This window comes from Canis lupus, chromosome 21, assembly GCF_048164855.1.
Source record: "Canis lupus baileyi chromosome 21, mCanLup2.hap1, whole genome shotgun sequence".
Taxonomy (NCBI): domain Eukaryota; kingdom Metazoa; phylum Chordata; class Mammalia; order Carnivora; family Canidae; genus Canis; species Canis lupus.
In genome coordinates this window covers 15,578,200-15,650,288 of record NC_132858.1, presented here as the reverse complement: position 1 = coordinate 15,650,288, position 72,089 = coordinate 15,578,200, and the positions used below count along the sequence as shown (strand labels likewise).

At 37.1% G+C, this 72,089-nt stretch overlaps 4 protein-coding genes, 1 non-coding gene and 1 pseudogene across 5 annotated transcripts in view; 3 read left to right on the top strand and 3 right to left on the bottom strand.

Moving 5' to 3' along the window:
• Positions 1 to 9,362: 9,362 nt before the first annotated feature.
• On the top strand, positions 9,363 to 10,295 carry LOC140613365 (olfactory receptor 4C11-like). Its single transcript, XM_072791896.1, has one exon. The coding sequence runs from the start codon at positions 9,363 to 9,365 to the stop codon at positions 10,293 to 10,295; it is 933 nt and encodes a 310-aa protein (XP_072647997.1).
• An 18,701-nt stretch (positions 10,296 to 28,996) lies between these two features.
• LOC140613364 (olfactory receptor 4S2) lies at positions 28,997 to 29,932 on the top strand. The gene has a single exon (XM_072791895.1). It carries the CDS (start codon positions 28,997 to 28,999, stop codon positions 29,930 to 29,932), a length of 936 nt encoding a protein of 311 aa, XP_072647996.1.
• A 5,608-nt stretch (positions 29,933 to 35,540) lies between these two features.
• LOC140613608 (olfactory receptor 4P4-like) lies at positions 35,541 to 42,002 on the bottom strand (annotated as a pseudogene).
• A 6,072-nt stretch (positions 42,003 to 48,074) lies between these two features.
• Positions 48,075 to 48,200, bottom strand: LOC140613655 (small nucleolar RNA SNORA18). The gene has a single exon (XR_012014557.1). It is a non-coding gene; the product is annotated as a small nucleolar RNA SNORA18 (small nucleolar RNA).
• Positions 48,201 to 50,413: 2,213 nt separating this feature from the next.
• LOC140613363 (olfactory receptor 4C16-like) lies at positions 50,414 to 51,346 on the bottom strand. Its single transcript, XM_072791894.1, has one exon. It carries the CDS (start codon positions 51,344 to 51,346, stop codon positions 50,414 to 50,416), a length of 933 nt encoding a protein of 310 aa, XP_072647995.1.
• A 19,600-nt stretch (positions 51,347 to 70,946) lies between these two features.
• The window catches only part of LOC140613607 (olfactory receptor 4C6-like), a 4,729-nt gene continuing 3,586 nt past the window's right edge, over positions 70,947 to 72,089 (top strand). The window contains 1 exon segment of the mRNA XM_072792040.1: positions 70,947 to 71,020. Coding sequence (XP_072648141.1) covers positions 70,947 to 71,020 — 74 coding nt within the window.

The window sequence follows — 72,089 nt, the reverse complement described above, 5'->3', positions numbered from 1 at the left end:
GGCTCCCGGTGCATGGAGCCTGCTTCTCCCTCTGCCTATGTCTCTGCCTCTCTCTCTTTCTCTCTCTGTGACTATCATAAATAAATAAAAATAAAAAAAAAAGAAATGTCTCTGTCTCAAGTCGAGACTGTGGTGTAAGCTACTATTCCATGGGTGCTATGATTCAGCACATCCAATGGTGGTTGATATGTCAATGGTAGAAAGGGATGCTGCTGGAGTCTTTGGCAGTCCTCCATGTATGAACTGCAGGGCAGGCCCTTAGGATTTTGGAGCAAATTCCTGACGTCCTCTATAGGCAACTACTCTCCATTTGAGAAATGCCTCTTGCCTGCTACTGGGCCTTGGTAGAGACTAAACACTTAACCATAGGTCACCAATTCTCTGTGAAACCTAACTACTCATCTTGAACATGGTGTTTTCTAACCCCCAAAACCATAAAATTGGGAATGCCGTGCAACAGTCCATTATCAAATAGAATAGTCTTCATTTATATATGATTTTGCCTTCCATGGTTGCTATTACCTGATGTTCAGAAGCAGATGATCCTTCTGAGATATGTTCAGAAGGTCTTTAGTGGCCTAATGCTACCTCACCATGTCTGTGTTATTCATAGCACTTCATCTCACTAGGACAGCATTTTGTCATCTCACATTATCATAAGAAGGAAGGTGAGTACAGTACAATCAGGTATTTTGATAGAGACAAAGACCATATTCACATAATTTGTATTACTATACTGTTGTGGATTTTTGTATTTTATTATTGTTGTTAATCTCTTACTGTGCCTAGTTTATAAATTAAACGTCATCACAAGTATGTATGTATAGAAAAGCAAAGTATATATAGGATTCAGTACTCTACACAGTTGCAGACATCCACCTAGGATCTTGAAACACATCCCTTCACACCAATATAAGGACCGATTACCATATATGTGATCTGGCCCAAGCAAGAACTGCAGAAAATTCATATGAAGAAGTAGCCAAATGCTCACAGTCTCTACTTTTTGCTATGATACCTTCTCTCTACCTGACTGAGCCCAAAACCTTGTTGGGGGATCACTTTATTGAACTGACAAAAGAGGAAAAGATTTGGTTTGGTATACAGAAAGCCTCAGCAGTGATATGTGGGTAGAGCTCAAAAGTGAATAGATGTAGCACTACAGCCCCATTCTGAAAAATCCACAAAGGTCTGTAGTGAAGAGCAATTCTTTCAATGGGGAGAACTTTAAGCAATGAACCTGGTGTTCACTTCCTTGGAAAGAGAAAAGGCCAGATGTAACAATGTATACTGATTCATGTGCTTGGGCCAAGGATTTAGTTGAATGATCAGGGACATGAAGAAAACACTATTGGAAAATTGGTAACAACAAGAAAATTTGAGGAACAGATATATTTACATGCCTTTCTGAATCAGTAAAAACACACAAGATATTTACTTCTCCCATGAATGCTCATCAAAGAATGATCAGCGGAGGAGGATTTTAATTTTAATTTTAACTTGATTAGTGGATAGAGTGACACATTTCGTGCATACTACTCAGCCTCTTTACCTACCACTTCTCTCATCACCCATTGGGCTCATGAACAAAGTGGCCCTGGTGGCAGGCATGGAGGTTGTACAGGAGTTCAACAATATGGAGTTCACTGACCAAAGTTATCCTTACCATGACCACTGCTAAGTGCCCAATCTTCCAGCAGCAAAAGCAAGCCCCCCATAGGACATGATTCCATGGCATGATGAGCCTGGATATAGGTTCATTACATTGTTGCTTCCATAATAGAAGTGCAGTAGCTAATGGCATAGAGACTTTCTTTGGATACAGATTTGCCTTCTCTGCATGCAACTCTTCTGCCAAAACTACCATCCAAGGATGTAGAGAACCTTTAATCCACCATTACTGTATTGCACACAGCATTGCGTCTCTTCAATTAACTCACTTCACAGCCAATGCAGTGTCACAGTTGTCCCATGCTCATGGAATTCACTGGTCTTACTACATTTCATACTATCTAGAAGCAATTGGCCTGATAAGATGGTGCAGTGAACTTTTGCAGAACTAGTTATACTACCAGCTAAGTAGCAATACTTTCCAGGGCTGGAGCAAGCATGTTCAGATCTCTGGAAGGCCATATATGCTCTGAATCAGCACTCAGTACCTGTTGTTCTTCCTCCCAAATAAAGTCCTGTAACCAATAGATAGAAATGGAAGAGGCACCACTCATATTACCTGAGTGACCCACCAGCAAAATGTTTGCTTCCTGTTCCAATTAACTTATGTTCTTCTTGCTTTGAAGTCTTTATTCCAAAGGGAGAAATGCTCCCAGCAGAAGACACAACAAGATTCAACTGAACAGAGAGATGAGACTGCCTTCTCACCCCTTGGGCTACTCATGACTTTGAATGAATAGGCAAAGAAGTAAGTTGCTGTGCTGGCTGTGGTGATTGATCCTGGCGACCAAGGGAATTGGACAACTACTCCTGAATGGAGCTATGGAAGAGTATAGCAACAATACAGGAGATCCTGTAGGACCACTGTTGGTGTCACCATGTTCTGTGATAAGGTCAATGAAAAACTACAACCATAGAGACAGAATTACTAATGACCAGACCTTTCAGTAATGAAGGTCTCTGTCACCTCACTGGCTAAGGAACCATGACCAAGTTGGTGCTTACTGAAGGCACATTGAATACAGAATGATTAACAGAAGAAAACAGGTGTAAATATCAACTATGACCATGTGACTGTTACAGAAGTGAAGACTATTATTGTATTTACTCCTTAAGAGTGTATTTGTGTGTGTGAATATATAAAAAACATTTAAGTTTCTTTCCTTTCATATTACCTTATCATGTAACTGAAGTTATATAGGCTTTCTATCATTGGATGGTAGTATCTTTATTTTTTTTTTCACTATAGTATTCAACTTACTGAATATCAAGGACAAAGTAAAAATCACCCCAAACATCACATTCCTTTTTTTTGATATTTTAATTCATTTTCAGTTGTATGCAGGTTAGTTGTATGATGTTAGGTGGAATTATGACCTTGTGTTGTCTTTATTTTGAGATCAAGTAGAGTTTAAGGAGATGTGTATAGGTGCTAGGTGGATAAGCAATGAACTTGTACTGGCTAATTTTATGTTTCATCTTGCCTGGGCCACAGGGCGCACAAATATTTGTTTGACTATTGCTTTGGGTTGTGACTATGAGACTTTTCTGGATGATAGTGACTTTTGAATTGGCAGAATATATAAAGTAGATTGTTTTCACTAGTGTAGGGTCCTCATCCAACCAGATGAAGGCCTTATAATCAGAAAAGGCTAACCTCCCCTGAGTAAGAGGATTTGTCCTACCTGAGGGCCATCAGACTGAACCCTTAGCCCTTCATGTTGGAGGGCTTGCCACTGACACAGTAACTCTTGCTGATTCTACAGAAGCCTCCTGCTATGGACCTGAACTGGTTTATAGCAGTTTCTGGTCTTTAGACTCAAAATGGGACATAGATCTTACAGTGCACATTTCTGGTATCTGTACAATGGAATATTATTCAGCATTGAAAAGGAAGGAATTTCTGACCCATGCTAGAAACAGATAAATATTGATGACACATTAAATGAACTAAGGTCTCTATTGTTAATAAACTTTATGTTTTATAACAGACTTATGTTTACAGGAAAATTGTGGAAATGATACAGAATTCCCATATACTCTACTCTTGGTTTCCCCAGTTACCATCCTAAACATTATGGTACATCTTCACAACTATAAATACATTATTTTTACCTAACATCCATACTTTATTCAGCTTAGTTTTTAACCAATGCCGTTTTATTCACCAGAATCTCAGATATCATACCACATTGCATGTCACTGTCATGTCTTCTTCAGCACCTCCAGATAGTGACAGTTTTTCTGTATGTACTTTATTTTTTTTATTTCAAGTATGATTAACATACAGCATTAAAGTTGTTTCAGGTGTGTAATATTATGATTCAACAATTCTATAGCTTACTCAGTGCCCATTACAATAAGTGTATTAACATTTTTTAAGATTTATTTATTTATTTATTGAGAGAGAGAAGGTATGTGTACAATTAGAGGGAGGAGCAGAGGGAGAGGCTAGGAGAGGTAGAGAAGGAGACTCCTTACTGACTTTGGACCACTCGTTGGGCTGGATCCCAGGACCTTGAGATCATGACCCAAGCCAAAAAAAAAAAAAAGAGTGGGAGGCTTATCCTACTGAGCAACCCAGAAGCCCCTTAACTTTTCCTATTTATGATGAACTTGGCAGTTTTGAGGAGAGCTACTCTGACATTTTATATAAAACCTTCATTTGAGGTTAGTCTGGTACTTTACTCTAGAGTAGAATTGGGTAGTGGGTTATAGGGGAAAACTTCACCGTAGAAAAGTTCCATTTGCATTACAAAATACCAGTAGGTACATGCTTTCAATATGACTCATTGCCATTGTGTTTAGCCTTGATCATCTGGTTGAGGTGGTGTTGAAATATTTCTCCTCTGTAAAATTACTCCCCCTGCCTCATTCCACAATGTGCCTTTTGGCAGAAACTCACCTGTGTACAGCCCACAAATAAGAGATTGAGAGTTATCTATAACCCTTTGAGAGCAGAATACTACAATATCATTAAGAATTTTTTAATGGGAGATTTGTCTATCATCATCTCTTTATTAGTTATTTATTTAAGTGGTTATATCAATATGAACTTGTGGATTTTTTAAAGTATGAGTTATAATCCATTTCAGTGTCACTGATTTTGTAGCTTTCTTTTGCAGCTTTTGAAACTAGGGGGTCTTTCCATTGGCTCTTGTGTCCCTTTGGCATATTCTCATTACAGTGTCAGTGACTGTACATGTGTGTTAGCATCCGTACCTTTTAGCGTTACAAGATACTCCAATTCACCTTGTACATTCTCTGCCCCAGGCCTAGATTCAGCCATTTCTTTAAAAAGTCCTAATTTACTTTCTTGGAACAGTATCAGATACCATGTCCTGGGCACTAGATCACTAGATAATCAAGTTTTGTTTTTTTTTTTCTAGTCAAAAGAGGTCATTTATGGCCCAAATAAGCTGATCTCCTCCAAATAAATTAATTTCAGGAAGAAATTATCTTTTCCTCATAATCTATTAATACATATTGAAGATTAAGTTCTTTTCTTTGTCACACTTAGCTCAAGTGTCCTAATTAATAGGGAAGGGACACTTTAGGGAATGACCTTCCCCAGACTCCCATATTCTGCATCATTCCTGTTTAAATACTGCTGCAGGGAAAGCAAAAGAGAGCATCTCCCATTCAAACGCCTCGTGAAATTCAATTTCAGAAAGTGTGGAATGAATCTGGGACCAACTTTGTCTTCTGCTATGCATGCAAGAACCTGAGCTGCAGTGACATCAAACAGCTCAGACAGAGTTTTAGAAACACTTTTTTTAAAAAAAATTCTCATTTGAATAAAGAATGGCCAAATTACATTGAGAAGAAAAGAGGACGACTGAACATCCTAACCTTTGCATAAGCTCTTATCAAAACAGGTAAGAATGGGAACCCTGGGGTGGCGCAGCGGTTTAGCGCCTGCCTTTGGCCCAGGGCGCGATCCTGGAGACCCGGGATCGAATCCCACGTCGGGCTCCCGGTGCATGGAGCCTGCTTCTCCCTCTGCCTATGTCTCTGCCTCTCTCTCTCTCTGTGTGACTATCATAAATAAATAAAAATTAAAAAAAAAAAACTTTATAAAAAAAAAACAGGTAAGATTTGTGTTGGGGGTTAACTTAGTTGTATTTGATTTGCAGAGAAAATTTATCTGATCAATGCCACAGTGTGTGTCTAACACATAAAGGCATTTGCGGAAGGATAGAAAGTTTAGGGAATTTTCTGGAAGTGTTTTACAATCTAAGGTGAGAAGTTGGAATAAGAGAAATGCATAGCAGGTCCTGCTAAGGATATAAACAAACAGAAATAATATCTATCTGAGTATTTTAGGAAATGCTCCATGGAGATAATGATTTTACTTTGGGTGGAGTAGGCTTCCTTTTTGAGTAGTAACTGATTATTGAATAGGACCAAACACTATTAGATTGTATCTATAGGAAATATTCTTAATTATTTCCTTAACACTATGAATACTTATTATTAAATATGTACTTTCATCTAGATGCTAAAATTCAGCAGTGAACAGATAAAAATCACCTTCCTTACATTGCTTCTTTTGAATGTATGCCACTCATATCTATTATTATGAATTACACAAATGTCTCAAACTATATCTCTATTAGATATAGTAGGTAAATAGATGATAGGTACATGGAATGGTAGATCGATAGATAGATATCTTTTTATTTAATTGTTAGAAACCACAAACAAGCTTTCATTCTTATTGCTGAAGATTTGGACAAAGAACCTAAATGGGAAATGATTATAAGAGTGCCGGGGAACCTATAGTGAAAGGCAGTGTGGTTGGGGCACGAGTGGTAAAGACCCTGAAGCTTTTACTCAGCCCTTTCTCAGACATTTAAATCTTACTCTGGCCCTGGAAATCTTGTTGTCAGAAGATAGCTGGTATGAACCAGTAATATGCCAATGTAATTAACAACAATCTACTAATAGAAGATCTTTAAAAGCTTTTTCTTTTACTTTATTCCTTTTTTTAATTTAAATTCAATTAGCCAACCTATAGTGCATCATTAGAGTCAGATGTGGGGATTAGATGTATAGTTAATAATGATAATTATAAAAGCTTTATCTTTAATGGAGCATGATAATGACATATTTTCATTACCAACGGGAATATTTTAAAAGGTAAGTCATCCTATCTCTGATTCCAAAAATGCAATTCCCCACCTGGAAGCCACAAATTTTATGCTATTTGGTACTCTCTTAAATACAATTAATTGATATGAGTCCAAGTGTGTGTGAGATATATTATTCTGCAGTTAATGAAAATATTGCCATCCCCCGCATACAGTCCTGAACTCTATCACTTTAAAACATATTTTAGAAACGATTGCATATATATCCATACAGTAGATTACATTTTTTGTTGATTGTGTAAAATACCATCCCTGATTCATTTAGCTTCCTTCGTGATGAGCATTGAAGTTTCTTTCCTTTTGTCAACATGGAAAGGACTCCTATGATTGTCTTTGTGCCTGTGAGTAAGATTGCTTGCAACAAATGAAATCAACAGACCTATGTCTATGTGACATTGAAATATCATCAATGGTGAAAATCACTCCCCAAGAGATTGCCTCTCCTTAGACAATTACCAAAAATGCAGTTGTTAACAGGGTTAGTTGTTTCCCACATCACTTTCTGCATTGTTTGTTAAAAGACATTTATTAAAAAAAAAGGTCAATTTGTTAATCTAATAGGTGAAATGATATATAATTGGAATTTAAATTTCAATGTATTTTTCCGTGAATGAAATTGGGTATCTTTTGACGTTTTAAAAAATACTTTATTTGAGAGAAATAGTGAGTGACAAAAAGAGAAAGAAATAGCATGAGCAGGGGGAGAGGGAAAAGCAGACTCCCAGCTGAGCAGGAAGCCTAACTTGGGACTCAACCTCAGGATCCTAAGATCATGACCTGAGCTGAAGGCAGATGCTTAACTGACTGAGCCATCCAGGTGCCCCAACATTATTTTAATAAGAAAAATTTCTTTTGAAATCAGTTCTTTTGTCCTTTATCAATTATACTGTGTGTGTGTGTGTGTGTGTGTGTGTGTGTGTGTGTGTGTGTTTTAATAACCTATCTATTTAGAGAGAGTATGAATGAAGGAAGGGGCAGAGAGAGAAAATCTTACAGGTCCCATGCTTCTCATGGAACCTGACCTGAGGCTCAATCTCACAACCCTAAGATCATGTCCCAAGTGAAAACTGAGAATCAGATGCTTAGCTGACTGACCCATTCAGGCATCCTATGCATTGTAGGGGTTTTGTTGTTGTTTTAAAGATTTTTTTTTTGAAAGAGAGAGATAGCAAAAGACAGTAGATCTGCGCTGGGGAAGAGAGGCAGAAGCACGCTCTACTCTGAGCAAGGAGCAAGATGGTGCTCAATCCCAGGACCCCTGTATCATGACCTGAGCCAAAGGCAGATGCTTAAATGACTGAGCCATCCAGGTTCCCCCAGTGCAGTTGATTTTAAAGACCGATCTCTGAAATCCATTTATATTTGAAAAAATTATGCATCTGTCTGGAGTACATGTTGTAAATAAATGACTTGGCCTTTATGCATTTAAGTATGCTACTAATGGAAATTATATGTGATGAGGACAGAAAAGGACTTTTCTACTGTTTTATATATATAAATAAATGTTAGTTCCCTTCCTGTATCTGTCTTCTCTTACTGAACTTAGAGTATGCGACACTCAAGAATATAGATTCCAAGAATTCTATTGAAAAGTTCCAGCTATGACTTGTGACCTCCTTAGCTCATTTTTAGACCCCTGGTGTTTGAAATACATAAAACTTGAAAGAATATTTTGATTTAGGCCAAAATTTCTCCATTTATCCTTTATTTACAATCAGTCTCTCCTTCTGTTCTTAAGAAAGTATGCTGAAAGACTGATGAAAATACTGAACAAGGTGAAGAATTTAACTTTGGACAACACGGTACAATTTACAGAGCACAAAGTTTTATGATAGAAGCTGAATTTAGAACTGCAATCAACTAGAAATTATGGAGAGTTAAAGTAACAGGAAATACAAATAAATTGTTAAAGTAACAATTCAAGGAAACAGATTAAAATAAAGTTCATGATAGAATGGAGTAATTGACTGAATGTTCACTGCAAAAATTCTGGTTGTTTCTCTCTTGTCCTCTGTCTCACTCTCTCCCTCTTTTAGTTTTCTTAAGGAAAACACTATCAAATCTTTCTACATAATTCCTTGAATGTTTAGACTATTTACTATAAGATATTTTAAAGTGAACTGCCAGGATGAAGTAGTATGAAATTGCATTATGCAAAATATGCATGAGTTTTCCCCATTTTACATCATTCTACACTAATAGGTCCTTGCTGTAAATAAAGACATTCAGCTCAAAAAGATACTTTTTCATAGAAAATCCCCTAAATGAATGTTTATTATGCCTGAAGAATCAGGTACTCTTTCATTATTGATATATTTCATTGTTTCCAAAAGCAATGAAGTGAATAGTGTATAAATACCATGATTTCCACTTTATTCAGAAGAAAACAACACAGATGGTAAGGGATTACAGACTGGTAAGTGGTATTTCCATCATCAAGTTTATGCATCTGACCTCCAAGTGAATTATTCATTTCATATTTTTTTCTTTGCAGATTAATTATTTCTAACCTGCATTTTCTCTGCTTTGAATGAAATAATGCAACAAAATAACAGCGTTACTGAGTTCATACTGTTAGGATTGACTCAAGATCCTATGAAAAAGAAAATGGTATTTATAATATTCTTCATTTTATATATGGGAACTGTGGTAGGGAATTTGCTTATTATTGTGACCATCAGGTTTAGCCGGACACTTGGGACCCCCATGTACTATTTCTTATTTTATTTGTCTCTTGCGGATTCCTGCTTTTCAACTTCCACAGCCCCCAGACTAATTGTGGATTCACTCTCTGCAAAAAAAATCATAACTTACAATGAGTGTATGACTCAGGTCTTTGCACTACATTTCTTTGGTTGCATGGAGGTCTTTGTCCTCATCCTCATGGCCATTGATCGCTATGTGGCCATCTGTAAGCCCTTACGTTACCCAACCATCATGAGCCGGCAGGTCTGCACTATCATGATTGTTCTCGCATGGATAGGATCTTTTTTCCATTCTATAGCCGAGGTTGTCCCAGCCTTGAGATTGCCCTTCTGTGGACCCAATTTGATTGATCATTACTGCTGTGATTTGCAACCCTTGCTGAAACTTGCTTGCATGGACACTTATCTGATTAACCTAGAATGGGTGTCTAATAGCGGGGCCATTTGCACAGGCAGTTTTGTGATTCTGATGATCTCCTATATTGTCATCTTGCATTCACTGAGAAACTATAGTGCAGAAGGGAAGAAAAAAGCTCTCTCTACTTGCACTTCTCACATCATCGTAGTAATCATATTCTTTGGTCCGTGTATATTCACATACACACGCCCCCCAACCACTTACCCCATGGACAAGATGGTGGCTGTATTTTATACTATTGGGACACCTTTTCTCAACCCACTCATCTACACACTGAGAAATGCAGAAGTGAAAAATGCCATGAGAAAGCTATGGCGTGTCAAAATTACCTCAGAGAGCAGAAGATGAATTGAGGACTTTGGATGATTACTTAATCTGTACAGATATCAAATATAGTGTATATCCTGACTTTCCCAATGTACTCTAATATAATGCATCTTATTTCCTTACTTTTTTTCTGTACGTCTGCTCTGAAACTAGTAGATTCCGTCAGCCTGTTTTTTTCTTTCCAGAGAGCTCCATTCTGACATTGCTGATTGTGAAGTACTCCTCAAATCTCAGTCTACACTCTGGTTTGATAATAAGTGAGATATTTATATAATCACAACTGTTCAAAAATGAGCATCCATAAATAAAGAATAGCCTGTTCTCTATGACTTGCAATTCTCTCTATAGCACATTTCAAACGAGGTATCGGGCTTTCTCTTGAACACATTCAGAGCAAAGGAACTAATATTTTGTGTTAAGAAATTATTTTCATTTTATCATTAGTTTATCTTTGAAAAGTTCCATACTAGTTAACCAAAGGCCAAACGGTTTTACAAAATACTTTTTCTTACTGTTCTAAAATAATTTTTCTTATTGTTTCCTTTGACTATTAAGAAAACTGAGGCAAGGGATGCCTGGGTGGCTCATTGGTTGAGTGTCTGCCTTTGGCTCAGAGCATGATCCCAGTTTGAGGATCGAGTCCCACACCGGACTCCCTGCATAGAGCCTGCTTCTCCCTCTGCCTATGTTTCTGCCTCTCTCTGTGTCTCTCATGAATAAATAAATAAAATCTTTTAAAAAAAAAAGAAAACTGAGGCATTATGTGTGGTATTTTTTAATGTAGCATTAAAAGGTCTTGGGATATTCAGCTAATTTTTATGATTGATATATAGGAGCTTCAACAAGAGAATTCTATTAACTCTAAGAGAGAATGAAGTAAAATGATGTATGTCATCAAGACTAAATATAAATTTAAAATAAACCATAGACAAAAAAAATAAAATAAAATAAAATAAACCATAGACACAGCATATTTTCTGGTATTGAAGTACTGTAACCTAGATTGAAGGCAAAAAATGTATGTTATTGCACTTAAAGTTGGGTTGTACGAATTGAATAAAAGAAAGTACCAGGGACATTCAGAAATACTCACTTGACTTGTCTTTAGTTAATGCAGTTAGATATAACATACTTTTTTTTTTTGTTTGTTTTTTGTTTTTTTTTTTTTTTTAATTGGTGTTCAATTTACTAACATACAGAATAACACCCAGTGCCCGTCACCCATTCACTCCCACCCCCCGCCCTCCTCCCCTTCTACCACCCCTAGTTCGTTTCCCAGAGTTAGCAGTCTTTACGTTCTGTCTCCCTTTCTGATATTTCCCACACATTTCTTCTCCCTTCCCTTATTTTCCCTTTCACTATTATTTATATTCCCCAAATGAATGAGAACATATAATGTTTGTCCTTCTCCGACTGACTTACTTCACTCAGCCCAGGAGGATATAACATACTTTTTAAAAAGTTTTTATTTATTTATTCATGAGAGACAGACAGAGAGAGAGAGAGAGAGAGAGGCAGAGACATAGGTAGAGGTAGAAGCAAACTCCATGCAGGAAGCCCGATGCAGGACTGGATCCCCGGATGCCGGGATGATTCCCTGAGCCAAAGGCAGACACTCAACTGCTGAGTCACCCAGGCATCTAGAGAACCTACTTTGGCAACAGGAAGCCACTTTCTTTCTTTTGTTTGTGCTTTCCTAGTAAAGGAGTAGAGTCTATTCACAAGTTAGAATTGCTAATAGAATGTTGATGCTCATAGTGAGCAGAGCAGATTAGTATCTATGCATTGAATATGTGCATGCCTGGGTTATATCATGAACTTTTAAAATTCATTGATTTCTGTGGGTACAAAAATACTAAATCAAAGGGATATGTGCATCCAAATGTTTACAGCAGCATTATCTACAATAGCCAATTTATGGAAACAGCCCAAGTATCCTTAGACTGATGAATGGATAAAGGTCTGGTATGTTTAATATATTCTGCTAAGCAAAACAATCTAGTCAGAGAAAGACAAATACCATGTGATTATACTCACGTGGAATTTTGGGAGAAAAATTATAGGGAAAAAGAGTGAGTGAGAAAGAGAGAGAGAGCAAACCAAGAAATAGACTCTTACTAGGAAAACAAATTGATGGTTAACAGAGGGAGGTGGGTGGTAGAACAAATTAAATAGGTGATGGGAATATTGGAGTGCACTTCTTGTTATGAGCTGGGTGTGGTATATAAGTGTTGAATCACTAAACTGTACAACTGTAAGCCATATAATACTACAGGTTAAGTAACTGGAATTTAAATTAAACTTTAAAAATAAAGTTCATTGATTTCAGTGTATTCAAGTATATCACATCCTTTGTGAGTGTTATAAGATGCCATTTCGTTTTTAATGCTGTTTCTCATTATTTACCTGGAAAACTTTTTCGATACAATATTTTCTGCTTGCCAAAGATTATTTTAAAATAAATTCATTTTAAAATGCAATGTTTTCAGTGTTCTCGCTACTTTTTTCCTTTCTGGGATATTATGAAGCTTCGTGGCTGCACTAGTGTGCCGAAGTTGACATGTTAATGTACAAAAATTATGTATTTTTCTGTTATAAAGCTTTATTTTTTGATATACATATAATGTGAAAAAATCCCTACAATCTAAGTAATTGGGACACCTATATTCTCTATATAGTTACCATTGTGTGTGTTTCTGTGTGTAAGAAGATTTCATTTAAGATCTATCCATTTTGCAATTTCAAGTAAACGTTATGGTACTGTTAACTATAGTGACCACCCTATATATTATATCTCAAGAATTTATTCATTCTACATAACTGAAACTTTGCACCCTTGGGTCAATATCTCACCTTTTTACCCAATCCCTGGCCCCTAGTACTCATCATTCTACTCTTCTTTTTAAAGTCTGAATCATATATATCTCACATTTTCTATATTGATTCATCAGTCAAGGATGAGGTTGTTTCTACACCATGATATGGTGAATAATGTGAATACTGATGCAATGAACATAGAAATGCACAATCATGAACCTAGCTGTTCACAATCATGATTTTAGATCCTTTGGATATATACCCAATGGTAGAATTGATGGACGATAGTCCTACTATTAATTTTTTGAGGAACCTCTACACTCTTTTCCATAATGACTGCACCAATTTACAGACCCATCAGTAGTAGCACCGATCAGATCCCTTTTCTCCACATTCTCACCAACATTTCTGATCTCTTATCTTCTCTATGATAGTCATTCTAACAGATGTGAAGAGATAACTCATTATAACTTTGATTTGCCTTTCCCTGATGATGAGTTTTGCTGAGCACCTTTAGATGCACCTGTTAGCCATTTGTATGCCCTTGGAAAATGTCCATTCAGTCCCTCTGCCTGTTTATAAATCAGAGGAGATGAAGGAAATCTCCATAGTTTCAGCTCAATTGTCCCATGAACCCGAAACTGCTCTAAAAAATAGAGTCTACTATTTAAAAGGTGCTAAGAAAAAGATGTAATGGAATATTAGACAAAAACCATTTACTCAATTAGCTCAAAAGTATATAGAAAAGAAATAAAAATAGGTTATAAAGGGGGAAAAGTAAACTACAATAAAATGAACTCCCCCCCCAAATTTAACAATTACATTAAATGCAAATACACTACACTTGAAAGACAGAAGTTGTTAGGATAGACAGAATAATCTTCAGCTAAGTAATGGATTAATGATATACATGTTAGTGTAATAAATCCCTGAACAAAGAGACCATGCACGATGAGTAAATGGTGTGATTCAATGTACATGAAGTTATAGAATAGGCAACACTACAACAGAGTGATACAAATCAAGACGATAGTTGCCTCAAAGGAATTTTCTGAACGGGGGCATGACAGAACTTTCTGGGTTAATGACAATATTCTAATCTTGAATTTGTTAATGGCTATGTGAGTATATACATTTATCAAAACTCATCAATTCATATAATTAAAAGACTGCATTTCATTGTATGTAAATTTTTTCTCAGAATAAGAGGTATGTTACCAAAAAGAAAGCTTACCAATATCTCTAAGTTCCCCCCACAAATGCATATCAAATATAGTGATCATTTCCAGAGAAAAGAAAACAGAACAGTAACTCTCATTAAGTATTTCATTCCCATGAATGGAAGATGTATGAATATTTTATTGGAAACAATTACACAATACGGACTTTGAATAGCTGCATTAGACTTCACCAAAATGAAAAAAAATTTTTTTAAAGATTTATTTATTTATTTATTTATTTATTTATTTATTTATTCATGAGGGACACACACACACACACAGAGAGGCAGAGACACAGACAGAGGGAGATGCAGGCTCCATGCAGGGAGCCTGATGTGGGACTCGATCCCGGGACTCCAGGATCACGCCCTGGGCTGAAGGCGGCGCTAAACTGCTGAGCCACCTGGGCTTCCCCCAATGAAAATCTTTTGTACTGAAAATTATGTCATCAACAAAGTGAAAAGCCAACCCACAGATTGGGAGAAAATACTTGCTAATCATGTCTCAAATGAGGAACTTGTTTTCAGACTATATAAAGAACTCCTACCACTTAATAACCCAAATTAAAACTTGGCAAAATATCTGAATAAGTCAATCAGAGAAGATCAAACATTATATGGTCTCAATCATTTGGGGAATATAAAATATAGTGAAAGGGAATAAAGGGGAAAGGAGAAAAAATGAGTGGGAAATACCAAAAAGGGAGACAGAACATGAGAGACTCCTAACTCTGGGAAACGAACTAGGGGTGGTGGAAGGGGAGGTGGGCTGGGGGGTGGGGGTGACTGGGTGACGGTCACTGAGGGGGGGCACTTGATGGGATGAGCACTGGGTGTTATTCTATATGTTGGCAAATTGAACACCAATAAAAAATAAATTTATAAAATTAAAAAAATATCTGAATAAACATAACTCCACAAGAATATATAAATGGCCAAAAGAATATGAAAAGATGTTTAATACCATTAAGTAGTAGGAAATACAAACCTCGGCCATAATGAGATATCACTTTACATCTGCTAGAATGTCTAGAATCAAAAAAGGCAGACATTAACAAGTTTTAGTGAAGAGGTAGAGAAAGTAGAGTTCTCATAAATTATTGGTGGCAATGTAAAATAGTGCAACCATTTTGGAAAGCAATGTGGCAGCTCCTCAAAATGTTAAACATAATTATAATGACCTAGCAATTCTACTCTTAGGCATCTACCTAAGAGAAATTAAATATATATGCACACAAAAAGTTGTACACCAATGTTCACAGCAACATTATTCATAATGGCTAAAATGGGGAAACAATCTACTTGTCAATCAACTAGTGAATGGGTAACTTATATATTCATATAAGGGAATTTTATTCATCAACAAAAAGGAAAGAAATACTGATAACTTGCCACAACTTGCATTTATGCTAAGAACATTACAGTAAATTAAGAAACAGGTTACAAAAAGTAACATATTGTATAATATCTTTTATACTAAAAGTCTAGAAAAGGGCAGCCTGGATGGCTCAGCAGTTTAGCGCTGCCTTCAGCCCAGGATGTGATCCTGGAGACCCCAGATAGAGTCCCACATGAGGCTCCTTGCAGGGAACCTGCTTCTCCCTCTGCCTGTATCTCTGCCTCTCTCTCTCTCTCTCTCTCTCTCTCTCTGTCTTTCATGAATAAATAAATAAAATCTTTTAAAAATATACTGAAAGAAAGTAGATTATGGAGTGCCTGGGTGGCTCAGTTGGTTAAGCAAGGGACTCTTGATTTTGGCTCAGGTCAGGATTTCAGGGTCATGGCATCAAGACTCAAGTCAAGCTCTGTGCTCAACATGGAATCTGCTTGAGATTGCCTCTCTCCCTCTGCCCCTCCCTAACCTCCATGCTGCAGTTCCCCACCCACTTCCTTATCCCTGGTTTTCATGTACACTCACCCTCTCTCTCTCAAAAAAGAAAAAAAAAGGAATACAGAAAAGAAGAAAGAAAGAAAAAGAAAGAAGAAAGAAAGAAAGAAAGAGTCCCTGCTCAGTGGGATACAGAAAGAAAGAGAAGAAAGAAAGAAGAAAGAAGAAAAGAAAGAAAGAAAGAAAGAAAGAAAGAAAAAGAAAGAAAGAAAGAAAGAAAGAAAGAAAGAAAGAAAGAAAGAAAGAAAGAAAGAAAGAAAGAAAGAAAGAAAGAAACTCGATTGGTATTTACCTAGGACTGCCTGTGATGATGATGGAGAGGAATAAGTCACTATGAATAGGCATGGAATTTCTTTTAGGGTGGCAAAATGTTGCGAAAGTAGATAGTCTTGATTGTTTCATAGGCTTCTATACTAAATACCATTAAATCATATACTTTAAATGAGCGAATTGTTTAGTATGTGGATTATTTCTCAATAAAGCTATTAAAAACAAAAACATTAAATATAATGATTATTTGCACAGAATAAATGGCCATACAGTAACTTTTATCAAAAAATTATTTCCCATGAATAAAAGTATGTTAATATTGAATTAAAAATTAGTGTATATCAGTGACTTCGGATTACTACTATGATTAAAATACAGCATAATGTATATAGCTAATAACACTATAATATTTATTTGAAAATTGCAAAGAGTAGATCCAAAAGTTTCATCATAAGAAAAAATTATAATCGTGTGGTGATGATTGCTATCTAGATTTATTGTGATGATAATTTTGAAATATATACAGTATCAAATCATTTGGTTGTATACCTGAAACCACTAATAATGTTATATGCTAATTATATTTCAATGAAAAAAATGTGGAATCTATCTCTCCATGCTTTCATCTGGGCTAATGTCTTGACACATGTCACATGTAAACTCTTCCCAAAGGAAAAGAGGGTGGTAAAAGTCATGTTGTATAATCCCTAAAAGTTGGTGTGAGAGGCATTAAAGCTTTTCCTTTTGTGAAACAACCAATGCCCTGCAACAACTGTGGTTTGGTATAGCCCAATCTACACCCGTGAAATGAATGAGAACTGACATACCTGTGTCAATTGCCAGATGTCTGAATGAGGCCATCTTGGACCATGTACTCCATTCATTCCACAGAGAGTGTCTCCAGGTGAAACCAGAACACGGATCACCCAGCTGAATCCAGCCACATTGTAGAATCATAATAAAATATTGTATTTATTTAAAGACTTTAAATTTTGGTTTTGCAACTTAAAACTACTAATTCAGGGGGCTGGAGGTACCTGGGTGGCTCAGTCTGTTAAGCATCTACCTTCAGCTCAGATCATGGTTTCAGGGTCCTAGGATCTAGCTCTGCCTAGAGCTCCCTGCTCAGTGGGCAGTCTGCTACTCCCACTCTCTCTCCCTCTGTGCTCTGTCTCAAATAATTAAATAAATAATCTTAAAATAAATGAAAAAATAAAACTATTAATTTGGATATTATATTTTGTGATTGTTAGCCACTAATTTTTGCTTAGTGCTATTTCCCAGTATGTAACAATAGATATCTTACACACCTACTAAGTTCACACAAGGCAGAAAGCAGAAGATAAACACTGTGAAGTTTCAGGGGGCTGTCACATGGGTAGAGTTCTTAAAGTTCTGTGGCCTGAGGAATTCCACAATAAAAAAAAGAAGTGTTTTCTATTCACATCTCCTACCAGTTGGAAAGTGACACACTATTTTATGGGTCCAGGGTCATGGCCAGATAGCAGTGCAAATGGCCCACTGTGTGGTGAACTTTGGCCAGTGGGAAGGGAAAGACAATGGCTACATTATCCCAGATTTCTGGCTAAAGAAAAAGAATATATAGTCTCTCTTAAAAGGACTAGTGAGGTCAAGAAATTATCTGTGAAAGTGGTGAAACTACCCTTACACTGCATAGGAAGCATTTAAGTTTCCTCTAAGAGTACAAACATGTAAGGGTCCGGCATTTGGGATATTATATGAAAAAGGGGGGATCTCTGGGTGGCGCAGCGAGTTAGCGCCTGCCTTTGGCCCAGGGAGCGATCTTGGAGCCCCGGGATCGAGTCCCACGTCGGGCTCCCGGTGCATGGAGCCTGCTTCTCCCTCTGCCTGTGTCTCTGCCTCTCTCTCTCTCTCTCTCTCTCTCTCTCTGTGACTATCATAAATAAATAAAAATTAAAAAAAAAAGAAAAAGGAAGAGGAGGTTTGATTAGAGTAGGAAGAGAAAAGAAAGAAAAGAAAGAATGAGGACAAAGGAAAGATCAGGAATGGGAGAAGAATAAGAAAGAATATTAGTGGTCAAGAGTCAATTTTAATGACTTATACTCAAAAAAGTAGAAGAATGAAAGCCTGCAGTACAATTTGCCCCAAGTATAGGGGGCGGGGCAGGATGGTGGAGGAGTAGGGGCCCCAACTCACCTGTCCCCACCAACTTACCTAGATAATTTTCAAATCATCCTGAAAACCCACGAATTCGACCTGAGATTTAAAGAGAGAACAGCCTGAATGCTACAGAGAGGAGTTTTCGCTTCTACCAAGGAAGGAACGTGTGGAAATTAAAAAAAAAAAAAAAAAAAAAAAAAAAAGAATCAAGTGGGAGAGGGGCCCCACAAGGAGTCAGACTAAGAGGGCGGCAAGAGCCTCAGGGGCAGGAAAGCCCAGGCCCAGAGAAGCAGGAACTTTAAAAACCCACACCGGATTCTTCCTGGACAGAAAGAAGCTCAGCAGGGAAACCAGGCAGGATCGCAGGAGGGGCAGTGGAGCCCCCGGGGTCACTAGCAGAGGAGGTGAGCCCTGGGGGAGAGCCCGCAGCACGCCCCAGCCCAAGCGGTTAAGGGCTGGAGCGCGACCGGGAGCGGCTCAGAGGCGGCTCCACCCGCGGAGGAGGCTGTGCACCCCGGGAGCGCAATTCCAGCAGCACAGGCCCTGGATCCCAGGGCGCCGAGGGACACAGCCCAGAATCCTGCGCTCCCCCGGGACAGGCAGAGGTAGGGAGGGCCCAGGACAGCGAGGGCGCTCCTGCTGCAGGATGCCCTGAGCTGTGCAGGTCAGCGCCCCTGCCCCTGGAGCATCCAGGCCCCTGGGGGTTGGGAGCTAGGGGAGTTACTGCAGGAGCTGACTCAAGGGCTGGAGAGCTGGCTGCTGCCACTGCTGTTGTTCCTCGGTGTCACCGTATGCCTGGGACAGAGTGGGGCCACCAGGGAGGAGGGGCCTCATGGGGTAAACAGCTCCCACTGAGCCCGGAACCGGCGGGGGGGAGAGGCAGCCCCCCCAGGTGCACACACCTGAAAATCAGCACAACAGGCCCCTCCCCCAGAAGACCAGCTGGAAGGACAGGGGAAGAGCAAGTTCTTTACCATGCAGCTCCAGGGGAAGTCAAAGGATTTACAGTATACAAAATCAGAGAATACCCCTCCTTTTATTTCTTCTTCCCTTTTCCAGTAAAAATTGTTTTTATATCAGACTGTAAATTTCCAATTTTTTTCTCTTTTCTCACCTTAACTACAGTATCTTACCACCTCTTCATTTTTTAAGATTCTTCCTTTTTGACTTTCATATTTCTATAATTACAGGTCTTAGATATATTTTTCACTTCTAGATTCCTTTCAACATACTCAACTTAATTTGGGGAGATATACGATATGTTTTGTTTTGTTTGTTTGTTTTGTGTTTTTTGTTTTCTCTGTTTCATCTTGTTCTACAATGGCGGAAGTTAATACCTTCTACACATGACCAGAATTAACCTAGAACCAAGTGATATACCATGCTGGCTCATTCTGTGAGATTCCTCGTTCCCATTCTGCCCCCCTCTTATATCTCATTTATGTTTTGGTGGTCAATGTTGGGGCTTTCTACAAGTATTTCTGGTTTATTATAAATTTGGGATTGAGCATCTTCTAATATACAGAACTTAATATACTCAGAAACAAGAGGATCACCCTCTATAAGCCCTCAGGTAGACTGCATTATCTCTCCACTACAACTTCTACACCACCACCATCTCCCACTACCCCCCCTTTTTTTTTCTCCTTTTTTTTCCTTTTTTTCTTTCTTTTTCTTCTCTTCTTCTTTAGGATTCCTGGCCTTTTATTTTTTACTAATTTGTGTTAAAATTTGTTTCTCACTTTAGTGGTCCTATTGTCTTATTTCATTCTGGTCTTGTTTTCGATTTCTGGTCACTAACCTCAGCAGAATCTTTTAGGGTGAAATTTACTTAGGTCATGGTAGATATTCTTGATGTAGCCCACTCATACACCCAGTCTGGACGGAGCAAAATGACTAGAAAGAAAAACTCACCACAAAAGAATCAGAAGCAGTACTCTATGCCTCAGAGTTACAGAATTTGGATTACAATTTGATGTCAGAAAGCCATTTCAGAAGCAAAATTATCAAGCTACTGGTGGCTCTGGGAAAAACCTTAAAGGATTCGAGAGACTTCATGACTGCAGCATTTAGATCTAATCAGGCTGAAATTAAAAATCAATTAAATGAGTTGCAATCCAAACTGGTAACAATGAGGGTTAATGAGGTGGAAGAAAAGTGTATGACATAGAAGACAAGTTTATGGCAAGGAAGGAAGCTGAGGAAAAAAGAAAAAACAATTAAAAACCATGAGGAAAGGTTATGGGAAATAAATGACAGCCTCAGAAGGAAAAAGTCTACATTTAATTGGGGTTCCAGAGAGCACTGAGAGGAACAAAGGAACAGAAAGCATATTTGAACAAATCATAGCTGAGAACTTCCCTAATTCAGATCCAGGAGATAGAGAGGTCTCCCCCTAAAATCAATAAAAAGTTCTCAACACTTCAACATTTAATAGTGAAACTTGCAAATTCCAAATATAAAAAGAAAATCCTTAAAGTGGCAAGAGACAAGAGATCCCTAACTTATATGGGGAGAAATATTAGATTAACAGCAGACCTCTCCAGAGACCTGGAAGGCCAGAAAGGGCTGGCAGGATATGTTCAGGGTCCTAAATGAGAAGAACATGCAGCCAAGAATACTTTATCCAGCAAAGTTCTCATTCAGAAAGAGAGATAAAGAGCTTCCAAGACAGGCAGGAACTGAAAGAATATGTGACCACCAAACCAGCTTCGCAAGAAATATTAAGAGGGACTCTGTAAAAGAAAGAGGGAGCCCAAAGAAATAGTCCAGAAAAACAAGGACTGAATAGGTATTATGATGACACTAAATTCATATCTTTAATAGTAACTCTGAACATGAATCAGCTAAAAGACCACATTAAAAGATGCAGGGATTCAGACTGGATAAAAAAGCAAGATCTATCTATTTGCTTTCTTGAAGAGACTCATTTTAGACATAAGGACACCTACAGCCTGAAAAAGGAGAGATTGGAGAACCATTTACCATTCAAAAGGTCTTCAAAAGAAAGCTGAGGTAGCAATCCTCATAGCAGATAAATTAAAGTTTATTGCAAAGACTATAGTAAGAGGGAAGAAGGACACTATATCGTACTTAAACTATCTATGCAACAAAAGGACCTAACAATCATGAATACTTATGCTTCTAATGTGGGAGCTGCCAAGTATATCAATTAATTAGTAACCAAACTAAAGACATACTTAGATAATAAAACACTAATACTGAGAGACTTCAACACAGCACTTTCTGCAAATAACAGATTTTATTTTTTTTTTTTTTTTTTTTTTTTTTTATTTTTTTTTTTTTATTTTATTTTTTTTTTTTTAATTTATTTATGATAGTCACAGAGAGAGAGAGAGAGAGAGGCAGAGACACAGGCAGAGGGAGAAGCAGGCTCCATGCACTGGGAGCCTGATGTGGGATTCGATCCCGGGTCTCCAGGATCACGCCCTGGGCCAAAGGCAGGCGCCAAACCGCTGCGCCACCCAGGGATCCCAAATAACAGATTTTATAAGCACAACCTCTCCAAAGAAACAAGAGCTTTCAATGGTACACTGGACCAGATGGATTTCACAGATATTTTCAGAACTTTACATCCAAACACAACTGAATACACATTCTTCTCAAGTGCACATGGAACTTTCTCCAGAATAGACCACATACTGGGTCACAAATCAGATCTTAACTGATACCAAAAGATTGGAATTGTCCCCTGCATATATTCAGGCCATAATGCTTTGTAACTTGAACTTAATCACAAGAAGAAATTTGGAAGAAACTCAACACGTGAAGGTTAAAAGCATTCTGCTAAAAGATGAAAGGGTCACCAAGAAAATTAGAGAATAATTAAAAATATTCATGGAAACTAATGAAAATGAAGTCACAACTATTTAAAATCTTTGGGATACAGCAAAAACTGTCCTCAGAGGGAAATACATCGCAATAAAAGCATCCCTCAAAAAATTGGAAAAAACTCACATATGCAAGCTAACCTTGCACGTAAAGGAACTGGAGAAAGAACAGCAAATAAAACCTACACCAAGCAGAAGAAGAGAGTTAATAGAGATTCGAGCAGAACTCAATGAAATAGAGACCAGAAGAACTGTAGAACATATCAACAAGACCAGGAGTTGGTTCTTTGAAAGAATTAATAAGATAGATAAACCATTGCCAGCCTTACTAAAAACAAAAGAGAATAGATTCAAATTAATAACATCATGATTGAAAAGGGAGATATCACAACCAATTCCAAGGAAATACAAACGATTTTAAAAACAGATTATGAGTGGCTATACGCCAATAAATTAGGCAATCTAGAAGAAATGGGCACATTTCTAGAAAACCACAAACTACCAAAACTGGAACAGGAAGGAATAGAAAACCTGAACGGGTCAATAACCAAAGAGGAAATTGAAGCAGTCATCAAAAACCTCCAAGACACAAAAGTCCAGGGCCAGATGGCTTCCCAAGGAATTTTATCAAAAGTTTAAGGAAGAAACAATACCTATTCTACTAGGGATGGAATACTTCCGAACTCATTCTATGAGGCCAGCACCACCTTAATTCCCCAGATGAAGACTCCAACAAAAAGGAGAATTATAGCCCAATATCCCTGATGAACACAGATGCAAAAATTCTCGACAAGATACTAGCCAATAGGATCCAACAATATATTAAGAAGATTATTCATCATGAACAAGTGGGATTTATCCCCGGGATGCAAGCCTGGTTCAACACTCATAAAGCAATCAACGTGATAGATCATATCAACAAGAGAAAAACAAGAACCATTTGATCGTCTCAATAGATGCAGAAAAAGTATTTGACAAAATACAGCATCCATTCCTGATCAAAACTCTTCAGAGTGTAGAGATAGAGGGAACACACCTCAGCATCTTAAAAGCCATCTACGAAAAGTTCACAGCAAATATTATCCTCAATGGGGAAACACTGGGAGGATCTTCCTTAGATCAGGAACACGACAGGGATGTCCACTCTCACCACTACTATTCAACATAGTACTAGAAGTCCTAGCCTCAGCAATGAGGCAACAAAAAGAAATAAAAGGCAATCAAATCGGCAGAGAAGAAGTGAAACTCTCCCTCTTTGCAGGTGATATGATACTGTACATAGAAAACCCAAAAGAGGGGATACCTGGGTGGCTCAGTGGTTTAGCACCTGCCTTCGGCCCAGGCCGTGATCCTAGAGTCCCAGGATCGAGTCCCATATTGGGCCCCCTGCATGGAGTCTGCTTCTCCCTCTGCTTGTGTCTCTGCTTCTCTCTCTCTCTCTCTGTATCTGTCATGAATAAATAAATAAATAATCTTAAAAAAAAGAAAGCCCAAAAGACTCCTCACCAAGATTGTTAGAACTCATACAGAAATTTGTCAGTGTGGCAGGATACAAAATCAATGCCCAGAAATCAGTGGCATTTCTATACACTAACAATGAAACTGAAGAAAGAGAAATTAAGGAGTCAATCCCATTTATAATTGCACCCAAAAGCATAAGATACCTAGGAATAAACCTAACCAAAGAGGTAAAGGATCTATACCCTAAAAACTACAGAACACTTTTGAAAGAAATTGAGGAAGACACAAAGAGATGGAAAAATATTCCAACTTATGGATTGGAAGAATTAATACTATGAAAATGTCTATGCTACCCAGGGCAATTTACACATTCAATGCAATCCCTATCAAAAAACCATGGACTTTCTTCAGAGAGTTGGAACAAATCATCTTAAGATTTGTGTGGAATCAGAAGAGACCCCTAATAGCCAAGGGTATATTGAAAAAGAAAACCAGAGCCGGGAACACCACAATGCCTGATTTCAAGGTTGTACTACAAAGCTGTGATCTTCAAGACAGTGTGGTACTGGCACAAAAACAGACACATAGATCAATGGAACAGAATAGAGAACCCAGAAATGGACCCTCAAGTCTATGGTCAACTAATATTCGACAAAACAGGAAAGACCATCCACTGGAAAAAGGACAATCTCTTCAATAAATTGTGCTGGGAAAATTGGACAGCCACATGCAGAAGAATGAAACTACACCATTCTCTTACGCCATACACAAAGATAAACTCAAAATGGATGAAAGATCTAAATGTGAGACAAGAATCCATCAAAATCCTAGAGGAGAACACAGGCAACACCCTTTTTGAACTTGGCCACAGCAACTTCTTGCAAGATACACCTCTAAAGGCAAGGGAAACAAAAGCAAAAGTGAATTATTTGGACTCTTCAAGATAACAAGCTTCTGCACAGCAAAACAAACAGACAAGAAAGCTAAAAGACAACCTACAGAATGGGAGAAGATATTTGCAAATGACCTATCAGATAAAGGCCTAGTATCCAAGATCTATAAAGAACTTATTACTCTACAGCAAAGAAACAAACAACCCAATCATGAAATGGGCAAAAGACTTGAACAGAAATTTCACTAAAGAAGACATAGACATGGCCAACAAGCACATGAGAAAATGCTCTGCATCACTTGCCATCAGGGAGTGATGGCAAAAGAGGGAAATACAAATCAAAACCACAATGAGATACCACCTCACACCAGTGAGAATGGGGAAAATTAAGACAGGAAACAACAAATGTTGGAGAGCGTGTGGAGAAAGGGGAACCCTCTTGCACTGTTGTGGGAATACTGGTACAGCCACTCTGGAAAACTGTGTGGAGATTCCTCAAACAGTCAAAAATAGAACTACCCTACGACCCAGCAATTGCACTGCTGGGAATTTACCCCAAAGATAAAGATGCAGTGAAATGGCAGGACACCTCCACCCCAATGTTTATAGCAGCAAGGTCCACAATAGCCAAACTGTGGAAGGAGCCTCGGTGTCCATCAAAAGATGAATGGATAAGGATGTGGTCTATATATACAATGGAATGTTTCTCAGCCATTAGAAATGACAAATACCCACCATTTGCTTCAACATGGATAGAACTAGAGGGTATTATGCTGAGTGAAGTAAGTCAATCGGAGAAGGACAAACATTATATGGTCTCATTCATTTGGGGAATATAAAAAATAGTGAAAGGGATTATAGGGGAGAGGAGAGAAAATGAGTGGTTAAGTCAGAGAGGGAGACAGAAAATGAGAGACAGACACCTAATTCTTGGAAACCCACAAGGGGTGGTGGAAAGGGAGGTGGGCAGGGAGATGGGGTGACTGGGTGATGGGTACTAAGGGGGCACTTGACAGAATGAGCCCTGGGTGTTATGCTATATGTTGGCAATCAAACTCCAATAAAAAATATACAAAAAAAAAGTTGTTCCAAGTATAAACTATAAGTGACTTTCCCAGCAATTTCTCCAGATATCAGCAGAGATTCAATTAAAAAGAAAAGCAATAAACTCCAATGGCACTATTGAACCAACTCTTTTCCAATCAAATAGAACTGTCAAAAGAGCAGAGGAAATAAATTTCAATAGGAAAATACCTCCAAAATAGATATTTTAATATATGCATTACATTAAATATTTAGCATATTTATGCATATTTAAACACATTAATCCCATGAGCAAGATATCACTCATAAAACAATTCTTCATTTGGATTCTTGCTATTGCCCTAAATCAATAATTGATTTGTTTTCAAATTTAGCAAATAAAGATAAATTTAACATTTTTAAAAAGTTGTTAAAGACATCTTGAAATTGTAGCTCATTGTTAGTTCTCCGTTGTGGTTCTGAATATGGAGGGAGACTTTGGGAGAAAGCTTTCCCCAAGGTCATTAACATTTTCATCATTCTCTTATAATAGACCTTGTAAGAAGATGAGAAAGGAGCATAGTAAACATACTACAAATGGCAGGTTTCAGTGGGTGACAGAATCAGCAAGGACAATATGACTTTTACCAGACCTTGAGTTGGGGGTTCTAGGAATTTCTGATACTAATTATTCACAAAGCAATTCCTAAGGCATTAGTCTGTTGTGGAGCGCTGCACCCAAACTGCCTCAGAAGAAATGGCAAAATAAATAAAAATTCAAGCCCTGGACAATACTGGTGAGATTTATTTTCTTCTAAAATTAAAGTAAAAAAGAATATAGAAAAAGGGGATTAAATAAAATTGCTTTACTGTTCCCTGTAAAGACAATTGCAAGAAACTAGTCTCAGAAGTAAGCAGAAAATAAAACTATTAAAATGATGATCAGATAATAATGTGCATCTATACATGATTATAAAATAAGTAGAAGGATTGTGAACATGAAAATATAAATAATTTCAAAACAAATTGACATTGTCAAGTTTGAAATGCTCAGAAAATGGAGGAAGAAATTCTTTGAGATGAGTCTTAATTCAAGGAATAATAAGAGTTCCTCAAGGACCATATAGATTGAATAACAGAAGCACAAAACCGAGGTTTCTGTTTATATGCCCAGTTTCTTCTAGTTGAAAGCCAAACAATGTAATTTACAGGTATCAAAAACTACTAGTATTGAGACCTCTTAAATTGAAGGACTTTCCCAGTGGAAATAGTGTTTTGGGATTTTTTTTTTGTTCTTTTAATTCAGAAGGAAAAAGAGAATGAACATGTCAAAGCAGGGTGAAGTATTCTTGTGTCCGAATCTGAATTATTATTACTATTATGATTTTTACCATTGTTATTATTATCATTATTTTGTGTCCTATAAGGAAAGGCACACATGTAACAATGACTCTGTCAGCTCTAATATACAGAAAACATAGTGCTGTAGTTTCCCAAAAGCTGGAAGAGCCAAACACACTGTTGCTGCAAAGGGACAGCTGAGAGCACACAGTTTAGCAGAAGCTATATGTGATACACGTGACAGGTCATGAGGGGATATGGCCTCAGACAGACAAAATTCCTTCTTTTTTTTTAAGATTTTATTTATTCATTCATGAGAGACACAGAGAGAGAGAGAGAGGCAGAGACACAGGCAGAGGGAGAAGCAGGCTCTATGCAGGGACCCTGATGTGGGACTCGATCCCAGTACTCCAGGATCACGCCCTGGGCTGAAGGCAGGAGCCAAACTGCTGAGCCACCCAGGGATCCCCTAGACAAAATTCCTAATGACATTAGACACTGTGCAATGCCATCCCAACCTACTACTCAAGGAATCGTTTACATTTGTGGCTTAGCTTGAGGAGAAATTTTAGTTTTCAATCAAAACTATTGCACATACTTCTTTCCAATACTCCAATGACCTCACTAGAGGACCTAAAATCCCAGCACTGAAGATGCATCTGATATTGTCCATTTCTAAATCTAAAGTATTAAAAGTATTTCCAGTGATGACCTCTTCAAAATATCTAATGCATCCCGAGTGGGAGAATTAATATAAACTAGCATGAAACTTGAAAGATTCAAAGGACACCTGAAGGAATTAGTGAGATGAAGGGCAGAGTCCTTCCTTTTTTCTTTCTCTCTGACATTTGTTTTATATAATAGTTACTTAAAAGTAATTCCTGAGGAAACCTCAAACACCGAGTCTGAAGATGAGAAATCACCCCAGATTTTACTTTTTCTCCTTTGTCTTGATGTGTGTCCAGTGGTTCCTTTCATTGCTTTGTCTTTTATCTCTGCCTCTTCATCAGGATTTCATGACTATTCCAAGCTGACAGAATGGATTTCCTTTCATAGTAGAAATAACTGTTCATATGATAGATGGCATTGAACTGAAACTTTCTCATTTCACAAATAGGATGACAGAAGTCCTGTGAGGCTAAATGATTTATCTAGAAATACAGCACCAAGTCTCAGAATGAGACATGTATAATTTTTGTCCTCTTTCTGACTGTACCCACCACCTCTTGATAAAAAGAGCCTGGTATCAAATGGGGACCATAAATTCACGTACTCAAAGATTAGAGTATCCTAAGGAGAATCTGTGGAGGTCATCCACATTCAATTACTGAACTCTCATGGCAGTATTCAGAAGGGAAAATATGGGTGTATGTTTTCATTTCTGTACCAAAAATAAGATGAGCTTTTCCAGATATATAAATATTACCATATCCCCCAACATTGAGTTGTTTCAAAATCACATTAGGTTCCTATACAGAATTAGAACTAGCAAATTTCTAGAAACAAACAGACGAGTAAAACTTTTCATAAAAGCAAGATTCTTGATTAGATATGAGACTTAGAGGATTTGCTTTATCTCTTTGGGATTTATTTCCTCATCTGATGTGAATGAATTGACTAAAAATGCAGGTAAGATGATCACACATCAATTTCTGTAAGTATTTTGGCCAAGCAGCCATAACTACACATTTTTCAAGCTCCAACTACTATGATTCTCCAATAATTTTAAGTCAGAAATAAATGTCATTGTTCCTTGTTATGTTTTTCTTTCAGATAATTTCATTGTCTCTTGGGAACTGGGTGTGCTAGACTAATTCCATGGAAAAAAGGAATAATGTAACTGAGTTCATTTTCTGGGGTCTTTCTCAGAACCTAGAGGTTGAAGAAGTTTGTTTCGTGGTGTTTTCTTTCTTCTATACGGTCATTCTTCTTGGCAACCTCCTCATCATGCTGACTGTTTACATGGGCAACCTTTTCAAGTTTCCCATGTATTTCTTCCTCAACTACTTGTCTTTTGTGGATATTTGTTACTCTTCAGTCACAGCTCCCAAGATGATTGTTGATCTATTAGCCAAGAGCAAAACTATTTCCTATGTCGGGTGCATGTTGCAACTCTTTGGAGTACATTTCTTTGGTTGCACAGAGATCTTCATCCTTACTGTAATGGCCTATGATCGTTACGTGGCTATCTGTAAACCCCTACACTATACCACCATCATGGACCGGAACAGATGCAATAAAATGTTGTTGGGAACCTGGATAGGAGGGTTCTTACACTCCATTATCCAGGTGGCTCTGGTAGTTCAGTTACCCTTTTGTGGACCCAGTGAGATCGATCACTACTTTTGTGATGTCCACCCTGTGTTGAAACTTGCCTGCACAGATACATATATTGTTGGTGTTGTGGTGACAGCCAACAGTGGTACCATTGCTCTAGGGAGCTTTGTTATCTTGATAATTTCCTATACTGTCATCCTGGTGTCCCTGAGAAAACACTCAGCAGAAGGTAGGCGCAAAGCACTCTCCACCTGTGGCTCCCACATTGCTGTGGTCATAATCTTTTTTGGCCCATGTACTTTCATGTACATGCGCCCTGATACTACCTTTTCAGAGGATAAGATGGTAGCTGTATTTTACACCATTATCACCCCCATGTTAAATCCTCTGATCTATACACTCAGAAATGCAGAAATAAAAAATACAATAAAAAGACTGTGGGGCAGGAAGGTTTTCTCAGAGGCTAACGATAAATAGCTGAAAATAATAATTTAAGATGAATGATCTTAAATTTTCTTTTCTGTTCAAAGACGACAGTAACAACGACTTCACATGGGTTTTGGAGGAACAAAAGAGATAATAAAACATTCTACACAACTGAGGTATTATTTATCATCATTATATTCTAATATTTCATATGTAGGTAAATTTTCTGAAAGACCTAGGCTAGAGGAATCTTATTAAAATCAGAAGCTCAGCACCATTGTTTTCTTCTTCCCATTTTGGACTCTGCCTTTTTCCTTAAAGAATGAGAGTCTACTGGAGGTATTTAAGGCCATTTTCTATCATTTAGAACTGTGATGGAAACATATTGAGCACTCAATATGAATATGTTACTTGCACAATAGGATACAGGAAGAATAAGAGAGATCTGAGCTATAGGGTTCTGATCTAAGCCAAAACACAGTAGAAACTAAACCTAGCAAGGCTTCAAAAGGAGGGGAGCTATGTGCATATGAAAAAGAGATAAAATACACTTAAAAAACAAAAGATCTGTCCTAATCCTCTGCTCTGGAGAGAAAGCTTTCCATTCTCTAGGACTCATTTTCTTTACCCAAATAGTAAGGAAACTGGAGGAAAAATTGCCTCAAAGATCTGCATTGTAATTCTAATATCCCATTCATATGCTCCTGCTACCTGACTAATCTTGACTTGTCTGTAGCCACTGGTCTCCAATTGACATGCAGTTACTAAAAGGAAAAACTGAAGAAATTGAATGAAAATAAATACACATGTGATGAGTAAGTGACTTGATTCAAACAACAGGGCAAATAAAATACTGAAAGGACTGACTGGGAAACTGTATTTTCTCCAGTGTTTGAACCAAGCAGTTTTACTGAACACAGTGAGCCCTTTATCACACATCTCTTCTTCACTTCCTGCAATCTGAGCTTTATTTTTCTATAACAAATGAACACATCACTGATTATTCTTCTTATTACTTCCTGTCTTTTGCAAAGATCTGATTATTCTGTTACTGCCTATACCTGGGTAAGTGTTTATGGTAGAGTGTGTATGTGTGTGTGTGCACATTACATTAAGATCTGTACATAGTCTTTAAAAAGATCATCCCTGAAAAAAATAAAATAAAAAATAAAATAAATAAATAAAAAGATTATCTCTGCTGTTGATGCATTCACATAGATAAAGAAGAGAAAGACTAAAAGTAGTACCATATCTGGAATAGACGTTACAATTAAGAAACTTTGGCCCTGGAAACACACAAAATCATGTTTATTGTCCCAGTTTGGAATCTCAATGGACTTCCACTTGCTCAGTTTTTAATGATGACTAGATCAGTACTTCTCTAGTTTGTTTGATCATGGGAGTCATTTGGAGAAACTTTTGAAGAGATAAAGTATCTGTGTTATGAGTTTCCAATTTATTAGGCCATAGTTAAGGGACATTCAAAATCCATATTTTAATAAGCACATCTTGTAATTGCTATACAGACAGTGGCACATCTGAGCACTTCAATTTGGAAATACTGGGAGTAGATGATACTTGATGTTCTTAGAGCACAGGAGAACTCTGAGTCAATGAAATCCAAGGAGCCGCACCTTTAAATATATGCCCCTGTCTATTCTACTAACTGATGCAAAGGAACTAAATTTGAACTAAATTTAGAAAAGAGTGCAATAAATGAATATTATCCATTTGTAACTTTCCTCCACAACGCTCTTTTAGTCATGCCTTTGAACTAAAGTCTTGACTGGCAAGGGTTATTCATTCTTTTTGTTTTTTAAAGGTTTTATTTATTTATTCATGAGAGACACAGAGAGAGAGAGGCAGAGACAGAAGCAGAGGGAGAAGCAGGCAGAGGGAGAAGCAGGCTCCATGCAGGGAGCCCGAAGTGGGACTCAATCCTGAGACTCCAGGATCATGCCCTGGGCTGAAGGCAGGCTCTAAACTGCTGAGCCACCCAGGGATCCCCAAGGGATATTCATTTTATTGAACATCTGACATCCCTTAGAAAATAAAAACTTACAGATTTATTACTCTCAGGGACTAAGAAGAAGGACATAGTAAATGGTATTTAGATTTCTATCAATGACTTTCTACATTTACTCTTTTATTTTTTTCTACATTTACTCTTGTTCACAAAAGGTCCTCAGAGTCAATCCCAATCAGAGGTGCTCAGATGGTCTATTCTTGGTTCCTTGGAAAAAGATCATTTCTTTCATTAGACTCTCCCCAGTTTCAGTAAGGGTGATTCTGGTTTATACCATTTTATTTCATAGACATGTGATCACAGCCTTGTCTGCCAACCACTGGAGTTTTATATTTTTGTAGTTTTTCAACCTTGCTGTTATAAGATGACAGATTGACTTTGTTTAAAGCCTTCATTGATTGAAATAAATGGCAACCCTTCTGATTTTCCAGATAGATAAATTAGTCTGTTTCACAGTAGAAAATAAAAATGTATCTCCTTTTATCTTCCAACTAGTGTTTATACTTCTGTCCTTAGGAGTAGCAAAACATTTTTAAACATGGTTTCTTGCACTGCTCAGTTTAATATGTAAAATATTTTCATCTTCCTCCATATGTAATCCCTTTTTTCATTTTAACATATCCTGGAAGTTAAAACATTTATCATATGTCAGAGGCTCTACAATTTATCATTTTTATAATAACTATGTGGGAGTACCTCACTTTGACAGTGTTTCAATATATTCATATCTTTCATAGTGACCAGTTTTGTTCTGAGGTATAATGCAAACTTCGTTACTTTATTCAAATCTTCAAAATATGTCTTATTTTACATTCTAGTATTTAAAAATCCACCAGAGAAGTGCACCACAATATAAAGAGAGACAGACAAAGCCGAACTTCCATAAGTCAAGGGTAATGTCAAACATCACATGTACAGAATATAAATTTTCATTTTAACAAAGATTAAGATAGCATTTTTCTTTTATGCCTGATAAAAATAGAGCTGCATTAGGTATACCTGAACCTACGCTAGATCAGCTACACCCCACCTTTTGCAAAGACACATGAGCAAAAACTAAATGCTTGTTGTATAAGCTACAAATATTCCAAAGGCTTGTTTACACAATATTATTGAGTTGTCTGATCCAAGAATAGCATGGTCAAACTGTAGAAGTGGGGATTCGAAGGCCTACTCCTGAGCTAGTAACACCTCCAGTATGTTTAGTGTAAGATAACTTGAAAGGAGTAGTATAAAAGGCCAAGCAAGAAGGAATGGATATGAAGGACAGCACATAACCTTGATTATATACATAAGGGACCAATTCTAACCTAAATATACATCCAACTTCCCTTTCACTATTTCAACTATGGATAACACACAGGAAAAGAATGACATATTTATTATTCTTGGGTAGCTTCCATTCCAACCCTCACTTGTTGATAAATTATGAGAAGAATGTTAACAAAAGATAAATAACAGCCAGGTTCAAATGGACTTCTGAAAGGCCTGTCTTCTTTGGGGAAAAACCAAACAGCAAATTTGTCACAGTGAGCAAATTTAATTCATTATCAGAGAATGTAGCCTGTATATGCATCAATAACAGGCTTATTAAAAATAAGCACCAGAATTAGGCAAAAGCCCATACAGCTATACACATTTTTTTTTTGGACATAACTGCCACCAGATCAACATCAAAACTCGAATCCTGACTTAATCTGCTATTGTCCTTCTTACCTCCTTTTCAATATACTTCATTATTTTTCTGCCTCCCATTATGTTCTAAGTTTCTTAATTTGCAGACAGTATCCATGTCAAGGTCTTTTGGGGAAGGAAAAAATTTGCTGAAATATCATCAACTATGGCTAATTCCTGTAAATGTACTCCTCACCTTAAAACCCAGATTCCTTCAGACCCATTAATAAAGAGAACAAGCCCATGGCTGCCAGAGGGAAGGTAGATGCAGTGGAGTCAGGCAAAATGGGAGGGAATTGGAAGATACAGGCTTCTGGTTATGGAATGAATAAGTCGCAGGAATAAAAGGCATAGTATAGTGAATGTAGTCTATTGGTATTATAGTAGCAGTGCAAAGGGACAGGTGGTAGCTACACTTGTGGTGAGCACAGCAAAACAGAGATTGGTAGAATCTTTATGCTGTACACCTGAAACTAAAGCAACATTCGGTATCAACTGTAATCCCAAACAAACAAACAAACAAAAGAAACAGATTTCTGGTGCACAAAGGACAGGAATACTTGAAGTAAATACAATTCAATTTCTTTACGGGGACTTACGGAAGAGGATGGAGCACCAGAAAATAACAAGTCTGGGCCTCTCATATTTGGAAACTTGATGAACCCATTCTCTGGGCCTTGGTTCCTCTTCTCATGTTCGTGGATGGCCCTAGATGATGTCAGAGGCCCCTTCCAATTCACAAAATTTGAGAATTCTTGTATAAACGGGAAACACCTCAATGCACCGAAATTGTTCTTGGCCTATGCTCCAGTTTTCAGTGAGTTGCATCTGCTTCTCAAACTAACTTTCTCTGTTTCTCACTAATATAAGGGACTGCCTGAGTCAAAGTGAGACAGATTTGCATCGCACAAATGGTAGAAGAAAAATGTCAAAATATGCCATTTGCATTAAGAGCAGTGAGGATCTACAGAATGTACCCCAGGGACATCTATGTCTTCAGCTATATAGCTTCCCTTTTTAAAAAAATATTATTTATTTATTGGGAGGGGGCGGTAAGAGCAGAGGGACAAGCCGGCTCCCCATTGAAATTCCAGTGCAGAGCTCAATTCGAGCATCTTGAAATCATGACCTGAGCTAAAGTCAGATACTTAACAAACTGAGCCACCTAGGCAACACTCAGCTGTGTGGCTGCTTAAGCTCAGGGTCTTTTACAGAATGGGAGATTTTCCACATTGCACATTTACAAAAAGCATCAATTTGCACATTCATGAAGGATTTTAAAATGAGGTTATTTTAAAATGAGGTCATGGAGTTATATTCAAAGGATTGAAAAGTGGTGTTCATTATCTAATTTGAAACTTCTAATTCCTGGAATACACCATCATTAGGGTACTAAGAATTAATTATAATAACGACAGTGTGAATAGTGTAATTACCTGCATTCCATTATTTTACAAGCATTATCTGTTTATGTAAAGGGTTAAAATATACAATAACAATTGCAAATTTGGGGGCATTGCTTGCTTCTTCTATTGCAATGGACACCAGTAAAAAATGGAGTGCTTAAGACCTCTCTGTCTTTGTAAGAGGTGTCTCAGTCAAAAATCTGTTACCTAAAGCAAGGCATAACTGTCAGACCACGCAGTCTTTATAGTGTGCCCTGATAATAGTGCTATATGTCCACTATGTCTGGGATCATGATGGACAGAATATTCCAAAATGCCAGACATAAGTTCCAGAATGTTAGAGCTGGCTGGGACATGGAGGTCATATGATTCATCCTCTTTACATAGGTTCAGAAAAATAAAGTAACAGAAAGAAGGTGGTTAAGGGCCCTCTCTCTTCAAGTCTTGCAACTTTTGATGACAACACACCACCTCTCTGTACCTGCCATATTTGCTGACATTAGGATGCTGTGGATAGAAGGTGATCCAGAGGATGGTTTGAACACCAGGGACTTCATTTCCCTTCAAACCGTGCATCCCGGCACCACATTTTCCTCATGGCATTCTTCATGTCTGTGTTTCTCAATGTGTAGACGAGAGGGTTGAACATGTGGGCAATCATGGTATAAAATAGGGCAAACACTTTGTCATTACTGACGGAATCAGTCATGGGGACATATGTGAAGATGAGAGGCAAGAAGAACATGAACACAACAGTGATATGTGAGCCACAGGTAGAGAGGGCTTTGCGGCAGCCCTGGGATGAGTAGGTCCTCAGGGTAGACAGGATGATGATGTAAGAAATTACCAAGGCAACAAAGGTCAAAATGGACAGCACTCCTGTGGTAGTAATGATCACAATAACCAACAAGCTAGTATCCATGCAGGCCAGCTTCAGCAAGGGGAAAACATCACAGAAATAGTGGTCTATCTGATTGGGGCCACAGAAGGGAAGTTCAATAATAATCAATACTTGCATGATTGAATGGGTAAATGCTCCGAGAATTGAGGCCATTACAAGGACATAGCACACCTGTCTGCTCATGATGACCATATAGTGAAGGGGTCTGCAGATGGCTGCATATCGGTCATAGGCCATGGCCACCAAGATGAAGATCTCAGTGGCACCAAAAAAATGGGCATAAAACATCTGGGCCATGCAGCCATTGTAGGAGATGGTCTTCTGCTGGGCCAGTAGGTCTGTGAAGTGAAGCAGACATCCATAAAAGATAGGTAGCTCAGGAAAAAGTACATGAGCTGTTCACGGAGACGGCTGCCCCTGATTGTGAGAAGATAGAGCAAGTTTCCTGAGAGAATTGCAATGTAGCAAAGTACGAACAGCACAAAGCAGGCGGCCTTTGCATCCTCATCACTAAAAAGTCCCAAGAGATTAAATTCTGTGATATTTTCATGTCCCAATTCTTCTGGGGGTGTGATTATGTAGAGGGGAAAGTTAACATACTGGAAACACCCAACTTTTTTAAATTATTGATTTATTTTAAAAGTCATTCATTTGATAAATATACGTAGGTTATTATGATGAAAACACCAAAATTAATGCTAAGGGTGCAGCTATACAAAATACCTACAATCTATCAACAAGTAGATATAGTTCATTAGAGTAGCCGTAGCTAATAATAATAGCTCAAATAATTAATTGAAAATATAATAAATCCCAAAGTCTCATGCTTACTATGAATGAATAAAAGGATGAATAATTGGAAGATGCAATGTTCTTTTTTAGGTTAATTTTGAGATGTGATTTCAGAAGTATACCTTAAGAGTAATTTTTGAATCTCTGTTATGTATAAACAATATGAGGTTATCTCTTCATCAAGGGCAGTCTTATCATTCTCAGTCCTTCCCAGGAACTAAATCTGTGCTGAACCTTGAAAATTCAGTAGCATCATTAATCATCATTTTAAATATTAGATCTCTAAATGACAATTTAATAAAGTGCCTTTAACACCTTTTGCAAACATTGAGCAAAGATTAGATCGTTGGGGAAGAGTTGCTCCACTGTATGAGGTTCCAGTATATTTGTGGCTTCCTGGAATTGACCTCATTTCCCAGTTCACTTTTCAGTCTAACTCAGGAGTTTTCATCCCTTAGTCCCACTTTCTGTCACTTTCCAGTAAGACAGCACCCCTTGCAGGGTCAAATTGCATCCAGAGATCCTTTTTCACTAGGTCTGTTTTAAAACCATGTATTTCTTTGAATTTAAGCACTTTCTTTCCTTAACAGACTCATGGGCCCCAGTCCTGAAATTTTTTTTTTTAATTTTTATTTACTTATGATAGTCACAGAAAGAGAGAGAGAGGCAGAGACACAGGCAGAGGGAGAAGCAGGCTCCATGCACCGGGAGCCCGATGTGGGACTCGATCCCGTGTCTCCAGGATCGCGCCCTGGGCCAAAGGCAGGCGCCAAACCGCTGCGCCGCCCAGGGATCCCCCCAGTCCTGAAATATTTTAACTAAAAATAACATATTGCTTTGGTGCAAAATATTAAACTATATCTCTTACTTCCTTTTGGCAAAAAATGTACCACAAAACTGCTAAACTCAATGCCCAGCTCTATAAAACATAAACACTACAGACTGATTAACAGGTGTCAGCCAGTTTGTGAAGGGTTATAACAACATTTGAACAATACTTTTTATTTTTAGAAAACGGTACTTTTGGCAAAGAGATTTTTAATAGGATTTGATGGAGTTTGTGGACTTTCAGTTTGATTTCCATCCATGAACCACAAATTAACAACCTGTGGGCTAATTTCTTGAAAAAAATCTCTGAAAAATATCACTGTCACATAAATAAAACCAGTTGCAATGATTCTGGGATATGGTGTTATTTGTATAAAATAAACAGTTCAATATTACTTAATCTGTGAGTCATCTATTCTGTCCTTTTTTAAAAAGATTTTATTTATTTCTTCATGAGAGATACAGAGGGAAAGGCAGAGACATAGGAAGAGGGAGAAGCAGGCTCCATGCAGGAAGCCTGATGTGGGACTTGATCCCGCAACTCCAGGAACACGCCCTAAGTCAAAGGCAGACGCTCAACCACTAAGCCACCCAGGCGTCCCTATTCTGTCCTTAAAAACAGAATTCCCTCATTGAATATAGAATTGTATTACAAGATTAAAAAGATTATAACGAATTAAAAGATTATACCATGTTTATGGCTAGGGAGGATCAATATAAGAAAGATGTCAATTCTTCCCAATTAATACATTCAATAGTTAAAACAAAAATTCTGACATTTTTCATCAAAATCTGATTCTAAAATTTAGAAAGAATAGCCAGAGTAGCTAATCTAACTTTTTCAAAGGAAGATCAAAGAGGATAGACATATCTTTCAGAATTGAAATATACTATAAAGCTATAGCAATTAAAAAGTTGTAGGTAGAGGCATCTGGGTGGTTCAGTCGGTTAAGTGTCCAACTCTTGTGATCTTAAGGTCATGAGATCAAGCCCCAAGTTGGGCTCCACACTCAACACAGGGTCTGCTTGAGATTCTCTCTCCCTCTGTGTCTGCCCCTGTTGGCTGTGTTCTCTCTCTGTATCAAGAATAAATAAATAAATCTTTTTTAAAAAGTTGTAGGTAAAGACAGATTGCTGGACTTGAAGACAGTCAATAAATAAATGCATATATCAGAATTTGTTCCATATTTAAGTTGAAATTTCAAATTGATTTAAACTCCAGGAAATCAATTTGATTTGAATTTTAATAACTGAGGACTTTAAATCTCTCTCTGAAAAAAATATCACTCATAAGGCACAAAAAATTATAATCCAGATGGTCAAAAAACACAAATGTATCAAAAACAAAAGAAAAAAATTGAGAATAATTAGAATGGGTTTATATCTTATGTAGGAACATTTTTAAAGCAAAGAACATAAAACAAATTCATAAAAATATAAAATCTATTTTAAAATCTTCCATATGACAAAACTTCATATAAACCAAATATTTTTAAAAGCAGCAAATGGGAGTAAATATTTATAAATCCTGTGAATTGATCACATAAAGATAAGTAGCCCAATTTTCTAAAAGAGCAAAATTTTGGGAAGGCAATACACAGAAAGGAAATCACAACTGCCCAAATATATATAAAAATATTCAACCTCATTAGAATTAGGGAGATGCAGATGAAACAGGAATGAGATATTATATTCTCACTCATCAACTTCATAAAACTAAAATTTCAAAAGGTATTCATTACAATTTTCATGAGTGACCCAGCAAAACTACCTCAGAAACTATACAAAAGGATATTCTTCATAGACTCATTCAAATTTGGAAAATAGAATTGATCTAAAACCTGAAAATAGAATGGAAATAAGGGCTAGTATGTTCTCATTATGGAAAACTAGGCAATAGTTTGATGATACCTAGGAGACATCTAACATGATACCAATCACTAAAACATACTTTCATGTGGAAAACATAATGAAGTACACGAAAATAACCACAGTATGATAATGTGCATGCTAAAAAAAAAGATCACAGTCACAGAATGCCATTTAGTTTCTGTGAGAACCTCTGTACTTATAAATTAATAGAAAAAAAGTGTGGAAGGAAAGATTTAATTCTCAAAAATAAAGAAGGTGATGGCCAAAAGGGATTTTAGTGTTATACAATGTTTTAATTTCTTTATTAAAGAGATTATATTTCATTATTACTTCTGTACTTAAAGTTAATTCCAAATTCATCATTTTATAATACGGTTTAAGAAGAACACAATACATAAGGAATAAAATTAAGCAGAATAAAAAGTAATTCAGTAAACTCAAATAACTTGTTTATCACTAGTTACTACATTGTTTCCTCAAAGACTTTAGCATGTTTAGACATAGATGCTCTTCCTCAAGCATCATATGTCATCAATTGTCATTTAAAAATGTAAATATATTGGGCAGCCTGGGTGGCTCAGTGGTTTAATGATGCCTTCAACCCAGGGCATGATCCTGGAGACCCAGGATCGAGTCCCATGTCAGGCTTCCCTGCATGGAGCCTGCTTCTTCCTCTGCCTGTGTCTCTGCCTCTCTCTCTTTCTCTCTCTCTCTCTCTCATAAATAAAAAAAATCTTTAAAAAATAAAAAATAAAAATAAAAATGTAAATATAACTATACTGACACATATGTAACCAATTTCCACTCTTTCATGAGGAGATATTTGATATAAGGAAACAGGAAACACATTTATATCTGCATCTACCTTTGCACTAATATCTGTATCTCTTTTACACCTATATCTGGATTTGGTCTTTATATCAGCACTAGCACATTTAGTTATACTTTTGCAATCCTAATAGGATTTAAAGAAATTTCAAGGTGATTTATCAAATCTCTAGCTCTTATTTATGAGGACACAAGTTCATAATTAGCTCTTTTCATGGCTCCTTGTTTTGCTGAACTAACTTTATTTTTTTTGATTGATTGATTGATTGATTTATGATAGACATAGAGAGAGAGAGAGAGGCAGAGACACAGGCAGAGAGACAAGCAGGCTCAATACGGGGACCCCGACGTGGGACCCGATCTCGGTGCTCCAGGATCTCTCCCTGGGCCAAAGGCAGGCACTAAACCGCTGAGACACCCAGGGATCCCCTGCTGAACTAACTTTAGCTCTTATTTTACTTTTAACAGAAGGAAACAGCAAATCTGCAACAGAGATTGATAAATAATCAAGATGTGCTACGCAAAAGGTTAACGGCCTCTGATAGGTATGGACTTGTTAGAAATGCCACCATACCATACATAAAACTTCTGATTACCTAAAATTTTCATCTCTGCTGGAACATGTTCATTAAGAAGCATTTAAAGGGGAGGAAAATACCCAACCCCTGATGTTCAGGATCATCTTGGTGTCCTTAGTCTCACAGAAAATATTTCATAGGGCACAAAACTGAATGGCTAATCTTCAGTTCCTAAAATAAAATTGGCAACTTTATTTTCAAAGGAGACAGGTCATCCTGGTGGAAGAGAGTGCTGGAATTTCGCTGATGCATTCCAATATATGGTCCACTAAATTTAAATAATCTTAAGGAAGTTACAAAGCCTCTGAGCATTGTTTTTTTTTCATCTGCAAAGCAGTGATAATAATAAGACCAACCACATAGGATTATTGTGAAAATCAGATTAAAATATTCCTATAAAACATTTAGGTACAGGGATCCCTGGGTGGCTTAGGGGTTTAGCACCTGCCTTAAGCCCAGGGTGTGATCCTGGAGACCCGGAATCAAGTCTCACATTGGGCTCCCTGCGTGGAACCTGCTTCTCCCTCTGCCTGTGTCTCTGCCTATCTCTGTGCATGACTCTCATGAATAAATAAAATCTTTAAAAAAATTAGGTACAGATATGTGCATTTAATACATCATGAAAATTAGCTAAATATTAACTCATTATAATTTTAAAATGTTTAATATTCTATAAATGCTTCACCATTCATAGGACAAAGGGGGCTCTGGGAATAGTGAGTTTAACATGCCACTGAATATAAATTTCTACAGAAGTTTTAAAGTATTTTGACAATTCACCACTACTGAAAATACCAGACTAATGACCAAGACTTGGAGTAGGTAATAGGATTTCCCCTTTCATAGATGGGAGAACTAAAACCAAAGTAAAAATTTATTCATGAAGACCTCCAATACCTGCAAAATATAATCTCTCTCTTACTGTTTAGAATAAGTGAATCAAACACTTCAAGCAAACAATAATTTCGTGCCACTATTTTACTTAGGTCATTTTGTAGTTTTCTGAAGGTTTTTGAAATTTTAATATATATCTAATCTATCTTTTTAAATGAATAGTCATCAATTACATAATAAACTCTCTGTGATCACTAAAATTTTTTCCGTATTATTCCTCTTCATTTCAAATATCACAGATTATTGTTCAGTATAACAGACCTATGGCACAGTGAGGTGAGAAATAGAGGTTCTTGTCCTGATCTGCTACTTCCTGGACCATGTGATTTAGGAAGAAGTTCCTCAAATTCTTGGGGTACCTATTTCTCCATAAGAAAATTAGGAATTACACTTTTCATGGATCCTTCCAGCTGCAAAGAACTAATTTTTTTAATCAAGTGATTTACTGACTCATTTACCAGTTTATCAAAATAATCAATTGATTTTCAATCATTTTCTTACTATCTTTATTCACTTTATCATCTATTTGATTCAATTATTTGATTTTTCCCAAACTTTTATGGTATTTTTTTTATCATTGCTTTTCTATCTAAAGTAGAGTACACAATATTTCACAATTTCTCTTAGCCTCCTGATCTGGCAGCTAAACATTCTCAAGTTTGAAATCAAGATTTCAAAATAGCATTCCCACTTTTCATTTTTTATTACACAGACATTTTAAAGTTGTTTTGTCAACTATTAAAATGCCAAATTGTTACATGAATTAGAAGCTTAAAAGGTTATAAAAGAAATCATTATAAAGGAGATATATTTCTATAATATTATTCATGCAAAAAAAATTACCTTAGAAAACAAGTGGATAAGGATAGATGATGATTCTATAGCTGCTCAGAGAGAGAACACAGGCATGCAAAAATAGAAAAGTTAAGAATAAAGAAAAGATGGAAAAGAAAAAAAATAAGAACTCACATTTTTAGTATCAGCCGATTCCAGTTAACATTTAAAGGAATATCACTGTCTTCTTAAACTCATGACAATAAATGAAAAAAAAATCTTCAAAATTAAAAGAATGAATATATATATTAGGACAAAAAAAGTAATGAAAAAAGTCTCATACTTGGTAAGTAGTTTTCAAATTATATTTAAAATGAAATAAAGCATTGAATTCTACTCCTATAACTAATATTACACTATTTGTTAACTAACTGGAATTTAAATAAAAACTTGAAACTACAAAATATATCTAAAAAACTAACTACGTATACTCAGAATAGGAAATGAGAAGTGTATCATAAAACTGGAAGGAAAATCACAATTGTGTTTGGGTCTTTCTATCTTGCCTTTTTTTCCCCTTTGGCACAATAATGAGCAGAAAATGTCTATTTCCCTAAATGCTTGGGGTCTGGGGGCTGTTGGAGAAGCTGCAAGGGAACAGCCAGGAAGAGTGTTTCAAGGCACTGCCAACATGTGGGTGCAGTGTCAATGGCAATCCCTATAGGAATTCTTGGACAAGCCTAGTAAAAATAAACTCTGGTGATTTTAATTTGTTATTGCTTTGGTTTTTGAAATGTGCTTTTAAATATAGATTTGTTTTAGATTGCTTCAAATATATGATATTGAACATCAAATGTAGGTTTTATGGTCAGTGACCAAAAAGTTTTTGAAATGTCTTATTACTTTCTACAAAAGGAATAAACCCTAATGCATTCATTATATTTATGAAAGGTCTTTCATTGCTTCCATTACCAAGGCTAATTATTTATTAATATTGAAGGTATTGGGCTTTTGCTTAAAATACTTAAGGTCAAACTTAAATGTCCCCATTCCCACAAGGCTCATCCTCATTATATCACCTTTCTGAAACTTAATTCCATACTCCAAGTCATCCCATTACATTCCTAATACCTGATTTCACCAGATTGTTTGAATCCCATTTCATAGATAGTCCAAGGGTTTTATGTTTTGTTTTGATGGGTTTTGTGGCTATTTTTTAAATATTGGTATTCTTCTCAACAGACTATTAACTCAATGAAAATAAGGTCTATTGTTTCTCATTTAAATTTCAATGATGACCAGTGTAACAGAAGTCATTGGAAAGTCATTACAATGTGCCAGTAATTGTGCTAAGGACTTTAAAGGGAGTTTTAAAATGTAATGCACATAATGACTCCATGAGATGATATGATTAATATTTCCATAGAGACACAAAGAAATAATTGACAAGACTAGGCAGCTAATAACTAGTACAGTAGAATTTGACCCTGGCTAAGATACTTTACTGATCCTACAATGACTGTGACAAGTACTATCACACTTCACACAAAGTAAGTACTTAATAAGTATATCTAGATTTTTACTAAAATAATAAAATAATGTACTAAATATTTCAAAATTACCCTTAAATTTTGAATTGTAAATTTAGGATACATTTTTCCCAGAATATACATTCCACTCATAGTACAACCTCAAAAGCACCAACAAAATAAATTGCTAAGATGTTTTTTATAGTTTTGATTAATTGATGATGGTGAAGTAACATAAAATTTAAAGGATTTGGTTTTCAGTTTTTATTGAATTACACTTATAGTTCTATTTCACTACCTAAGCAATTTCATTTTTGTGTTTTTGATGTCAGAAACACTGCAAGGAAGACTGATTATTTTTTGTGTGTGGGCATGTATGTGTGCATGTGAATGAAAACAGAGAGATGGCTGAAGGATGCACCATAACAACGGCATCAAAACCTAATTAGATTGCATCTTTAGAAGAAGAAGTAATTTTATATGACATACGTTTGCCAGATGTCCAGGATGATTTCATGTTTACCACCTCAGTCACTGAACACAAAGGGTCTGAATTTGAATCCCAGGTGTACCTTTTACCAGCTATGTGACTTTGAGTAAGACACTTATCTCATTGAAATTTAGATTCTTTACCTATAAGTACAATTATTTTGTACATCAGTAATACTTAGCCACTATTATTATTAGAATTAGTATTACTGCTATTACTTATTATTATTATTAACTACTTTCTGATACAATTTACAAATAAACTTGGAAATAGCTACAGGACAAAGCATTCAGATCACAATCTGTAGACAGAAGTCATTGACAATTAAGGACAAGATCAGACAATAGGTCACTGTGCAAAACTCTGTCATCCTGAAATGTTAGTTCCTCACTCCAGGCCCTCATCCATGGCATTGATATGTCCATTTATGTAGACAATTTTTTATAGCTGAGTTAATTGTATAAGATACGTGATGAAGATCATATATTTAGTTGGATTCAATGATTAAGTAAATATAGAATGTTACTTATACTTCCTCTAAGACTACTCCACACCTAAGGGAATGTCGTATTTTCCTCATGGATAACATTTGGAATAGGATGCAAAGGTGGCATATTTAATAGAGATAAAGCTATCCTCATTTTAGAAACACTGAGTTGTACATTCTCCATTTTGGGGTTAAAGCCATAATTTTTCAAAACTTCTTTAACACTGTGGTAGACATAATTCCAAAATGCCCCTCAGGATTTCCTGCCATAGCCCCTGGGACTGGAAATGTGATAATATATCATATGTTAAATGTTAAATGTAGGGGCACCTAGGTAGTTCAGTGGTTGAGCATCTGCCTTTGGCTCAGGGTGTGATCCCGTACTCCTGGAATCTAGTCCTACATCGGGCTCCCTGCAACGAACTTGCTTCTCCCTCTGTCTATGTCTCTGCCTCTCTTTCTGTGTCTTTCATGAATAAATAAATAAAATATTTTTAAAATGTTATATGTAGAATTACATGTCCAAAGGGATTTCTAAATGTAATTAAGGTTACTGATATATGCTGACTTCGAGTTAAATGTTTGGAACTTATCTAATCCCACAATTGTTGAACACTACATCTGAGTCTAATGATGTACTGTATGTTGGCTAATAGAATTGAAAGAAAGAAAGAAGAAAGAAAGAAAGAAAGAAAGAAAGAAAGAAAGAAAGAAAGAAAGAAAGAAATTTTTTTCCTGATTGGTAACAGAAGAAAAAGAAAGATTCAAAGTACAATTAGAATAAAATTTCCCATTCCTAGCTTTGAAGACAAAGGGGCCACATGCAAAGACATCTGGGAGCTGAAAGTCAACCCCTCTCTACCTGCCTTCCTGTTAACTGCCAGCTAGAAAATTTCTGGAGACAAGAGACTCCATTTTGAAGCTCCATTTTCCTTTCTAATGAATGAATTCTTTAACTGGGCCAGAGCAGTGCTAATTTTTCAAGAAATTTCTCACAAAATCCAACAAAACAACTGTCATTAGGACCATAAAACTACTGATAAGAACTTTATGAGGACAGAAGAGTTAACTACTGCAAACCAGGAATAGTTTTGCTTGACAGCATCAGTAGAATAATCAATTAGATGATAATCAAAAGCAAATGCCTGGGTAGCTTAGTCAGTTAGGCATCAGACTCTTGATTTCTGCTCAGTCATGATCTCAAGGTTCTGAGATCCAGCCCTGCATTGCGTGTGGAGAATACTTAGGACTCCCTCTCTCTTCCTCTGATTTCCCCATCTCCAAACTCTGTCTCTTAAAAAAGAAAAAAGAAAAGATAGTAATCAACAGTGGCTTCATCTGTCAGTACCAAATTAAATTTTCTTCTCTTTTTCTTAATCTAAATCATCTGATTATACCTTTCTTCTTTCTCATAAAAAAAACCCTTGCTTTCCCCACATGAGCAGGACACTTTTCTTGTTTACTCCAAAATTTGTGCTCCCCAAATTGCAATTCTGAGACCCCAAAGAAAGGCCTGTGTTCTTTTTCAGTTTCTCCTCCTTTCCTCAAGTGAAACAATTAAGTGAGCACTTTGACAAAACAAGGTTTATTATTCACAAGTCACAAAAGGTACATGACACACCTAGGGCCACCTTGTTGGCCACAGTTAGAGACAGGGAGAGACAGAAAGAGCTTGCCATTCTGAGGTTCTGCCTTTATTGAGGTCAAGAATGGGGTACTGGGCAGCCTGGGTGGCTCAGGGGTTTAGCGCTGCTTTTGCCCAGGGCATGATCCTACTAATGAATTTAAAACATAGGAGTGGGATTAAAGTACAGGAAGAAAAACACAGGGTCACTCAAATAGTCCGTTATAGGTCACCTAGAGCTTTCCAGAAAGGGGACTTCATGAGTGGGGCAGTCTGGCTCCTCATCTAGTTGTGTAGTTGGCCTTGTATTCACTGCACAGGAGATGTTTTTGAAATGGATGTCTCAACCATCAGAGCTTAATGTTAGTACATTACATTGCAATCAAAAGTCAATTGTCAGACACACTATTCCTAAATAAGGTCACATTCTAAAGTACTAGGGACTATTCTTTTCTTGGAGGACACAATTCAACCCCTAACAGCAAATTTTAAGACCTAGGAGAGTACCTCATGTCAAAAAAAAAAAAATCTGTCTTCAGACATATGCATTTTTTAAATGTAAAAGGTTTTTTAAAAATTATTATGCACAACAGTAGCCAACATTATTTAAAGTCAGTAAATTTTTATTAAGGAAATCTCAATGTGATTGTTTCTCACTTCCCACTAAGATTGCCTAAGTTCCTCAAAATTTAAACTAAAATTTCTCTTCAACATAGCCCTTTTAAAAAGAATGTTGCTTTTTAAAAAAGGAAAATATCTTATGTAATTGTATGGTGTACAACATGCTGATTAGATACATTAATATATTTGTAATATGATTGTCATCAAAAAAATAAGAACTTGCAAGTTGCATTGAGAACTGTGTAGTATCAGTAAATGGAAGTTATTCCATTCTTCAATACAGGTGGAGAAGTGTTTAAAAGCATTTGTAATAAAGATGTTTCTGGGGCCCCTGGGTGGTTCAGTTGGTTAAGTGTCTGTCTTCAGCTCAGATATGATCCCAGGGTGCTGGAATTGAGCCCCATGTTAGGCTCCCTGCTCAGTGGAGAGTCTGCTTCTCCCTCTACCACTCCCCCTGCTTGTGCGCTCTCTATCAAATAAATAGAAATCTTTTAAAAAATTTAAAAATTTAATAAAGAAGATTCTAAGAATGCTAAAAAGCAAAAATTAAAAATAATACATACATACATATATACCCTATATTCAGTCCTCAGTTGCCATGTCAAGCTGTGATTCTATTAGTTGGGCTTATTTTATCTCCGTTTGAATATGGACACACTGATGACTTCCTGAGAGCATATTTTTCTATCTTGAAACTTTGGTATCTAATTTCTTTAAGCAATTTACTTTAGGACTCTCTGAGTATGAATTGAGTTTAAATCATATTCACTCCTAAACTAGCACATCCAAGAATAAAACAGAATTTGAGGACATGCTAATACCTAAGATTAAAATAAAAAGCACTATTAGGTCTTTCATACTTTTGGTAGCTCTGTCTTATAGTTCTATTCAAAAGATCTAATAGTTCTGTGAGTAAAGTGAACAACATAGTTATTTGATGATGCATCTCCAGTAATGTAGGTCTGCAGAAAAAGCCAATTGGGATAGACCTCAACTCTAAACTTCTATTCTACTACACTGTAATAACACATGTAATGACATATCCTCCTAGAGCAAGAAAGGACTTTCCTGCTTGGCATTCCGTGTGACTTGTACCTAATTAGATGTTTGGAAGCAAAGAAGGGTATAGGAGGAAGCTCATGAGATAACCAAATATCATTGTCTGACTTGTTCAAATGAGGTAATCACAATGTGTCTAAGCAAGGGAAGACTATATTGTCCTCTTTCAAGGGAGAGGGAGCTACTTATGACAACCAAGAGGATGTAAGATCATCTGTGAGTTCAGAGTTCTCCCTCTTCCCCACACAAATGTGTCTACTTTAGATATCACAGTCTTACTCTGTATCAAAATTCTGACTTCAGAAAGAAAATCCTGGTGAAGTTGCATGTTCTATCACCTTTGCAGTTCCACTATCTTTATTAAAAAATTCTGAACTGGAATTAGATCATAATCTCTGTTGGCAAGAGACACGGTGACAGCAGCCTTGGGAACTCCATATTGGAAGCATGTTGGATAGTGTTTCTGGGGAGGTACCTAAATTAGATCCAACATACTCCCCTTTTCATATATGCCTTGTCTTGAAATTGAAGAGGACTTCAAATAAAACTCTGCCAACTGAGATTTACTAAAGTGCGACCATTGCAAGAGGAAAATCAGCAGCTATTATCAATGATAAACTGCTTGAGATGAATAAATTCTGAATCTGAAAAGAAAGAGTGATCTATATATGTCACTAGTGTTCATTGTGGAATTCACAGTATTTCTTTCCCAAGCAGTGCAGAGAATAGATGATCTTTTTTTTTTCAAGCTAAGTTCTTTTTTTCCTTTTAAATTTTTATTTTATGTAGACTCCACACCAAACATGGGGCTTGAACTCAGCTCTGAGATCAAGAGTCACATGCTCTACCAAATGAGCCAGTCAGGTGCTCCTCAAGCTAAGAAGTTCTGAGGTTCCTGGTATGAAAAAGTTAATACAGATTTCATACTTTTAACATAATTTAGTAATTTGTAAATAAAAATAAGTACAAAATAAAAATACTCATGTTAAATTTTCTATATGGATAAAAATACAAATAAGAAAACAAACTGAAATCAGAAAGATTCTTAGTGATCACGTATTTCAATACTGTGATGTTGATGAATGATAACAAAGGGTGATATCCCTCTTCACTGCATAAATGCAGTTTTAATCCAATAAATTTCTCATGTTACCCTCTTTTCTAGATTATATTAAAACTCACTAAGACAATTCATATCTACAATTTAACTATTTCCGTTTCAAAGCCTAAAAAGAGTCTTCTGAGTTCCAACATTCTTAATCAGTTATTATATTCAAATTCCCGATTTCAACCTTTGGTTGCTGGTATGCTTTACCTCTAGCCCTCATGAATATATCTACTTAATTTGGGCCATCTATGCTTCAATCATAATAACCCAATAGTACAAAATTTTTTATAACTTGTATGACCTAAGAAAAACTTGAAGCTTCCTCCAAGTTAGGAGTGATCAATGTAGAAGCAAAAAGTAGTTTTTACAAAAGAATAATATGTGTACAACCCCAACTCTCAGAACCTTCCTAAGGTAAAAAGATTCCTTCAAAAGGGTGATATTAACAATATATTCTGTCACTGTTCTAGAAGGATATAAATAAATATGTGAAGAATTTGTAGTATGACTCCAAAAACAGAAGGGAGATTGCTTAGATTATAGATTGTCCCTTAAAACATGAAGGTTTTACAATTATTTGAATCTGGTGCTTTCTGCTCAATCACAAAAAAACATACAAGTTGACAGTCCATGATCAAATATGATATGACTGAAGTGTCTAATACAAAGGAAGACATTTGAAAGAGGAAAAGCCAGCCAGGCTGTGGATACAAGCATACAAAAGTGTAACTATAAAGAGAATACCAGAAGTCAACATGAAAAAGGGCAGGGAAAAACTAAATTAAAACCACAGTGATGCTAGGCAGGCAAGAGGAGACACAGTAGTGAACATCTAAGGCACTTGTCATGACATGGCTGTTTGTACCTGATGCTGTCTCTTCCTCTGCATGAAACTGGCTCAACATTGACCAGTTTACATGTTCATTCTTGAAGAAATGAATTCTCATGCCCCCAGATTATGTTAACACCACAATAAAAAGATAACATTCTTTATGGACTCGGGGCAAATCCAAACTGTGAAGAAAAATTTGAAACTCCTATTCATCTTTTGTCATCTGAAATCAACTTCTTCCTCCATAACTTCTTCATGGCATTTTTCACTTCTGCATTCCTAAGTGTGTAAATCAGAGGATTGATCAAAGGTGTTCCAAGTGTATAAAATACAGCTATCATCTTATCCATGGGAAAGGTGGTTGCAGGGCGTGTGTATAGAAATATGCAAGGACCAAAGAACAAGACGACTACAATGATGTGGGACATGCAGGTGGAGAGGGCTTTCCTCCTCCCTTCAGCACTGTGATTTCTCAGAGAATACAAGATGACAACATAGGAGCACATCAGCATGACAAAACTCAGTATACAAATGGCCCCACTATTGGATACCAACAGTAGATTGATCACATGGGTATCTGCACAGGCAAGTTTCAACAAGGGCTGCAAGTCACAATGATAGTGATCGATCACATTGGGACCACAGAAAGGTAAACTCAGGGCCAGAAAAATCTGAGCTAAAGAATGCACACAGGACCCCACCCAGGCAATAGCCACCAGCACAGCACAGACCTGTCGACTCATGATGGTTGTGTAGTGCAGGGGCTTACAGATGGCCACATAGCGGTCAGCAGCCATGAGGATAAGGATGAAGATCTCCAGGCAGCCAAAGAAGTGGAATGAAAAGACTTGTATCATGCACTCCCTGAAAGAGATTGTGGCCCTTTTCAAAAGTGCATCAACAATCATTCTAGGGGCTATGGAAGTACAGAAGCAGGTGTCAGACAAGGATAGGTGGAAAAGGAAGAAGTACATTGGACTCCCTAGTGTCTGGCTGGTCTTGATAGTAGTAATAATCAGAAAGTTACCCAGCAATGTCCCCAAATAGAAAAACAAAAACGTGACAAACACTATTTTTTTTCTAACAGGATCCTGGGTCAATCCAAGCAGAATGAACTCAGTCACATTATTATTCAGGTGCATGATTTCACGAATGAGGAGAAGGCTGAGTGTGAAGTTACTGATCTGTAAAAAATAAAGGAATTAATTCATGGTGTGATATGTGGTTTTATGGAATATTTTAAGAAAAATTCCTCATCATGGATGTATTAGGGGTACTTTCCTACAAGTCGCTTCAACCATTTGTCCCTCTGTTTATTTATTTTATTTTTTAAAGATTTTATTTATTTATTTATTTGTGAGAGACAAGGCAGAGGGAGAAGCAGGCTCCCTGCAGGGAGTCCAGTCCTGAGCCAAAGGCAGATGCTCAACTATTTGTTATACATATTAAAGAGAATGTTTATTTTTATAAATGTATAATATGTCCGTCTTCACTAAACACTTGCTCCCAGATATTATGGCTTGAAAAGAGGAACAGGAAATACTGATAACTTATTCTTTTTTAAAATTTTATTTACTTATTCACAAGATGCATAGAAACAGAGAGACAGAGACATAGGCAGAGGGAGAAGCAGGCTCCCTGCAGGGAGCCCAGTGTCGGACTGGATCCCAGGACCCCGGGATCATGACCTGAGCCGAAGGCAGACACTCAACCACTGAGCCACCCAGGTGCCCCTTATAACTTAAATAGTATTCTATTACCTTCAAACATCTTTATGATATTTAGTACTTGACATAAACTGATGCAGGAAAGTGAATGAATGTTCTTTGATAGTGGATAATATCTCAAATATTGCATTTCTAATTTTCTCCCTCCCATTTCTGAAAAGCACTCCTTAGGAGACCCAAAATCCCTGAGGTTACATGCAAATGATAAGGAAATATTATTACTCAATAGCTCATGTTTTCAGTAATCCAAATTTTAGTTTAAGCACTTTGATTCTGAGCTCATTTGGGGAGATATCACCAGGCAGTTCATGTAGGACCAAATCATGATTGTAATCCCCAATAGGGTTTTTATTTTCCAGGTACCAAAAAAATCCCACATTCTTGCTTGTAACACAGCAGATTCAGAATAGGTGAGCAGGTACAGTTTTAGACAAGAGGAATAGTAAATAGTCAGAACTAACTTCATTCCAGGGCACCTGGGTGGCCCAGCGGTTGAGTATCTGCCTTTGGCTCAGTTCAGGAACCAGGGGTCCCGGGATCCAGTCCTACACTGGGCTCCCTGCAGGGAGTCTGTTTCTACCTCTGCCTATGTCTCTGCCTCTCTCTGTGTATCTCTCTCATGAGTAAATAAATAAAATCTTAAAAAAAAAAAAAAAGAACTTCATTCCATTTGTTTTCTATCCTGGCAAAGTCAATGAATCATTCATCATTGAAATTTCACTCCTTTCAAATGAAGATTTCCTTTTTCAAATCTGAAAAAAAATAAAAAAGATTACCACTGACTTCACTGCCAAAAACATAATCTTTTCTCTAGACCTTTCTTCTCAAAGATCTGTGTTGAGAGGGACATTACAAGCAAATAAAAGTATAAACTCAAATGTGATATATCGAAATACAATTTGGAAGACTTACTTATTCCATTGTGTTCCTTCCTTAACTCATCATACCTTCAATATCTGTCTTGACAGTTGTGTCCATAGCACAGATAGACTAAACAGACAGAAAATTTCCCCTATATATTTTTCCCTCTCCCTTGGTAAAGTTTCTTCTCCCCAACATACTTGAAATGTACCTTATCTTCCTCCAAAACAAAAACCACTCTTGGGAAAGTGTCTAATGATGTTATTTACTTTAGAATTCCAGTTTGTTGTTGTTTTTTAAATCTCTTTGAATTGTGTAATCTTTGGCAAAGACTTCAAACCACAAGGAAAATGAGTCTTGATGTTATAATCACAATAAGCTCATTCTTTCCTTATCCATTCGAAAGAGTGATCCATCATAAAATATCTGTACTTGAAAAATATAGCCCATGATTGTGACCACTCTTTTGAGTGTGTGGTTTTGGTTTGTATGTTATCAATCCCTTTAGACTGTCCATTTATAAAACAAAATTATTTACACATGTGGACATATATTTTTAAATAAATTAAGAAGCATAAATATATATGGTTTCATTAACTTATTAATAACAGTGATTCCTCATCAAATATTTAACCAACAGCTTAATCAATAATCTCCTTCTTACCAGGAATATCATTTCATTTCTATCTACTTCAACTGTCTCAAAACCTCAGGACCCAAATTCTAAGAACCCTCCTCTGGAGATCTTCAGTAATTATTTTGTGATAAAAGAAATTCTCACTCCTGTTCTCCAATGACATCCTTTACAGCTTTTCTTATAATATTACATTCTATGCTTAAAGTCAATTACATGAGTGCTTTGTTTAACTTCTTTTTTGGAATAAGAATCTTTGAAAACTATTTATTCTCAAGATTTTATTCTCCACAGATCCAACCCCAATGCCTTGTACCATGTAGATACTTAGCATTTTTAAATTACATTTTCTCAATTATCTCTTAACATATAATATTTATCTGATTGTTTTATTAATATCCTGATTATAAAACACATCCACATCATTAGTCTACAGTGGCCTTCTAACTGTTGTCTACAGCATTCAGACAAACATGCTCCCAATTTATAAATCCGGGAAGTAAGCTGAGATCAATTTTCAACAATGTAGTAAACATGGAATAGATGTTGTATTCTGAAGAGCACCACACAGCCATGTCAGATTGTGAGACTCTGACATCCATAAAAAATGATCATCTTAAACATTAACATGTTTTACATGAATCCTTAATTCACAAAGAATGCAAGGAAAGCCTTGATATTTTTCATATCTTCCTGCAACTGAGGCATGTTTTTGCCCATGTCTTTGTGGATGACCATATGTCCATTTTTTCCAAAGACACACCAACATCTTTCATCTGGTTCTCCAAGGAATCTGATACAAAGGTGAGATGCAATGACCTGGAGACAAATAGCACTAGTAAAATAGCTAGTCTTCTAATAAGTACTGTACCTACCTAGACTTTTCAAACAAGTTTAGCCAACTTTTGAATGGTTCAATTTGTCAGCAGAGTAATGAACAAATTGCATGTTGCGTTTGGAGATAACAAAGAGGAGCTGAAAGAAAAACACAGAAAAAAAGTGGAGGATAGATGAAGGTGGAATAAAAAGTATCAAGTGGATCATTCTGACCTAAAAATCTGTTTTACTGCAACAGCCATGGTGAGAACCACTGCTTTCCCTAAGGGCTTTCTTCAACTAGCCAACCTTCCTTGATTCGGTTACTCTTCTAACTTTTAATGTCCAGACTGAGGACTTATCCTCCTCAGCTACCTTATGGGAAAAGCATTTGTGAACTTTTCTACAATCAACCACCTCAAGAAACTATAACAAACCTTAGGACATGAAACTCATCCTCCTATCCCCACACAACAATGGGAAGCCACACAAAGGCTTTCACATGCCTGGTACTCATAAAATACTTGCTGAGCTCAAAGATTACTTTATTCCCAAACTTATATTTCATTTTATTTCTTTACTATATTAGCAGTAAATTAAAAAAATATTCTCTTTTTTTCTGTTCCCTTCTCAGAGGAAGTGGAAGGAATAGTCACAAGATATATGGAAATATATTTTTAATCTGTTGGATTATTCTATAATGATGCCTCAAGTACAAAGATGTGAGCAATCTGTCACTTACCTGTCAGAACACTGTAAGTTAGTTGCCAAATATTTCCAACCCTTTTTGAAAGCAGCCTTCCCATAGATCGCCAGAAAAAAAAAATGCCCATTCTGCATCCCAGAGAGAATATTTTAAGACATAATGATATAAAATATTACCACCCTAGAGAATACGATTCCCTAAAGTATTCCCTTCTTTGTTAATCAGAAACATCTCAGATGTTGTAATACATTTAACTTTTGATTCATCCATTTAGCCCATAGTAGAATAAGTTAACTCTCCTCAGACTCAGGAACCAAATACACATAAGCGTTTGTTGATATTAGGTGCCTCATGCTGGCCAAAGATACAGAGGAAAAAAAAGGAAAATACAAATGAATAGTGCTAGAGAACAGGAAGAAGAAAAATCTATCCTTGGCAAAAGGGAATCTGAGCCTCCAAGAAATTACTCTGATCCCACCCAATGTCCTAAGTTGCCCTCCTGCTCTTTAGGAAACAAGCTTCTCTATATCTAATAACTTATTCAAAAGTACAATCTAGGGAAGACAGTATGATGTCCTAAAACTAGAGGTTCTGTTCTGTGTGCTATAGCTAACCCTCACCAAAGAACCACAGATCTGGAGCAAGTGATTTGAGTATTAGTATGTATACCAAAAAATATCTCATATTTTTTCAAGTACATTCCATTTGTTTTGCTAACTATATTAGTAAAAAGATACTTGTTAAAGAATTCATTTTATTGAAATAATTTTATTTCACCAAATATTTATTAAATGCCTTTTAAATACTACCTTTTATCATTTTATGTAAGTTATACTTTTTCATTTGCATAACTATTTCATGAAGTAGGTATTAGCAATGATATTTCACGTGAAAAATACCTAAAATTCACAGAAGTTAAGCAGCTTGTCAGGATGCACATCTATTAAGTTCAACGTGGAGGTCTGTATCAATAATTCCTTTTTTTCATCATTTTTCCTCATTCCACACATTTTCCTGATAGCAGCCTAAATTGAAAACCAGGAAGTACTAGAAAGTGATGATGAAGGAAATTTCTAATGGCTAGTATTGGTATCTCAGGTTGAGGAGTTTAGAAGTAATAGTAAAGCAGTAAGATTAGCTTGAAACATAGGTAGGTAGCCAAATAATATATGAGTGAAAATATTCAGTAAACACCTGGATTTTTTTAAGTATGAATTTCAAGATCGGAATGTAAAACTAGATTTTGATATTACTACTTGTAAATGATAAATTAAATCAAGAAATTGGGTGAGGTCACCCTGCCCCACCAAAAAAAATTAGGTAGGTAGTATGGAGAAGTGAGGCAACAACAAAATATAGGGTTACAACAACGTTTAAAAGAATACCTAAAAACTCTTAAGAAGCATGTTCAAAGAATCATGAGTAAAATCACAAGAGGACAGTGATTTGGAATCCAAAGGAAGAGACTTTCAGGTGAATTTTCTGCATAAGAAGGCCACCTAAGCACTAATGCCTAAAACTCAGATGTATGCAAAATTTTTTTTTTTTGGCATTAATCACCTCTCTCTTTCTTTCTTTCTTTTCTTTCTTTCTTTCTTTCTTTCTTTCTTTCTTTCTTTCTTTCTTTCTTTCTTTCTTTCTTCCTTCCTTCCTTCCTTCCTTCCTTCCTTCCTTCCTTCCTTCCTTCTTCTTCTTCTTCTTCTTCTTCTTCTTCTTCTTCTTCTTCTTCTTCTTCTTCTTCTTCTTCTTCTTCTTCTTCTTCTTCTTCTTCTTCTTCTTCTTCTTCTTCTTCTTCTTCTTTCTTTCTTTCTTTCTTTCTTTCATTTATTTATGTATTTATATATTTAATTTTTTGGAGTCCAATTTGCCAACATAGGCATAACACCCAGTGCTCATCCCATCAAGTGCCCCCCTCAGTGCCCATCACCCAGTCACCCCCACCCCATGCCCGCCTTCCTTTCTACCACCCCTATTCGTTTCCCAAAGTTAGGAGACTCTCATGTTCTGTCTCCCTTTCTGATATTTCCCACTCATTTTTTCTCTTTTCCCCCTTACACCCTTTCACTATTTTTTATACTCCCCAAATGAATGAGACCATATAATGTATGTCCTTCTCTGACTGACTTATTTCACTCAGCATAATACCCTCCAGTTCATCCACGTCAAAGCAAATGGTGGGTATTTGTCATTTCTAATGGCTGAGTAATATTCCATTGTATACATAGACCACATCTTCTTTATCCATTCATCTTTCGATGGACACCAAGGCTCCTTCCACAGTTTGGCTATTGTGGACATTGCTGCTATAAACATTGAGGTGCAGGTGTCCCGGCGTTTCACTGCATCTGTATCTTTGGGGTAAATCCCCAGCCGTGCAATTGCTGGGTCTAGGGCAGATCTATTTTTAACTCTTTGAGGAACCTCCACATGGTTTTCCAGATCTAAATGTGAGACAAGATTCCATCAAAATCCTAGAGGAGAACACAGGCAACACCCTTTTTGAACTTGGCCACAGTAACTTCTTGCAAGATTCATCCATGAAGGCAAGAGAAACAAAAGCAAAAATGAACTATTGGGACTTCATCAAGATACGAAGATTTTGCACAGCAAAAGAAACAGTCAGAAAACTAAAAGACAACTTACAGAATGGGAGAAGATATTTGCAAATGATGTATCAGATAAAGGGCTAGTTTGCAATATCTATAAAGAACTTATTAAACTCAACAGTAAAGAAACAAACAATCCAATCATGAAATGGGCAAAAGACATGAACAGAAATCTCACAGAGGAAGACATAGACATGGCCAACAAGCACATGAGAAAATGTTCCACATCACTGGCAGATCTATTTTTAACTCTTTGAGGAACCTCCACACAGTTTTCCAGAGTGGCTGGCTGCGCCAGTTTTGATTAAAATGCTCAGTCTTAGAAAATTAAAAATAGGAAAATGTTGCATGAGAACCAGAAACCAAGAATTCTGTTTTTATTCCTCAAATTCTTTGTAAGTTCCATAACTTTAAATACTTATTGAGGGTGTGGATTACCACTATCTTATTTTTTACCATATCTACTAGCAAGCATTTACAAACAGCAGTTCATATTGTGCATTAAATTACCTGTTGGTTACTAAGTGAATGAATGAACTAAAAAAGTAAACCAAATTGAAAAAAAGAATTTGAGTCATAATTTATAATTACTTCTGAAAAATTACCCACATGATGATAGATGAAATAAGTTGAAGACATTCTTTCTGAACTACTCTAAATCTAATTTAGAAAGATAGAAGATAGAAGTGAGGTCAGGTCTTGGGAAACAACTAGGAGTCCCTTCATTGATGTGTCTCAGTAGCATTTAGGATCAATAGCACTGAGACATTGGATCCCACTGATGATCAAAAAGGGCCTTGAAAATGTCAGGCTATCCTCATAATAGAGTGTGATATTTTTCATAAAGTGGTGTAGAATGTAGCATCAATAAGGAGGACCTTTGATGGACATTTGCTGTTTGGAAGAAACATATCTAACACTTCAGCAGATACACCTTTCCTGCCTCACAAAGATGCTAAAGATGAACTATAAAATCTGTCTTAATGAGCCCTGATTGATTTTGTCTGAAAGTTATGAGTAGTGTTATGCCCCAAAGGTGAGAATATAACACCTATGCTGATCAGAAAGCATTTCCCCCAGTTGCAATCATTAGGTCAGGGATCTATTAGCAAATGAGATACAAACTTAAAATTTTTGTTTGGACTCTTGAAGAAAAGCATTATTTTTTTTTCCTAAAGGAGTTTCTGGAGTAGAGACCTGGAACTCTTGCTGTAAGTGGAAAGACCCTGATCTAAAATGGAGCTAACACAAAAGGAAGAAGAGCCACCAGGCAAGCAGAAGAAACTCATTCTTATCATAAAATTTTAACTGTAGAATCCAGTCATTTCCAACTGTTTTACCATCTTTTACTTTATTCATTTTCTATTATTCTTTTACATTTATTTAAATAATATAATACTTGTAAACTTAACCCTATCCCAAAAATAAAATACTACCAATAATTAAATCCATTTTAGCCCCTTCCTTATCTTGTTTGCTGCTTCATCCAAAGGAAATCAACATTCTGAATTTTGAATGTATATTACCTTGCTTCCTAAAAATAAAATATCTTTATCATATAAACACTTGTTCGGTTTTTCCTAGTTTTGAATTTTAAAGCTTTTAGCAGACTATATGCAGACTTCTGGGAATTGCTGCTATTTTTTCATTCAACATTATATATGTTACAAAGTTTTATATTGGCTTTTGAATATTGTTGTAAATTCATTTTTGCTAACCTAACATTCTCTATTGTATGATTATTTCACAATGTGTTTACCCATTATCCTGTCAATGAATATTTGACTACTATGAACAATAACTGTGAACATTTATAAACATGTCTCCTGGGGATCCCTGGGTGGCGCAGCGGTTCGGCCCCTGCCTTTGGCCCAGGGCGCAATCCTGGAGTCCCGGGATCGAGTCCCAGGTCGGGCTCCCGGTGCATGGAGCCTGCTTCTCCCTCTGCCTATGATTCTGCCTCTCTCTCTCTCTCTGTGTGACTATCATAAATAAAAAATAAATAAATAAATAAATAAATAAATAAACAAATAAATAATAAATAAACAAACATGTCTCCTATGAGTGTAACTGGTAGTTTGCAGGATGTGGGAATATTCAGCTTTACAACACAATATCATACATTTCCACAAGCGGTCCAGGAAATGCAGTTGACCTATGTGCCAAAAAATATTCTAGTCTCTTTATAAACAGATCTAATACCTCCACTTGATTAGCAAAGAATTAAGTTTTTAAATGTTCTATTTTGCTGTTGTTTTAATTAAAAACATGGATAAACTTGTAATACACAAAAAAATTGGGTCTATAGGTTTTACTGTCAATTTAAAAATGTGAATTGTTCACAATGTAATGGGGTAGATGGTCGCTATATTTGTGGTGAACACAGCATAATGTATAATATTGTCAAATCACTAAGTTGTACACCTGAAATTAGCATTGTGTGTCAACTCACCCAAATTTTTAAAATGCCAACATTTAGCTACTTTATGTGTGTCATATTTAGAATAAAATTTTGGAGCACTAAAATAGACTGATGTCCTGTGAATGGAAGAGAGTTTCTTTGAAGCAGAAAATTTCCCCTTACTTACTAAATATTAAAATAGGTGATCTAGAAAGTTATATTTGAGGTATATGAATGTGTTTCCATTAACAAGAAACATATGTATGAAAATATTTTCATCCACTCCTACATACCTATATAATTTAAGATGACTCACAGAGGTTAGGAGAAGCATGGTAATGAATCAGAGAATTGCATGTTATCATAAAGTTCTTTATGATAGTAGTTCTTTATACCTAGTATATAGCCTAGGCTCAAAAGCCTAGTCAAGTAGAATAAGATCCTCTGTTTGGAAAATGATGATGAAATATACCATCTTTTCTGTCTCATTGATAGGGTACAGAGTTCTATAAATGAATGAACGTCCAGAACCCTGAGTCCTAAGTGGACCTGGTACCTTCTCACAGACCACCTGCAGGTACTTTAGCCTGTAAAGAACTTCTTAAAAGTGAAAAATTCAAAACTATAGCTTAATTAAAATAGATTTACTTTCATCCTATTTCATAATTTAAAAACAATTTGAAGATGTAGTGGAGGGAGATGAATAGATGAAGCCCAGAGGATTTTTAGGGCAGTAGAACTATCCACACATGCTATGATGATGGATACATGTCATTATTATCCATTTGCCCAAACCTACAGAATGCACAAGAGTGAACCCTAAGGTAAACTATGGACCATGAGTGATTATGATGTGTCAATGTCAATTCAATTACAACAAACATCTGACTCTGGTATGAGGACATTGATAATGAGGAGGCTGTACTGTGGTCAATATCGCCTTCCAACATGGTCTCTTGGTCTCCAAGGCTGATGAAATGCTTTAATTATCAGAATGATTTGTGCCAAAACCACTTCCCACTAACAGGCACTTTTGTTTATCAACTCCCCAGTGACAACTTCTTCTAGCAGCCAATGGTTTCTTGGCAAGAAGCTTTGGAGCCAAATCCTACTATTGAACTGCTGAAAAGACTCCTACTAGCAGGCCCCAATTCCCCCAACATAATAAAAGATTCTCTGAAGACATTACATCAGCCACCTTGAATGGTGCTTCTGTCTCCAATGCTCTGCCCAGTCATCAACTGCAACTGAGGCCTCATGTCTTTCTCCCTTTTCGTGAGCTCATACCAACTCCCTACATTTACATGGAACATCTTCCTAAGATCACTCTTCTCCTGCTTCCTGTCACTCAGAACGTGGGCACAATGCCATTTGCACATTCAAGACTTGTATGATCCATTGAAGTGTCCACTGTTTACACACATGGCACCTAAGTGTACCTTGATAATGTGTAGACCATTGTTTCTCAAAATTGCAAAGACTTTCAAATAAGGATGCTCTGAAGCTCAGCTTCAGCTTTGGTATTCAGCCAAAAATTTATTCGTTTAGATTTCAGCATTTAAAGGGCTGAAGAGACAAAGGCTTGCATCAGTGCCATTTCTGATTGCCTCTGCCCTTTAGGGCTATGATTGTAGAGGTTACTACTGTCTTCAATCTACATAATGGTACCACTACAGATTAGTCATGGCATTCATGTTCACTGCTGGTATGCAAATATTTACTCTCAAATGTTAATGAACATTTTAAGTGGGACTTGGAGAAAATACGTCATCTGTTGTTTTTTTGTTTTTTTTTTCACTTCAGTTTTCTTTCAGATGTGAAATATTTTGGATGTGATTTGGATAACCATTCTTTTAATATTAATAATTAGAGGGATCCCTGGGTGGCGCAGCGGTTTGGCGCCTGCCTTTGGCCCAGGGCACGATCCTGGAGACCCGGGATCGAATCCCACGTCGGGCTCCCGGTGCATGGAGCCTACTTCTCCCTCTGCCTGTGTCTCTGCCTCTCTCTCCCTCTCTCTGTGTGACTATCATAAATAAATAAAAATTTATAAAAAAAATAATAATTAGAGTACTAAAGTCTTTCCCAAAATGTGAGCACACTCATGAGAGCCACAGCTGCAACTGAGAGCAAATCATTTCAGGAACAGGCACAAATAGAATCACAAAGCAAATTAAATTACACAAGTTCTTTTTCCATTTTTTTAACCTAAATCCTCATTGATAAAGGAATTCTATATTTTATTCTTGCTTCAAAATTATTAGCAAAATTATCTAATAGGGCTAGCACAGTCTGGTAATATTTAAATAATAAAACTCAATTATGAAATGTTTAAGTCTCTTAAAGAATGAAATTTATCTTTTAAAAATATTTTTACTTTTTTGCTTGGCTTGGATATTTGTAGAGAATGATGACCATTGAAAAGGGTCTTGATGAATTTTGATAGGGATTGCATTAAACGTGTAAATTGCCCTGGGTAACATTGACATTTTCACAATATTAATTCTGCCAATCCATGAGCATGGAATATTTTTCCATCTCTTTGTGTCTTCCTTAAATTCTTTCAGAAGTGTTCTATTTTAGGGTATAGATCTTTTACCTCTTTGGTTAGGTTTATTCCTAGGTATCTTATGCTTTTGGATGCAATTGTAAATGGGATTGACTCCTTAATTTCTCTTTCTCCAGTCTCATTGTTAGTGTATAGAAATGCCACTGCTTCTGGGCATTGATTTTGTATCCTGCCACACTACCAAATTACTGTACGAGTTCTAGCAATCTTGGGGTGGAGGCTTTTGGGTTTTCTATAGAGTATCATGTCTTCCGCGAAGAGGGAGAGTTTGACTTCTTCTTTGCCAATTCAAATGCCTTTAATGTCTTTTTGTTGTCTGATTGAAGAGGCTAGGACTTCCAGTACTATGTTGAGTTTTTTGTCTCTTATTTTTAAAAGCCTGGCTAATAGTTTATCTATTTTATGAATTCTTTCAAGGAACCAACTCCTGGTTTTGTTGATCTGTTCCACAGTTCTGGTCTCGATTTCGCTGAGTTCTACTCAAATCTTTATTAACTCTCTTCTTCTGCTGGGTGTAGGATCTATTTGCTGTGTTTTCTCTAGCTTCTTTATGTGTAAGGTTAGCTTTTGTATTTGAGTTCTTTCCAGTTTTTGAATGGATGCTTGTATTGTGATGTATTTCCCCCTTAAGACTGCTTTTGCTGCATCCCAAAGATTTTGAACGGTTGTATCTTCATTCTCATTAGTTTCCATGAATCTTTTTAATTCTTCCTTAATTTCCTGGTTGACCCTGTCATCTTTTAGCAGGATGGTCCTTAACCTCCACGTGTTTGAGGTCCTTCCAAACTTCTTGTTGTGGTTTAGTTCTAATTTCAAGGCATTTTGGTCTGAGAATATGCAGGGGATGATCCCAATCTTTTAGTATCGGTTCAGACCTGATTTGTGACCCACTATCTGGTGTATTCTGGAGAAAGTTCCATGTGCGCTTGAGAAGAATGTGTATTCAGTTGAGTTTGGATGTAAAGTTCTGTAGATATCTGTGAAATCCATCTGGTTCAGTGTATCATTTAAAGCTCTCGTTTCTTTGGAGATGTTGTGCTTAGAAGACCTATCGAGTATAGAAAGAGCTAGATTGAAGTCACCAAGTATAAGTGTATTATTATCTAAGTATTTCTTCACTTTGGTTATTAATTGATTGATATATTTGGCAGCTCCCACATTCGGGGCATATATATTGAGGATTGTTAAGTCCTCTTGTTGGATAGTTCCTCTAAGTATGAGATAGTGTCCCTCTTCATCTCTCACTACAGTCTTTGGGGTAAATTTTAGTTTATCTGATATAAGGATGGCTACCCCTGCTTTCTTTTGAGGACCATTTGAATGGTAAATGGTTCTCCAACCTTTTATTTTCAGGCTGTAGGTGTCCTTCTGTCTAAAATGAGTCTCTTGTAGACAGTAAATAGACGGGTCCTGCTTTTTTATCCAGTCTGAAACCCTGCGCCTTTTGATGGGGTCATTAAGCCCGTTCACGTTCAGAGTTACTATTGAAAGATATGAGTTTAGTGTCACCATGATATCTATTCATTCCTTGTTTTTGTGGATTGTTCCACTGGACTTCTTAAAGGGGAATTTTAGGAGTACCCTTAAAATTTCTTGCAGAGCTGGTTTGGAGGTCACATATTCTTTCAGTTCCTGCCTGTCTTGGAAGCTCTTTATCTCTCCTTCCATTCTGAATGAGAGCCTTGCTGGATAAAGTATTCTTGGTTGCATGTTCTTCTCATTTAGGACCCTGAATATATCCTGCCAGCCCTTTCTGGCCTGCCAGGTCTCTGTGGAGAGGTCTGCTGTTACCCTAATACTCCTCCCCATAAAAGTCAGGGATTTCTTATGTCTTGCTGCTTTAAGGATTTTCTCTTTAAAAAAAAAAAAAAAAAAAAAAAAAAAAAAAAAAAAAAGGATTTTCTCTTTATCTTTGGATTTTGAAAGCTTCACTATTAAATGTCGAGGTGTTGAACGGTTTTTTATTGATTGGGGGGGGGCGGGGAATCTCTCTATTTCCTGGATCTGAATGTCTGTTTCCCTTCCCAGATTAGGAAAGTTTTCAGCTATGATTTGTTCAAATACATATTCTGGACCTCTGTCCTTTTTGTGCCCTCGGGAACCCCAATTAAACTAGGTTTTTCTTCCTCAGGCTGTCGTTTATTTCCCTTTATCTATCTTCATGGTCTTTTAATCGTTTGTCTCTTTTTTCCTCAGTTTCCCTCTTTGCCATCAACTTGTCTTCTATGTCACTCACTTGTTCTTCCACCTCATTAACCCTGTCGTTAGGACTTCTAGTTTGGATTGCATCTCATTCAATTGATTTTTAATTTCTGCCAGATTAGCTCTAAATTCTGCAGTCATGAAGTCTCTTGAGTCCTTTATGCTTTTTTCTAGAGCCACCAGTAGCTGTATAATAGTGCTTCTGAATTGGCTTTCTGACATTGAATTGTAATCCAGATTTTGTAACTCTGTGGGAGAGAGGACTGTTTCTGATTCTTTCTTTTGAGGTGAGGTTTTCCTTCTAGTCATTTTGCTCAGTGCAGAGTGGCCAAAAGCAAGTTGTATTGGGAAAAGGAGAAAAAGAGAGGAGAGAAAGAAGGAAAGAAAAGAGAAAAAGAAAAAAGAAAAAAAGGAGAAGAAAAAGAAAGAAAGGGGAAAAAAGGGTTGGAGAAACAAACAGAAATCAAAAAGCAAAAAAATAAAAATAAATAAATAAATAAATAAACACGGGGTAGTATCTTCTGATTCTGTTTACTAAGTCCCTTGGCTTCCCCTGGAACTTGTCCTTCTAGCTGGTCTTCTGGGGGAGGGGCCTGTTGTGCTTTTTTCAGGTGTTAGCACTTGGGGGAGCTGCTCTGGCCCCTGTCTGGTGCAGGGCTCAGTGGGGGTTGTTTACTCCGTGAGGCCCCAGGAGGAACAACCCCAGTGGCGGGGCCAGCTCTGGAGCCCTGGATCAGCCCCCGCAGTAACTCCGGAGCTCTCCATCTGCAGGGCCTGGAGGCTCCGGGGCGGGGCCGCTGCTCTGCTCAGCTCGGGGCAGGAGCGTCCTTGCTGTCCTGGGCCCTCCCGGCCTCTGCCTGTCCCGGGGGAGGCCGGATCCTGGGCTGTGTCCCGGCGCCCTGTGCCCCAGTCTGGGCTGTTGGATTCGCACTCCCGCCCCTCAGCCCCCTCCGCGGAGCCTCTTCCTCTGCCCGAGCCCCTCGAGCTGCTCCGGGTCCCGCCGTGCGCGCTGCAGCCCTTAGGGAGCTCGGCGCACTCTCCTGGGCGCAGGTGTCTGTTAGTGTCCCCGGAGCCCGAGGGCATCCCCGCCCTCCTGGGTCCTGGTCCCACTCCCTGCGAGCCCCTTTCCGCCTGGGAAGGTTGGTGCAGCTCCTGCGTCTCCGGGACGGGTCTCTCCTGTCCTGGGGATACTCGCCCCGGCCTCAGCCCGGCTCCTCGCGGGGTCCCTCCCCCTTGGAGGCCTTTTGTTTCTTTATTTCTTTTTTCCCCGACTTCCTACCTTGATAGAAGCTCGAACTCTTCTCACTGTAGCATTCCAGCTGTTCTCTCTTTAAATCTCAGGCCAAATTCGTAGATTTTAGGATGATTTGATGTTTATCTAGGTAATTTGGTGGGGACAGGTGATTTGGGGACCCTACTCTTCTGCCACTTTGTCCCTTCTCCGCTTCTATTTAAATTTTTAACTATTTTTATTTTCCATGCCATAAAGAATATTTTTCCAGATAGCTACACACACTTGTCTTAGAAATCTTTTTAATCACTTATTTGTTCCCAGTAATTTAAATATCACATTAACCTTATTCCAAAGCTTATGCCTATTATGTTCTATTTCAAAGATTCATGTTCAGCTTCAGTAATTAGTCTATTGCAATGTTCTTACCACACATTTGTAACTATTTGTAGCTGGGTGCTATATTTTATTTGAGAGACTTTTCCCCCAATTTTTTCTTCAAATTACCCACCTGTGTTTTGCATATTTATTTTTCAAGAGGAACCAGTTTGTCTAGTTAAAAATATATATGATTAGTGGTTTTACTGGAAAGCTCTTTAATGTGTAGGTTAACTTGTGGAGAGTTGAGATCTTTAGGATGTTGTGCATCTTTAGGACATTAGGCAGAATTAGAGAAAGCAATCTCTGGCACACACACAGGACCTTAAATAGTTTGGGTTTCCCAACCATTAAATTAGAAAACTTCATAATTCATAGAGCACCAGATAAAGTATTCAAAAGTTCATTGCCTCGATAGGGAAGAAACATTCATCATGAACTAAACACTGTTCTAGTCTTATTTAACAAAGTTCAAAAACAGTCATAGAAATGCAAAATATCCAGCAACGAAGGTTAAAGTCATAATGTCTAAGATGCAATAAAAAATTACGAAGCACAAAGAAGCAGGAATACATCATCCATAATATGAGGGGAAAAACGATCCAACTCTCCCACACAGAAACACACACACACACATACACACACACACACAAAATGACAATGATTATAGAATTAATAAATGAGTACATTAAAATTATTATTATCACTGCATTAAATATTTTCAAGAAAATAGAGAAAAGATTGCATATGGCAAGTAGAGACATGGAAAACACAAAAAAGACCCAAGTTAAAATTCCAGTGATTAAAATATAATAACTGATATGAGAATAACAGATTAACAGATCGGACACTGTAGCAAAAAAGGTTAGTAAACTTGAAGACATAACCATAGAAACTATCAAATAGAAACTATCAAAGTGAAAACAAACGAAAAAGGGACTGAAAAACAAATACACAGAGCATCCATGAGCTAAAAAAGAACTTCAAATAGCCTAATGTATGGATAATCGGAATCTTCAAACAGCAGGATGGGAGAAAGAACAGAAAACAGAAATGATGGCCAAATTAATCCAAATTTAATGAAAACTATAAATTCACAGATCCAAGTATCATACAAGGCACAAAATCATGAAGTACACCACACTAAGATTTACATCATTAGAAATTGGTCAAAAACACTGATAAAGTGAAAATGCTAAAAAGTAGCCACAAGAAAAGACACTCTCTGTACAGCAGAATAAAGATAAAAATCACAGCAAACTTCTCACCAGAAACATGGTAAATCAGTGGAGCAGAAGAGAATAGAGCAACATCATTAAAATACTCAAACAAAAATTGTCCACCTAGAATCCAATCCTCACTAAAAACATCTTTAACAACAAAGCTGAAGTAAAGACTTTCAAGATGCACAAAATTCAAGAAATTCATCAGCACTTAGCCATCGCTACAAGGAGAATTAAGGAAATTCTAGTGGGCAGTTAAATCCGACCAACTTGGAATCCAGATTTGAAAAATGTGAAGACCAACAGAAGTGGTAAATGTACATGCAAATACAAATAATAAGATATCTGTATCAGCAAAAGCCCACACAACTAATTTTTTCACTCTAGAATGTGAGTTTTGTCACAAATAAGAAAATTTCCATTTTCTTGGAATGAAGTTTATACTTTCTCATCCAGGTACCACATGTTAAAAACCTAAATTTAATTAATTTGTTTATGTATTTATGATAGTCACAGAGAGAGAGAGAGAGAGGCAGAGACACAGGCAGAGGGAGAAGCAGGCTCCATGCACCGGGAGCCCAATATGGGATTTGACCCCGGGTCGCCAGGATCGCGCCCTGGGCCAAAGGCGGGCCCCAAACCGCTGCGCAACCCAGGGATCCCAAAAACCTAAATTTAAATGTCCTCTTGATATAGCCACAACTTGCTTTCTAAATCCTCTGAACGTTAAGAGGCTTCCCATAAAACGGCCCCAAATCAGGCTAAAAAGCTGAATGTGATACAATTATTAAACTCTTGTGGGGCTGTGAGAAATGTCAGAAATGTATCAAAAATGTTTTCAACTTCAAAAAAGAACCAGGAGATTTTAAAGATGGTTCTATATTGTAATAATTCTCCTTTGTCAGGTATCTATGAACTTAGATGACCTCCTGCCCTGAGATTGGAAAAAGTCATCCAAAGAGCAGAAGCATAATGAGCCAGCCCTTTAGTCCTGGAATTGTATGCTTTAGTGGGAAATGAAACTGTATAAGTGACTTTAATAGTCTATCCCATAAAAACTGATTTGGACAACATTTATAAAAATAGATATGATGAAGTGGAAGGCTCTTGCTGATTATAGGAAGTTAGCTACACATATCTGGGATAAAATCGGCAATTGATGACACTCTCCTATTGCAGCTGGGTAGGAATACCAGAGTTTACATCGGGCTTGCTGCCAGCTTTGAGGTGTTTTAAAATCTGTCTGAAGAAGAGGCCAAATAGACCAAACAGGACTAAATGATCTTAACTAGTTAACTCTTAACTAAAGCACATCAGTGTTCATTTCTTTCAGGGAAAAATAGACAAGATTCTAAACCTTGAGGAAAAAGGAAAGGCTAATTACTCAAAAAAATTGACATTTTTTTAAGGGGGAGAACTTGTCCCACCCGTGGACAGATAAGCTAAGCCAATGTTATGATAAGTCCCAGATAAAGAACTGCTTTCCAGGACAATTTCCTAAACAGATAAAGGAAAAAGCTACATACCACCCTGTTCAGATGAGGGCAACCTGGTTTGACGGTAATTTCTGTGGCTTCTACAAACCTTTGGTTAATTTGACTCTTACGCAAGAGTTCCACAAGGTGGCGCCCAAGTCAAGTAGTAGGTTTAAATTCGGGCTCCAAATTTCACCTAATCCTAAAGGATTTGCACTTTGTCCACTCAGTTTCCTATTTACCGTGGTTTCTTGATTGTCTTTCTACTTTGCAGGTCACCTTTCATACTCCTGTTGATTCTGCTTTTTCTCTGACTTCTAAGGTTGTAGGTCCTAGGTCCTCTTTTCCTCTGTCAATACACACTGCTTCAATAAATGTACCCAATCCCATGGCTCTAAATGTTACCTAGCTGCTGACTATTCACACTTACATCTGCATCCCAGATCACGCTTCCTAATTCCACACCTGTATATCTAATCGCCTGTCCAAATCTCTACTTTGTTGTCTAATAAAATCTCAAATTCAAGAGGTAAAAAAAAGGAAAAAAAAATGAACTCCTGATTCCTCAGCCACCCACTGTTCCCCACCCTCCCACCATCATCATGCTCCTCTCTCAGAGTCTTTGTCTTCTCAAGTGATGGCAAGTCCATTCCAGCAAATTCTCCTGTCAAGCTCTTTTTTTTTTTTTTAATTTTTATTTATTTATGATAGTTACACACAGAGAGAGAGAGAGAGAGAGGCGCAGAGACACAGGCAGAGGGAGAAGCAGGCTCCATGCACCGGGAGCCTGACGTGGGATTCGATCCCGGGTCTCCAGTATCGCGCCCTGGGCCAAAGGCAGGCGCTAAACCGCTGCGCCACCCAGGGATCCCTCCTGTCAAGCTCTTTAAATCACTCTTCGCTTTTCTCTTCATACCTTACATCCAATCAGATACAGAATTCTGCTAGTTCAATGTTTTGCGTACTAAAATATAGTTCTATTTGGTGTGTAAGTTCTTATAGATAATTTTTGTTAATTAAACTTCAATTACACCTCAGTCATTAGAAAGCAATTTGACTTGTAGGCCACCTGCGTGGCTCAGTCAGGTAAGCATCTGGGTATTTCAGCTCAGGTCATTATCTCAGGGTCATTGGATCCAGCCTCATATCCTAGGAGATGAGCATGGAGCTTCCTTAAGATTCTTTCTCTTTTCTTCTCCCTCTGCTTCTCCACATCCCACATTCTCTCTCTTCCTCTTTCATTCTCTCTCTTTCTCTCTCTCTCCCTCCCAAAATTTGAAAAAAATAGTACTCTGACTTACTAGTAGGAAAATTATGGCAAAGTTGTCATCACACTTCATCACCTGTAACTTTTAGCAATAATGTTCCTCCATGAAAATGCAAAATACACACCAGAGAAACGTGTAAAGATTCTCTGAATATGATAGTTTATGTTAAATTTTCAATATAGCTTTCTTTTCCCAAAAACTTGTGCATCCTTCAATCTTCCTCCCTCTTTGAATCGGCTGAAGATCTGTGAACTCTAGAGCTCAACATTCCCACTGCTGGGCTACTGCAGTTCTAAGGACTGCCTTGCTTACTCAATTTTTGAACAACTACACTTGCTTCCAAAAAGGCTAATTCCTGGAGAATATTACACACAATGCTTAACTACTAAAAATGACAAAAATTGCCATTTTTGCTGAAATTTAGAAGTAGTGGAAATTTGAATAATAATAAAAGACTCTTGGCTGCTTTTTGTCATCTGATAGCCAGGTCCTGCCTGGAAGGCTGAAATATACTCAAGGACAAGGGTCAGGAAAAATACTGAAAAAATACCATTTTATCCAGGACATAGTATTTAAGTAATATCAAAACTAGTCAATGGGAGTCTGATTGAAAGGCACCAAGAACTCAGCGAGGGAGGTGCTAAAATGGTTATGAATGAGGCCGCAAAATTAAAAATTGGTAACAGTAAATTGGCAAATAATTGGACCAAGGAGGTAATGTAAGTCAGGTTGACTTCTCATGGTAGAGAATCTTGACAGGATAGAACTTCTTTTAAAGAACCAAGTCTTGCTTTCCACTTATGTAGTGGAGTTGCTCAAGGATGCCAATTGCCATTGACTAACTTCTTGAGATTTAAAAAGTGATTATGCCAAAGGGAGAGAAAAATGCCTGTTGAGAAGCATATGGCTCTGTTGGATGATAACACCTGTGGCCACTCTGGAACTCTGATACAGATCACCGTGCAGAAACAAATAATTAGATAGTTCCTACTGATATAGACTTCTGCTGTGGAGCAGCATGTTGGTCTGGCCCATGTGAGGTTCTTGTCTCCCAGGGGACACCCTATTATTATAGTGGATGGGTGCAAATTCACTAGGTCAGGGATTAGCACCTCCATCAGTGGAGGACCAGACTCAGGGGATGAAACTAGCATGATATAGTCTGTGGCATATCCCCTGTGCTCAAACAGGCACTTTGCGCTCCTATAGCCCAGTCCATCGCCAAAAGGAGAACATTAATTTCATAATGTAACTTCCAAGAAGATGAATGAGAGCCTTTTCTATTCGATCTAAGAATACAATCAATTAGCATTTAAAAAGACACCTGAATAATTTGGTAAACAGTGGAGTTGGATATCTTACAGCAATCATCCTTAATTGGAGGGAATGTAAATCCCTTGGTAAACCAGAAGGGCTATTCCCTCCTCAGGATCATGAATACTTAAGTCTTTTCTGTTTTAAATCTCTCTCTGAGAGCAATAAAAATCCTAGTTCTCCAAATTTGATCAAGATGTAATAATTGGATGACTTTTTCCTTGTTTATGTTCCTTGTGGTGCTTGACCCCACAGTCAGAAAAAACAAGTTAGAAAGATTTCACCTGGTTCTTGGACTCTCTGAAGTTACTTCACATGACCAAATCTTAAGTCTGGTAAGATCTTGGGTGAAATGAACTTAGAGTCTGTATTTACATGACTTTCCTTTTTTTAATTTCCTTTTTGTTCTAAGTTCAATTTGCTAACATATAACACCCAGGGCTCATCTCATCAAGTCAAAGCAAATGATAGGTA

What these genes read in the sequence shown, in the direction of transcription:
- LOC140613365 (XM_072791896.1), top strand. Translation starts at nt 9,363, where the DNA reads ATGCAACAAAATAACAGCGTTACTGAGTTCATACTGTTAGGATTGACT.
- LOC140613364 (XM_072791895.1), top strand. Translation starts at nt 28,997, where the DNA reads ATGGAAAAAAGGAATAATGTAACTGAGTTCATTTTCTGGGGTCTTTCT.
- LOC140613363 (XM_072791894.1), bottom strand. Translation starts at nt 51,346, where the DNA reads ATGCACCTGAATAATAATGTGACTGAGTTCATTCTGCTTGGATTGACC.